Below are 72,089 nucleotides of genomic sequence, written 5' to 3'. Positions count from 1 at the left end.
AGTGCCCCTGGGTATCGAGGATCCTAAAGCTAAAGTCCTCATAGGATCCTCAATACTTGAGCAGATCGAGCAGGATCTATTGAATTTCTTAAGAACCAGAAGCAAGACATTGGCATGAAAGACGAAGATATGAAAGGTAAAGTATTATTACTCATAAAATTAATGTTGATCCTTCTTTCAGACCACTACACCAAAAGAGAACGAAGTTTGCACACGAAAGGAATCAAATCATCCAAGAGGAAGTAGAGAAGCTCCTCAAAACAGGGATGATCAAGGAAGTAAAGTTCCCAAGAAGACTAGCTAATGTGGTTGTAGTACAAAAGAAAAACGGAAAATAGAGAGTGTGTGTAGATTACACGGATCTTAACAAGGCTTGTCCTAAGGATCCTTTCCCTCTACCACATATTGACTCTATGATATATGCGACGACTGGCCATGAACTTCTGACCTTCATGGATTCTTCAGCAGGATTCCAACAAATCCAAATGGAACCATCAGACCAAGAAGACACTGCATTCATAACACTAACATGTATATATTGTTACACTGCAATGCCTTTTGGTCTTAAAAATGCAGGTGTGACATATCAAAGATTGGTGAATCGGATGTTCAAAGACAAGCTGGGGGACACAATGGAAGTTTATATTGACGACATGGTAATGAAGTCAATGAAAGCCGAAGATCACCTTAGAGACCTCAAGGAAGCGTTTTATATCCTGGACGAGTACAATATGAAGCTGAACCCACTCAAATGTCACTTTGGAATGAAGTCAGGCAAGTTCCTTGGATACATGGTAACCAAGAGAGGGATAGAAGCAAGCCGAGAACAAATAAAAGGAATCATGGAACTAAGATCCCCATCTTCATCAAAGGACATCCAAAGGCTAACCGGAAGAGTAGCAGCAATCAACAGGTTCATTTCAAGATCCTCAGAAAGGTGCAAGCCCTTTTACGATATCTTGAAAAAGAACAAGAAATTTGAGTGGAAGGTTGAACTCGAGAAATCCTTGCAGGAACTCAAAAAATATCTAAGCTCTGCCCTACTACTAGTGAAACCTATAGATGGAGAACCACTTATTCTCTACCTCTCGGTATCCTCAAACGCGGTAGGTGCCGTTCTGGTCAAGGATATTAACGGGGATCAACATCCTATCTATTATGTAAGCAAAAGTCTCCTGGATCCTGAAACCATGTACTCTCACCTCGAAAAATTAATTCTTGCCTTAGTAACTGCTTCTACCAAATTAAGACACTACTTTGAAACACACATTATACATGTAAAAACTAACTATCCTATCAAGAATGTCATGTGAAAACCAGAAATGTCAGGAAGGATGGCAAAATGGTCGGTGAAGTTAAGCACATTTGACATCAAATACGAACCAAGATCTGCCATAAAATCACAAGCATTAGTAGACTTTGTGGCTGACTTTGGTGATGATCTACAAAACAAAGTAGACATGGAAGCCAAGCAACTCCTAGAAAATGAAAACCTGGGAAGATGGACGTTGTTCACAGATGGAGCTTCAAATAAGAAAGGAACAAGCCTAGGGATCATACTAAAGTCGCCACAGGGGGACATCATACCCCAAGCAGTTAGTTGTGAATTCAACACTACCAACAACGAAGCAGAATACGAAGCACTCATCATGGGACTACAATTAGCTAAGGACCTTCATGTTGGCTCAAAAAATATGGTTTATACTTTGCTTTTCTAAGAATTTATTATTTTTAGTCTTGGGCCGAAAATAATATTTAGTTTATTTGTAGCTTGGACCGAAAACCCATGTGTTTTCCGTCTAGCATTGGGTTTGGGCCTTGAGTTTGCGGTCCATATATATATATATATATATATATATATATATATATATATATATATATAAGGGTGAGGAGTGTAGAGGAACATTCATTCATAATCATATTGTAGAGAGAGAAAGTTAGAGAGAAGAAGAGTGTGTGTGTGTGAATCTTGTGTTGGAGGATCAATCTTATCATCAATACATCATAGATTCATCTTCTTCTTCTTCTCTTTCTTCCATATTTGATCTTGCATCAACCACTTGATTAGGATTCCGCACCATCAAGTGAATCTGATTGATACATCAAGCAAAATTTGGGACTTACAGTTGGTATCAGAGCTTGGATTGTATCAATCATATTGGCATGATATGGAGCGTTTTTGCACTTTTTCTTGAAGGATTTTACGTTTTTGGATAGCTTTTGAAAAAGTATTAGGTGTTTATTCTTCGAGTTTTTCATAAAAATGAGTTTTTGATCGAGTTTTGGAGCTAGAAAGGTTGAAAATCGCGTTTTTTTGACATAATTTGCGAACGTCTGGTGGCGGTTTTCGGCCGGAAACACGTTTGCGGCTAGAGTTTGCAGCCGGAAAGTCGTTTACGTCTAGGGTTTCTCGCTCTTTTACGGCTAGGGTTTCACGTTTTCGGTCAGACCTCGGTCCTCACGGCGGCGGCCGAAATCTCAGATTAGGGTTCCTCGGCATTTTCGGTTTCCGAAGAGTTCTTGGCCCAACTCTTTTGCGATCCACGGATTATCGGCCCAGCACTTCGGATCCAGCCTTCGCATTCGCGGCCAACAGCAAATATTCAAAAATTCTGCGTGTAGCAAGGATCGAACGTGGGTCTCTTGCATACACAACCCACACCCCTATCACTTGGTCTAGCAAGCCACATGTTAAACATCTTCCCTAATTAAATCAAATAGCTTTGTAATTTCGCTCCTATTTTCGGATTTTTAACAATTTTAGCCCAAAAATCAATTTTTCGAATTTTAAAATTCCATTTTCAACCCAAAGTTTTGACTTTTAGTTTTTGACTATCATTTTTGACTTTTGACCTTTAAAATGACATTGACTTTCAAGTTTGACCTTTGACTTTAAACTTTGACTTTCTCGTTTAACCTTCAAATTTTCACTTTTAGCTTTTCGGTTTGACTTTTAAGTTTGATTTTTCAAGTTTGACTTTTAAGTTTTACTTTTTAAACTTGACTTTTAAGGTTGACTTTTGAGGTTTATAGTCAAATGGCATTTTTGGTAAACAATGAGTTCCGCAAACATCCCGGTCAATGAAGTTTCATGCTCTCAATCTTGTGAAACTACTAATAAGTTTCTTCGTGAACAAATCGATATATTAAAAAGAGAAAATGAGGACCTTATATATGAAGGCTATACTCTAAGGAAAGGTCAAAAACCCTTAAAAGCACAACTAGACACCAAAATCAAGGACTTTAGAACATTTCAAGAAGAATATAGCAACAAATGTGCGAATTATACCTATGTTAAGAAACAACTTGCTAACTTGACTATCCAACTTGATGCATTAAAAGCTAAATATAAAGATGCTGAATTCAACTTTAAGAAATTTGATGTTTCAAGTGAGGTAGTTGCATCCATGATTGAAAAACAGTTAACTTTCAAAGATAATCAAAACAAGGGTCTAGGGTATCATAGTGTGCCACCTCCTTTCAATGACAACTATAACCCACCCTAGAGACCAACGAGGAAGAGACACCTACTCAGTGTGGCCAAATCCCTGTACCAGCTTAAAGTTAAGACTGAACAATCTGGGTCAACTGAGGGTGTTGAGATGAAAGTTACTAATAATTCTACTTCATGTGCAGGTAAAGTAGTGGAGGATGAGGACAAGGAGAACATAACTAATTCTAGTTCTACACATTTTGTTGACTGTCAAACCAATGACTCCTTGAACTCTGAATTTGTTGCTTCTAATCAACCTGATGTTGGTAAATACAGGCCACCAAACCAAGTGAAGCAGACTACTTGCTGCAAGTGTGCTTGTGGGAACAATCAGAGACAAGGCAAGGGCACGCCACCAGGGGCAGGAAGAAACAAATCCCACGTAAAGAAAAATACATGCTTTCACTGTGGAACACCTGGACACATTGCCAGAAATTGTCCTAATCGCGCATATGTTACCTACTATGAACAAGGATGGCAGAACGCACCAAGAAATAGTTATTGGAATGCGAAAAAGGCCAAGAATCAAAATCCCAACAACAAGAAGGGAATGTCGGCCAAGAATTCGAATTCAAGAGATGCTCCAGTGAAACCAAGACCGGTTAGGTCAAAGCCATCTCGATGGCCAGCTTCAAGTTCAAAAGCAAGTACTGAGCCACCCATCCGATCGAACAAGAATGGGTTAAACCCAATTACAGATGGGTACCAAAGGTTCAATCTCCCAAATCTTCTAATGATTCTAATATTTCTTCATCTTCTGTTTGTGATAAGCAGGATATGTCATGGGAGAGAGTACCTTGCACAGATGGCAAAGTTCAACCCAGTTTCAAAATGGACTAGGTTCCAAAGAACAACTAATCCCACACTCTGTATTGGAGCAGCTATGGAGGAATATCATCAGACTCCGGTTTGCTGATAGTGGCTGTTCCAAGCACATGATAGGAGACATCTCTCAACTGTACAACACTCAGAACTTCAATTGAGAGTATGTGTCCTTTGCGGGAAAGGAAGAAAGGACAGGATCACAAATGGGAGTTGTGCTTAACGATGTGAAGAATTTTCGGATCTGTTCCGAGATTGAAACACGACTAAGGATGAATTCGTTGATGCTTGCGTCCTCAATTGCTCTCTTTCGGTTTTGAATTCTTTCGATGCTCCTGAGTTTTTCTTAAAATGATTCGTTTTGCGCATTTATTTTATTTCTTCTCCGTGCTCAATTTAAGGGGGAGAAATCAAAATACAAAAAATTAGAAAAATCAAAAAAAAAAAAAATTGTTGTGTCTTTCTTTGTTAGGTATTATTTGGGAAATGATATGAGATTTAGTGATAAAGGGCAACTTAAACTGTCTGACAACTTTGATCCGAAAAAGTCTTATACATTTTGTATTTTTCTTTTGTTTTTGATTAAATTTGTTCATATTTTATTATATGCACAAATTTAGGGGGAGAATTAAAAAAAAATCAAACAAAAATCAGAAATTTTCAAAAATATTTGTTATTTCTTTTTCAGAAAAATAAAAAAAAATCCAAAAAATATTGTTTTTGAACGTATTTTACTTTTATTTTTATTTCTTAGTGTGCTAAGTTTACTTTTATTTTCTATGTTTATCTCAAAATTTCATTTGTCTTGGAAAGTGAATTCAGAAGAAGATGACACTCAAGGAGACTGTATCGAGATATTCTGAGCAAGGAGAAGAAACCTGAAAGTAGAAAGGAATTGACGGTCATTACACTTCACACTACTTTCACAAGGAATTAACGAACGTTTCATATGCGAATGATAGACTCTTTCATATTGAAACATATATCAGTCTTAATAGGAGTCTTCTCATCAAATGTTAATGATCAAAGGTTATTTTCACCATAACCAATGTCAAATACCCAACCATTCTTCACCCATATCTAAAATTTTCTCCATCAAATCATTTCCACGTACCGGTACCCCTTGAGGTTCGAGTATAAAACAACTCGGCTGGCGATTGCCAAAAAGTCTATGTTTATGATCTTACATGTCGTTGTCACCATGACTCTAAGTGAAACCCAAAATCCAAAACCGTTTAATTTTGAATTGACGGTGAACATTTTTAATGTTCTTGATTTCACCCATGAATAGATTGATAATGGCTCATACTTGGTGTGACATTGTACAAAATGCCAGTCAGGCAGTTTATTTTTTTAAGAACTGTCGTATCTAAGGAATTGAAAGTCTGAAATGGTACAAATTGTAAGATTGGTCTTGTCAGATTTCTTTACCTAAGAACTGTCACGACACCAGGGCGATTCACCTAACAGGGAAACAGGTATCGCTGAACGTCTCGCCAAGGGCCAAGTTAACTCGTTAACTTGATAACTGTATTGAGATCTATGATCAAGGATATACAGGGGCTAACATCAAAACTAGCCAAGAGTAGTTCTCTGATACTCAACAAATCGCAGTGCGTTCCTCCGAGTTCACACAGATACTGCAAGAAGTCTCTTTCTGAGCCAACGATTCATCCTTGAACAATTATGGTGAGAAGGGTCTTTATAATTCTTTCTGTGATCCACATGGACTTTTTAGTTTTTTTGTTACTTCCAAGGCGCAACGGTGATCATTCAAGAACATTCATTCGAAGGAACTAGAAATGAAGATTATTCTTTCAACATTCAATCTTTCAACCTCAGAAGAATGGTGAAGATGTATTTGAAGATTATGTGACAGATTGCATTGAAGCCTCCTCAATCAATTTGTTGCTATCTAAGTACCTGATGAAGTGATCTAGAAGATTCTTTCTCTGTTATTCCCTCTGAAGATTCTCAAGCTGAAAGCACCAATTTTCAAGAATCTCTACATGAAGCCTCCTCACCCAACTTTCGTTCAAAGCCAAATTTTGAAGAAAATCCCAAGTGTTCAAGATGAAGTCATTCACCTAGAAGATTCATTTGTTTATCTTGAAGTTGTGAAGAAATAGAAGGCAAAAACCTGAAGCCAAGCTCCGAATGAAGATTGACAAGAAAAGCCAGCTACATTTTTAGGGGGAGTTCGTTGGGTCAAAGAAAAGAAAGCTATAAACCAAGGGGAGATTGTTGGGTCAAAAATATGGTTTATACTTCGCTTTTCTAAGCATTTATTATTTTTAGTCTTGGGCCGAAAATAATATTTAGTTTATTTGTAGCTTGGACCAAAAGCCCATGTGTTTTCGGTCTAGCATTGGGTTTGGGCCTTGAGTTTGCGGTCTATATATATATATATATATATATATATATATATATATATATATATATATATATATATATATATATATATATATATATATATATATATATATATATAAGGGTGAGGAGTCTAGAGGAGCATTCATTCATAATCATATTGTAGTGAGAGAAAGTTAGAGAGAAGAAGAGAGTGTGTGTGTGTGTGAATTTTGTGTTGGAGCATCAATCTTATCATCAATACATCATAGATTCATCTTCTTCTCCTTCTTCCATATTTGATCTTGCATCATCCACTTGATTGGGATTCCGCACCATCAAGTAGATTTGATTGATACATCAAGAAAAATTTGGGACTTACACTTCTAATCAAGGATCTTCAGGTATTTGTAGATTTTGTATATTAACCAATCACTACAATGGATCTTATGCAGTGAAAGGTGAAAAACTAGCATTATACCTAGAGATCCTCAGAAAATTAGCTTCTGATTTCGAAAACTTTAGCCTAACCCAAGTTCCCGGAGAGGAAAACACAGAAGTAGATGCATTAGTCAATTTAGGATCCTCCCTTAGGATCCCACCAGAGACGAAGATTCCTATAACTCACATAATAGCCCCAGCCATAGAAACCTTCTCCGAAAAATCAGAAGATCCTAAGCATCCGAAAAGCGTAGAAACTATTGAAGATCCTGACCCTATGATCCTTCATCAAAGGGATCCCGACGAACAGGATCCTCAAAGAAGTCTGCGATCATGGACCCAACCCGTTATGGATTATCTCCGAAATAGCACAATCCTGACAGGAGAAAAAAGTAAAAGGGCATTCAGGAGGAGAGTCTCGAGATTCGTGTTAATCCAAGGTAAACTTTACAAAAACTCTATGGTAGGTCTATACCTAAGATGCTTGGAAGATCCTGAAGCTGCAGAAGTCTTCAAGGATATACACAAAGGAGATTATGGCAATCTCACCAGGGGAAGATCCTTATGCTCCAAAATACTAAGAACATGATACTACTGGCCAACCATGAAGAAAGACTCCTTTCTACATGCTCAAAAGGGTGGTGCTTTCCAATGACACAGCAACATCATGCATCAACCGGCAGAACATCTACATCCTATTATCTCCCTATGGCCATTCATGAAATGGAGGATGGATATTGTAGGAAAAATGCCAGTAGACCCAGGAGGAAAAGTCTTCATGTTGGTGATTACTGATTACTTCTGCAAATGGATCAAAGCTGAAGCTTTCGTCCAGGTAAGAGACAAAGAGGTAGTATCATTTATTAAACGTAATATCTTGACCAGGTTTGGGATCCCGGCTGAAATCATATGCGACAATGGTTCCCAATTTATTAGAAAAGGGACAAGAGACTTTTGCACAAGATGGGGGATCAAAATGATAATGTACACTCCTATTCATCCCCAAGCTAATGGTCAAGCGGAGTCCAGCAACAAAATCATAGTTAACAATTTGAAGAAAAGGCTGGACAAAAATAATGGAAGATGGACAGAAGAACTTCCTTTCGTTTTATGGGCAGATAGAACCACTTCCAAAGTGGCCACAGGTCAGACCCCCTATTCCCTAGTATTTGGGACCAAAGCAGTAATCCCTACTGAAGTAGTGATCCCGACGGCAAGATACTTGCTGCAAGACCAAGAGAATAATGACAGGATCCTAGCACTGGATCTTAACACTATTGACGAGCTTAGGGATCTCGCCAAAATATGAATTGCTGCTCAGCAACAAAGAATCACCAAGGCTTACAATAGGAATATAAGGGTCAGAAGGTTTCAAATAGGAGACTTGGTATTAAGGAAATCATTCCAAAACACCAAGGATCCTAGTGTAGGAAAATTGGCTCCCAAATGGGAAGGACCATATCTTGTAGATGCTGAAGCAGGAAAAGGAGCATATTAGCTACCAACACTCGAAGGAGACGTTATGCCAAGATCCTAGAATGCCATACACCTCAAAGCATACTATATGTAAGTAGGATCGAATGATCCATAACAAAACCAAGGTACACATGTTCTTTACCTTAAACTTTTATTATTACTGATTTTCTCGTCGAATACATTACTAACTTAAGCATCGGAGGTGCATTAGCTAGACTAACATCCAACCTTAGCTAATGTTTTCTATGCAGAACAACGTATAGTTAAGGATCTTCAAGAGTGAAGATCCTGAAACATCGGGATCCTCACAATCGAAGATCCTGGAACGTCTGGATCCTAAGGTTTGAACACCCTGAAGCACAAGGATCTTGACACATAAAGATCTCAATACTTGGTAAACTCCATTATATTTAACAATGTAATCTCTAAACTATCATGTATATAAGCTAGAGACTGATCATCTCTCCCACGCCTAAGCGTACTTAATCCCCTCTAAGGTTTAAAGAGCTAATTACCTCTTTCACACGAACTAAGGTTTATACACCTCGCTTGGATGCTTGATATCTAACTGTGGGATACAGGTAAGGGGATCATTTCACGATTCAGTGGCTTGGAAGCCCTCCTATCTTTGAACACAAGTTGAGATCCTTAAGGTTTATAACATATTCATGTTATCCAGAAATCGGGATCCTACCCCAATGATTACTCCAGGTTTATAACATTTTCATGTTATCGGGATTTTACCCCAGTAACTACTTAAGGCTTATAACATTTTCATGTTATCAAAGATTAGGATTTTGCCCCGGAAATTACATAAGGTCTATAACATCTTCATGTTGTCACACGTTGGGAATGTTCCCCAGAGAATACGATCAAATTGTAACATTTTCATGTTACCAATCTAATGAATTATATCACAAGTGGGGATCCTCCCCGGAATATAACATTAACATGTTATCTAAGTCTATAATCTAAACAGGTTATCCTACGTAGAAATTTCCCCTACGAATAGCTATTGCAGCGCTCGTCTTGGCATCAACAATCACCTCATCGAGATCCGCAAGATGCTCTTCTTCCTTTTCGACTTTCTGCTTGCTCAATAACTCCACCCTTTGGAGAAGATCCTCGTTGGTGACCCTCTATATCTTCTCATGCTCTTTTAGAACAAACTCGACTTTATCGACACAGACCCTGAGGTCGTTGGTAACATGGGAAAGGTGAGAGAAGACCTAGAAGAAACATAAACATCAGTATGAAAAATGACAGGTATGATAGATTAATATGAATAACGTCTATGTAGAATTCTTACAGCTTGGGAAAATGAAGACAACTTCCTAAGAGCATCCTCGATGTTGAGGTTCTCTAGGATGAAATCTACAGCCTCAGAAGTCATTCGTTTTCAGGATCCTGAAGCCTTAACCGTAAGATCTATATGAGGCCTCTTGGGAATAGGAAGAATGACACCTTTTTCCTGTTTATCTTTGATTGAACCAGTGGTCATATCATCTTCAAGATCTGCCAAACCAAGGAGGGCCTTGGACCGGGTAGTCTTAGAACTTGCTAGAGATCCCTATCAAGTTAGGATCATCTAAAAAGACGTATCCGAGAAAGATACTGTTACTAGTGGCCATAAAAGCAGTAGTGGAATAACCCTCTTGAAGGCTAGAATATCCGAGCTTGAACGAGCTCTCACTTTCAGGAGGTGTGAGAAATTTGGAAATCTTGTCCTCAGAATCACCAGCGGCAGGAATAAGCTCGTCAAACCTAAATGTTGCATCAAAATAAACAAAATAAGAGAAGTAAATTTCAGGATCCTTGATATCTAAATTTGTTGCCTACCCTTTTTAATCTATGATCTTGGCAGGGAATCCCCCTCAGGAATCGAATCACGTCTCACGAAGAAATATTTTTCTTTCCAAGAGCCATCGTTTTGTTTAGATTTCAGAATGAGGTGGGGTTTATTTTTCTTAACTCTTAACAGGAAACGAGAAGAACCAAAAGTAGAAAGATTATAGATAGAGGCCAACTCAGGTAATCCAATGTCCATATTTTTGGACTGATTCAGGCGATCAATCCAAAAGAGGATCCTCCAAACCACATGCATAATTTGGATATAGGAGATTTGGGTACACAAAAAGAAATCACGAACAATACTAGTAAAAGGATAAGTTAAACGTAGAATGAATGGATATTCAGGAAAACAAACCCACATTGGAGACACAAAATCAGGTTGAACGGTAGCCTCGAAAGGACGAAAAACCACATTAGAAGGGAAATCCCCGATGGCTTTCAATGATTCCATGTCTTCATTGTCAAAAGAACAAACCTCGTCATAGGTTAAGATTCCTTGATCATTAAAATCGTTCTCGGAAGGAATAATGTGACAACCCGAAATTTTCATTCGCGTAAACTCTACAGTCAAACACTTCAAATAAAAGTCAAATACTTTTCTGCTAAATTTTAGCTGGTATAGAGTCCGTTTGGGTGTTTTATTTTATTGTCGTCAAACGAATAAATAAAAGGAAGTATCGTTATAAGTGAAGTGTAGCAATTTAACATTTTAACACCTTAGCTAGGTGTTTACGGCTAAACTTGGGGAGTTTGGGCCGTAAACTCCCTCTTGACCATGAACTCATGGTTAAGGCATGAGTTTACCCTTATTCCCTCACTTCCTCACTTTACACCTTCAAGTTCAAGAACACCCACCACTTTTCTCTCAAGTATCATCACACACTTCTTCAAATCCGCCAAAATGTAAGTGTTTTCCTTCCTAGATTCGTTCATACAACACTTAATCTAGTGTTTATACATCATTTCATCCATGGATTCTTGATTTTTACTTAGATCTTCAAGTGTTCTTCAAAACACCAAGAACACCAAGAACACACACTAGTGTTCTTGGGTCCTAAACACTCTTACAAGCCTCCTATAAGTAAGTACACTCTTCCGAACTAGTTACTTGCTTAGTGTGCTTGTTAATCCATGGAAAGAACATCAAAATCCCCAAGAACATATGTGTTTACGGTTCAAGGAGATCTCCCAGAACCGTAAACACCTTCAAATGGTGTTTTGGTGCCCCTAACACCTTCTAATGCTTGTAAAAAGGACTTGAACCTCGCATGCATGAGCTAGAAACACCAAAACACGAAATGTTGAGGAATACATGAGTTTACGATCGTAAACTCATGGTTTTACAACCGTAAGCCCTAGTGTTTACGACCGTAAACTCCTAAGAGTGGTCCAAGGACCGTAAACTCCATTGGTTAACCATTTCGAGCCCTAGCCACTTCCTAAGCCTTTGATTCAAGTCTAACTTACTTCCTTCTGTCGTATAAGACCTTAAAACACCCCATGGTACCATTACCATGAGTTTACGGCCATAAACTCATGGGGGAAATGGTCCCAGAACCGTAAACCCACATGGTGCTACCATATGGGGAGTAAACTCCAATGTGAGGTCATACTCTCTTTAGATGCAACCCTTAGTACTCCTACCACTTGTAGCAAAGTGTTTTCATGTATTAGGACGTCTTTACTTGCATAATTAGTTATTAAATGACTAATTAGATACTTAAATGTATCATTACATGTTAAATAGGATCCGCGTGTGTGTTCAAGTCTTCACTTGACACTTAGCATCCTATACCATCCGTTCATCCAAATCACCCACTTCAGGTGAGTTCATACCCCTTAATTAACCTTTTAAATGTTTTTAAATGCTTTTATGGGGGGGGGGGATACAAGTTGAATCATGATAGTTATCATATCAATCGCATGTGATTAATAACTATCAAGCTATGAATTTACTACACTTTTAGCTGTTTTATCATGTAAACTACTTCAAAATGATTTCCTCGAATGTATTTACACGTTAAAATCTTTATCAAACTTGTTTTCCAAACTACACTTTTCCTTTCAAATCATGTTATATCGATGTTTCAAACAAAGGTTTTCATGAACTTCAAACTATGTTCCCAATAAGGGATTACTTATACTTTAAACTGTTTATATCAAACAACTGCTTTTAAATTGTTTTATAAATTGACATCAAGTCATAAATTCTTGTTATTAAACTTTTCTAATGTTTTACAAAACTTCTTTTAAACTTTTATATTATCAAATGCATGCCTCTATATGTATAGTTATATAAGTAATGTTTAAAGGACTTAGGACTACTAGCTCGCTTTAATTCCTTTTCCTTGTTTGGATGTGGCCTTAGGGCATCGACTCTTTGTCCGAAGGTCGTCTAAATCTTAGTTATATATTATGTATACATATATAGACATAAAACTTCTATCAGTTAGTTCAGTACCTTTGGGTAGCAAAAGTATACTTCCATTATTCATATACATATATTACTAGTAACTATTATGGGTATAGTTAGGAGATACTATTTACTATTTCTAGTACAAGGAATTGCACCAGCGTCAGTTCATTCATGAGTCTATATAATTATTTTAAATACTTTAAATAGAATGTGACATACTACTTCTCGATACGACACTTCTTAGTGGTATCACCTCGTAACCAGAGTCTCCTGGAGGGAGAGCGGGCATTATGTGTATAGATCTATACGGGACAGACACTCCCACATCCCGACTGCTAGCTACATTCCGAGCCGACTAGGCCCAGGGGTGACAAAATGTCACCATACTACGTGTGAGCTGGAGGGTCATCAGATATTCGATCGTCAATCAACATGGTTACCTACGAGTTCACATTCAACCCTTTATTTATCCAATTAAGAATTAAAGGTCAAAATAGACTTTTCGAGGCGTATTGTTCAATCGATACCACCTGGAGTCTAACCTACTTTCGTTCAGACTTTTCGAGGCGTATTGTCCATTCGATACCACCTGGAGTCTATGTTTTTTATTCACTTTATAGCCAGCAGTGTCACTGCTGAGGCAAAATAGTATTTTCCCTATTTACAGCTACTTTGTGATTTTATTCACATACACGTTTTAATATAGCTACTTTTGAATAGTAATAGTTATATTAGGAGGAAAAACCTACTTTTTATAGAAGTGCAAATATTCAAAACAGTCGGGTCTTGGTAGAAGACTGCTTTTTATACTAGTAGGAAACATGGGATTTTCTAGGGTTTATCATACTTATACCAAGTTTTCATAAACACTTATAAATCTTCTCTTTACAGTTTTACAAAGCAATGACACTAAAATACTTATGTTCTCACCAGCTTTAAAGCTGATACTCGCTTTCAAAATAACTTGTATTCTCAGGTCACCAGTAGACAGGTACGATGATCAGGTTTTGAGAAGACGAAGCGGTCAAGACTTGTCTTTTATTTCAATTTCTTATCATCATGCCATAGATTATGAAAGAACACATATGTATTAAAATTCTAATATTAATGTAATGGATGATGTTGTTGCTTGTTTACTACTTTGCATTGTTGTGATACTTTAGATGACGTCCTCCGCCCCAGAACGTTTCCGCCGTTCTTGGTTTTGGGGTGTGACAGATTGGTATCAGAGCATTATTTATAGTGAATTGAGTATATCAACCCATAAAAGATATACAGTCTATAAATACATTGGGATTAAAATACTCTGACCAAGAGTTAATACTTTTAAATAATAAAATATTTAATTAAGTATACATGTCTGCATTCATACTAAAATCCATGTCACTAGGACAGAACAAAAGTATTACGATTGTTGGGCAGCACAAGTAGACTTAGAGACATATAGTCAAAACTGGGAAGATATAGCCTGATCAACTATATTATCTGAGGGTTGACTAGCATGTGCCTAAGTATGGTTGTGAGGTTGCAACAAGTCTAAAAACTTACCCACAATATCACAATGAGAACAATAAAACATAAACCTAAAATACTATAGGAGTATTTTGTGTTACTATAAATTACTTATGTGCTTATTTCTTATATCCCTTTTCTCGCGTAGATAATATGGCTGGATTCCATCCCCACGACAATTTGTACTTCCCTAACCAAGGTAATGAAGGAGGGTTTGAAGCAGAGCCAGAAAATGATCACCCAATCCCTGTGGGTGATCACCAGGCTGAAGACTTTGCAGATGGTTCTGACTCCGAGCCTGAAGTTGAGAACCTACCCCCGGCTTTTCAAGGCCCGACGCCTCCGTGGGTGGAAAGTTTAGAAACATGGAGCCAAGGGCAAGATCAGCCCATGCCATTCAACAGAGACCGAAGTTTTTATGACCTGAGCGAAGGGGGCTCAGCAGACAGAGTCTTGCCAATCCTAGTCCGTAGAGTGGCCCGAAATGAGATTCAAAACAGGACAACTCTCCATCAAATCACGGAAGTTGTCACCAATGCGAGAATGCATAACCTCCGCACCATTCGTCTGGAAGATGCTCGTGACAGATCCAGAGTAGACCATGAGACCCTACTTCAAGAGCTAGCTAAAACTCGAGCTGAAGTCATAGAGTTCCGAGTACGCCAAAGGGTGTACGAAAGGTACCTGCTGGATATGGAGCGTCAGCTGGCTGAACTAAGGGTCCACCCAAGGGATAACCGTCCCCAGTAGGAGATATTCTACCTTTCTTTCCTTAGTTGAAAGAATAGTCTTCCTACCTATGCTACGAGTAGCACTTTTCTATGTAACTACCCCAGTACCATGAGTACTTTTAGTTAGGCTTTTATGCTGTCGAAACTTTTCTACTTCGGATATGATGTAAGACCTACTCCAAGGTCATTTTTCCCAAATGTATTACATCTTAAATGTCAATCATATTGACAGTCGGCTAAATTCTGTGCCGATCCTTGTTCAAATACTTTCGTTTTGCTATCATTAGAATCCTATCTAAACCCTCACTTCGTCGGATTAATGAGCTACGGTAAATTAGCTCAAGGATTCCTTCCAATCCTTGTCAAAGGCTTGGATAGCAATTGTCTTATAACCATTCTAAGAACTTACTTCTACTCTTTAATAGGATTGCATCATAGGGATGTAGGTCAAAGCCTCGAGAACTTACTCCTATTCTTTCATGATTGGTCGAAATACATCTAGGTTCAAACATCATCACTCACGAACTCGTTTTCTTTTGTAATAACAGAATCATGTCGTCACCCAGAGATAACCAGCCGAGCAACGAAACCCCTATCCTTCATATCGACGCCGCTACATTCCAAGTCGCGGTAACAGCTACAGTGACAGCTGTCCTTGCAAACCTCAACGCTAACAACTCAAGTAAGGCTAGCAAGGGGGTTGACCATTCCGATCGTTGTATCAACCCGGGATACCAACCAATGACAACAGTCACGGACTTGCAAAGTCATAAAACCGAGAAGAAGAAACGAAAGCGCCAAGCCTAAAAGGAGCGCAAGCGATCCCAAAGACTTGCCACCCCACAACAACAAGTGGCAACCCCTGCCATTTTAGCGCCGATCAGACCGTACGAGGGCAAACTCCCGAAGTGTGACAAGTGTAGCTTTCATCATAATGGGGCTTGCCATGAAATGCAATGCTGCAATTGCCACAAAATAGGGCACCATGCTCGTAGTTGTGGAGCACCGGCACGACCCGTCACTCAAACCCCTGACATCGGAGTCAACCAGGCTTACTATGGTGGTGGTGAAACCGGACGTTATAAAAGGAAATGTTCAAAGTGGATGAATAAAGAACACACCCGTGTCCACATAACTCTGACTCGACACATCACTTCCACCACTGATGCTAGTACTAGCCAGATATGCCACCAATGCGGTGAGATAGGGCACCTCAAGAAGGATTGTCCGGCGTAGACGGGAATATACTAAGGATCACCGCCGCGGGAGAGGCTACTCCGGACCCACATTAAAGTAGTTAAGGCGTTTCGTTGTAACAGACTCTTAAACTGTTTAAAACTAGTGCAACTCGAGTCTTATCTTTTGCGAGATCCCGTCAGTCAAAGGGACCCACGTGCTGTGTATACTTGTCTTTTGTAGTATACCTTGTTCGCAGCAGTAGTCTCGTAGTTAATCCGAAGTACTGAAACTCTGTTAAAAGTTGCATTGTTGTCTTTTGTCTGTAACACCTTTATGATCTAATCTAATGCCTTTATTTACCAAGTGAGTCCGATACTATCAAATCACTTGAGTCAATTCGACCCTCAGAATACCAGTTCGTGCGTGCATCTCTTTCTCCGTAATCGCCTTTCTAGCAAGGCCGTCATTCCAGAACTCCGAGGTACTCATGCATAGGGTACCTTATGCTCCGTATCCTTCCCAAAGAAACCTCAGCAAACCTCCACAGAATACCACTCGTACAGTACGTCAAGTTCAATCCAAATACCCTTACGGTTGATCTATCGCTGAAGAATGTATACACAAGGGTAGTATATAATCAAGGTTCTAAAGGTTTAGAATTGATGATTCCACTTTAACTTCTTTTCCTTGTTTAGATGTGAGCTTAAGGAAGAATCATTTATTCGACAACCTTTTCAGTCTTAATTATATACGACTCGTATACACGAAGCAGTGATTGATGAACCAAATATGACTTCCGATAGGAACTTTAGGACGGAGACTGCCCAAGCTTACGAGTGACCGTACTGCCAAGCGGGTAAACTTAGAATCCAATCAAATGCCTCCTCACCGATCGAGACAATACATTCAGATAGAACAGAAAACTCCCGGGATTTACCTTCGCAACGTCAAATCAAACTTAGGATCGACTTAGTTCCAGGGACTAACCCAGTAGCCAAACCGCCATATCGCCTAGCACCTGCATCGAGGCAAGAACCGTCTGATCAACTTAACGAACCGCTTAGCAAGGGCTTTATAAGACCAACCTTCTCACCCTGGGGAAACTCCGGTCTGGTTCGTTAAAAAGGAAAGACTGATCACTTCGTTTATGCATCAATTACAGGAAGCTCAACAAGCTAACCATCAAGAATCATTACCCTTTTGCCTATCATAAACAAATTATTTGATCGACTGAAAAAGGGCGATCTTCCTTTCAAAAGTCGATCCAAGATCCGGTTACCACCGATTACGAGTACTAGGGGAGGATGTTCAGAAGACAGCCTCCCGAACTCGTTGTGGGCGCTACGAATTCGTACTAATGCCGTTCGGATTAACAAAACGCACCCGCAATATTCATGGAACTCATGGATAAGGTGTGTCGTCCTTACTAGGATCAGTTCGTCACCGTCTCCATCGATGACCTACTTATCTACTCTCGTAGTAAGGAGGAGCATAGTCGACAGCATTAACAGACCCTGGAAACATTTCTATCAGAGGGGCTCTACGCTAATATCTCTTAATGCGAGTTTGGATTCGAAGGGTCAAATTCCTGTGTCACATTGATAGTGAAGAGGGAATTCAAGTAGACACTCCCAAACCCAGGGCTCAGTTGCATTTTGATGTAACGAGGTAAGGTCATTACCTAAGCCTCCCATCAGTTAGAAACCCTCAAAGCTACCTATGAAATTCACGATCTAGAGTTAGAGGGCATCATTAGAGAAGATCATTCAGATTAATGGACGATTGAAAGCCTCTAGCGACCGACAGAAAAGTGACGCAAGACGTTTCGAGATTCTCGCAAGAATCGGCCCTGTAGCTTACAAACTTAGCTTACCCGCAAAATTAGTAACGTACATCTTGCCTCCCACGTCTCGAACTTGAAAATGTTCCTATCCGACGAGACTCTTGTAAATCCCACTCGACGAAATCGAGATCAACGAGAGCCTCAACATCGTGGAAGAACCTGTAGAGGTCATGGACCGAGAAGTCAAACGAACGAAACAAAGCCGTGTTCCGATAGCGAAGGTTCGCTGGGACGCCAAGTGAGGACCGGAATTCACTTAGGAGCGCGAGGATTAGTTTAAGTTGGAATATCCCCATCTTCTTACTTAGTTATTTTGTAATAACTTAGCCGCTTGAACACTAATTTCGGGACGAAATTCCCTCTAACGGGGGGATGATGTGACAACCTGAAATTTTCATTCGCGTAAACTCTACAGTCAAACACTTCAAATAAAAGTCAAATACTTTTCTGCTAAATTTTAGCCGGTATAAAGTCCGTTTGGGTGTTTTATTTTATTTTCGTCAAACGAATAATTAAAAGGAAGTATCGTTATAAGTGAAGTGTAGCAATTTAACAATTTAACAACTTAGCTAGGTGTTTACGGCCAAACTTGGGGACTTTGGGCCGTAAACTCCCTCTTGACCATGAACTCATGCTTAAGGCATGAGTTTACCCTTATTCCCTCACTTCCTCACTTTACACCTTCAAGTTCAAGAACACCCACCACTTTTCTCTACTGTATCATCACACACTTCTTCAAATCCGCCAAAATGTAAGTGTTTTCCTTCCTAGATTCGTTCATACAACACTTAATCTAGTGTTTATATATCATTTCATCCATGGATTCTTGAGTTTTACTTAGATCTTCAAGTGTTCTTCAAAACACCAAGAACACACACTAGTGTTCTTGGGTCCTAAACACTCTTACAAGCCTCCTATAAGTAAGTACACTCTTCCTAACTAGTTACTTGCTTAGTGTGCTTGTTAATCCATGGAAAGAACATCAAAATCCCCAAGAACATATGTGTTTACAGTTCAAGAAGATCTCCCAGAACCGTAAACACCTTCAAATGGTGTTTTGGTGCCCCTAACACCTTCTAATGCTTGTAAAAAGGACTTGAACCTCGCATGCATGAGCTAGAAACACCAAAACACGAAATGTTGAGGAATACATGAGTTTACGGTTGTAAACTCATGGGTTTACGACCATAAACCCTAGTGTTTGCGACCGTAAACTCCCAAGAGTGGTCCAAGGAACCTAAACTCCATTGGTGAACCATTTCGAGCCCTAGCCACTTCCTAAGCCTTTGATTCAAGTCTAACTTACTTCCTTGTGTGGTATAAGACCTTAAAACACCCCATGGTACCATTACCATGAGTTTACGACCGTAAACTCATGGGGGAAATGGTCCCAGAACCGTAAACCCATATGGTGCTACCATATGGGGAGTAAACTCCAATATGAGGTCATACTCTCTTTAGATGCAACCCTTAGTACTCCTAGCACTTGTAGCAAAGTGTTTTCATGTATTAGGATGTCTTTACTTGCATAATTAGTTATTAAATGACTAATTAGATACTTAAATGTATCATTACATGTTAAATAGGATCCGCGTGTGTGTTCAAGTCCTCACTTGACACTTAGCATCCTATACCATCCGTTCATCCGAATCACCCACTTCAGGTGAGTTAATACCCCTTAATTAACCTTTTAAATGTTTTTAAATGCTTTTATGGGGGGGATACAAGTTGAATCATGATAGTTATCATATCAATCGCATGTGATTAATAACTATCAAGCTATGAATTTACAACACTTTTAGCTGTTTTATCAAGTAAACTACTTCAAAATGATTTCCTCGAATGTATTTACACGTTAAACTCTTTATCAAACTTGTTTTCCAACCTACACTTTTCCTTTCAAATCCTGTTATATCGATGTTTCAAACAAAGGTTTTCATGAACTTCAAACTATGTTCCCAATAAGGGATTTCTTATACTTTAAACTGTTTATATCAAACAACTGCTTTTAAATCGTTTTATAAATTGACATCAAGTCATCAATTCTTGTTATTAAAATTTTCTAATGTTTTACAAAACTTATTTTAAACTTTTATATTATCAAATGCATGCCTCTATATGTATAGTTATATAACTAATGTTTAAAGGACTTAGGACTACTAGCTCGCTTTAATTCCTTTTCCTTGTTTGGATGTGGCCTTAGGGCATCGGCTATTGTCCGAAGGTCGTCTAAATATTAGTTATATATTATGTATACATATATTGACATAAAAGTTCTATCAGTCAGTTCAGTACCTTTGGGTAGCAAAAGTATACTTCCATTATTCATATACATATATTACTAGTAACTATTATGGGTATAGTTAGGAGATACTATTTACTATTTCTAGTACAAGGAATCGCACCAGAGTCAGTTCATTCATGAGTCTATACAATTATTTTAAATACTTTAAATAGAATGTGACATACTACTTCTCGATACGACACTTCTTAGTGGTATTACCTTGTAACCAGAGTCTCCTGGAGGGAGAGCGGGCATTATGTGTATAGATCTATACGGGACAGACACTCCCACATCCCGACTGCTAGCTACAATCCGAGCCGACTAGGCCTAGGGGTGACAAAACGTCACCATACTACGTGTGACCTGGAGGGTCATCAGATATTCAATTGTCAATCAGCATGGTTACCTACGAGTTCACATTCAACCCTTTATTTATCCAATTAAGAATTAAAGGTCAAAACAGACTTTTCGAGGCGTATTGTTCAACCGCTACCACCTGGTGTCTACCCTACTTTCATTCAGACTTTTCGAGGCGTATTGTCCATTCGATACCACCTGGAGTCTATGTTTTTTTATTCACTTTATAGCCAGCAGTGTCACTGCTGAGGCAAAATAGTATTTTCCCTATTCATAGCTACTTTGTGATTTTATTCACATACACATTTTAATATAGCTACTTTTGAATAGTAATAGTTATATTAGGAGGAAAAACCTACTTTTTATAGAAGTGCAAATATTCAAAACAGTCGGGTCTTGGTAGAAGACTGCTTTTTATACTAGTAGGAAACATGGGATTTTCTAGGGTTTATCATACTTATACCAAGTTTTCATAAACAATTATAAATCTTCTCTTTACAGTTTTACAAAGAAATGACACTAAAATACTTATGTTCTCACCAGCTTTAAAGCTGATACTCGCTTTCAAAATAACTTGTATTCTCAGGTCACCAGTAGACAGGTACGATGATCAGGTTTTGAGAAGACGGAGCGGTCAAGACTTGTCTTTTATTTCAATTTCTTATTATCATGCCATAGATTATGAAAGAACACACATGTATTAAAATTCTAATATTAATGCAATGGATGATGTTGTTGCTTGTTTACTACTTTGCATTGTTGTGATACTTTACATGACGTCCTCCGCCCCAGAACGTTTCCGCCGTTCTTGGTTTTGGGGTGTGACAAATAACAATGCCACCTCGAGAACGACTAATTTTCTTAGCCATGACAAGGAAAATCAAAACAACGGAAGAACGAATGAAAGGAAAAAAGGATTACCTTCACAACAAGATGATGAAGGCTTGGAAAAGTAAAAAGAGGAGTAACTGAAAGCCCTCATTTATAGCTAGAAAAAGATAACGGAGATGATTTGAACATTTCTCGATTATCTCGATAAATATAAGACTTATCCCTTAAAGACTAAATTCAAATTCCTTTTACCTATTTACTTTAAGTTATTCCTTCAAAATAGACAAAACTAACCCCGATATTTTCAGGAATAACTTGGGGGCAATTGTTAGGTCCAGGATCCTTACGGTATTCAGGATCCTCAAATATCCAGGATCCTCAGCTACATCAGCATCCTGGCTAATTACCGTTATTATTTTTATTAATATTTATAACAGTCATATTTTTTCTATAACTAACACGTGTGCAGAAGTAGTCAATGGAAGACCAATTCTCAGCGAAGAATCATCTCAACTATGCTAAAGACCCGGAATACTTGGTCAAATAACGTTCATGAAGCTGGTCATAGAGGATCCTAAAAATATCGGACATCTTGTTGGCTAGATTAGACTATAAATTGACACTTGTAATCTGCACACAACACATTATTCTTGAGCCTAAGCTTACTCTACGACAATGCTATAAGCATGCACTATCTATACCATTAGAATAATCAATACTATAAAAGATATTTCCAAATTCATTCACAAAAACAATAGTCTCATACACACCATCAAACATATAATCTTTGAAAGTAAGTGCATGATACGTGTAGAATGTAATAGTTTTAATCCTAACTAACTTAAACACAAAAACAAACATACTGAAGGCAGTGTTCCTATCGATTAGCAGTTAGTGAAGGCAAGTAGGGTATCAAACACAGGGAACGGTAAAAAATCAAAGTTATTACTAATTTTATCTAATTTTAAACAATTAATTAAAGAAGGGGTTTTCTCTAGTTTCACAAGACTAGAAACTTAAGAAATTACTTTAACACTTAGCTAAGAATAATTAATGACTAAAAGAAGAAACAAAAGACAGCTAGATTCAATAAGATTAAAGAGACTTCTGTTTAGATTTGATTCACTTATTCCTATGGTTGATTTCATGGCAAGTACAATGGATTAAAATATCATCAATTACCGAATTCTAATGTGATTAGGTTCATGTTCAATGTTACTAATCCTTTAGCAAAGAAATCAATTCAAGTAGTGATCAAGTGATTAAATCAAAGAATTTACTAGTGTTCAATTTGAATCAGGAAAGACTTGTAATGGCAGTGAGTTAAATTGGTTGGTTCAATTAACTCATATATGGTTGGTCCTCATACATGCTCACACATTAATTTACTTATCTTCTAATTAACCCTACGTTATGTTCACAACACTAGGCTTATCATCTTGTTTTCACAAAAATCATAAGAGGTAAGCAATCAAGCAGATGTTCATACAACTCAATATACTTAGTAATTAACAGAAAATAATTGTCATTAACACATAAGGATCTTTTAACAAGCTTATCATGATAAATAATCAATTCTACTTAATCCAAAGCCACTCAATTAACACATAGTCATAAGATCATCTATTCTAAACGAAAGTATGGTGTTTTAGCCCATAACTTCAACAATTAAAACCATAAACTCGAAATCTAATGTTGTAAACATGATTTACACAAAAGAATTAAGAAAAGTAATGATTAATTGCCTTTGATCTCTTTAAAAATAGCCACTAGTCGAATTCTGAGTTTCAAAGCTCCTTGAGAATGTTTGTGGCCTCCAAAAGTCGCTAAATACCCCCAACCAATGTTATTGTATCGAACAGAAACGATCCTTAAATAGATTTTGAAAATAGGTGCAACACATCGTGTTGGAGGACCCAACCACGCCGTGTTCTTCATTCAAATCATGTGTACGGAAAGGCACTATTTTGTCGGAATTTTCTACACCAACACGTCGTGTTTTAGGATAAACACGTTGTGCTTTTCTTCAGTATCTTCTTTCTTCAAAATCCAAGCTTCCAATTGCCAAATCCGCTTCCTTTTCCTTCCGAGCATGTCTTTGTTGCTGAAAATGAAATTTTAAACTAATTAAGTACCTATTGTTCAATATTTGAGACAAAAACAACATAAAATATTAAGATAATGCATGAGTTTTATAACTAAATATGCCCATATCCAAATACCCCACACTTGACTTTTGCTTGCTCCCAAGCAAAATTGAATTTTAGCACACTAATACCACGTAAGACAATCCCAATTGAACCCACCCATTATGCCAAGACCGCAACGCATGCATTTGTGTCTAATTTTTCCTAAGTATCCCCTAACCCTAAATACTCACAGTCTTCATAAATACTCGCCCACTTCTTCTGAAAAACACTCATTTTATGCATCCCTCCGAATCCATCCTCATAAACTTTCTTAACCTCAAGGAATATTTGGTTACACCCCCAAGCGTACATATGGAAAAACACCCTAGAAAAGAAAATTACCAATAAAATAAAAATACAACTTTTTCTTTGAATCTTTGATACTTTGTAGCTCGTTTTCATGTCTGATACTTGTAGATTCTTTCTAACATTCCAACACTTTTTTTTTCAAACGCACGTTTTTCACTCAAAATTTAAAACCTAGAAAAACATATGCTTACGCAAGGGGTTTTAACTTCATCGTTTATTGATTAAAGGCATTAGTCTTAGTGTGTAATGAATACTTAAGCCTTCCTAGATACATTTCAAATACACGATGCTAAACATGTTGCGTCCTTCGAATTAAGCAAGGTTACACTACAAGAAAAACACGATTTTGTTACGGAAGGAATCTGTTGCTAAAAGATGAAATTTTGTTGCAAATGACGATTAGCGACAGAATTTGCAACAACCTATTTCCGTCCCTAAAAACGCCGTAGCGAGGGTTTGCAACGGAAAAGATAATTTCGTCACAAATGTGACAACGGAATGAAATCCATGGTAAGTGGTATTCCGTCGTGTATTCCGTAGTAAGATTCCATCGCACAATCCGTGGTAGTTATTCCATCACAAATTCTGTAGTGGTGATTCCCTAGCAAATTCCGTGGCGGTGATTCCCTAGCAAATTCCGTGATGGTCATTCCCTAGCAAATTCTGTGGTGATGAATCCATAGCAAATTCTGTGGTGGTGATTCCCTAGTAAATTCCGTGGTGGTTATTCCCTAGTAAATTCCACGGTGGTCATTCCCTAGTACATTCTGTGGTGGTGATTCTGTAGCAAATTCCGTCATGCTGAATCCCTAGCAAATTCTATTTCATGATCTCCTAGCAAATTCCGTGGTCATGAATCCCTAGCAAATTCCGTTTGATCACTTCCTAGCAAATTCTGTGGTCATGAATCCCTAGCAATTTTAGTGGTGTATATATTATATACCAGATTCAATGTGGACCGATGGATAATTGATTTATAAATTATATCCAAATAATTTTTTAGTAATATATGAAAAATAAAAAAAAAACAAAAAAATCATAACCATTATATCATAAAATAACAAAATAATTATTTATTACATGGAAAAAAGAAAGTTGCTACTCTAAAATACATAATCTTCAATAAACATATATCAACCTACTACTCTTTTTGTTTTGTAAAGACATTAATGAGATCCAATGCCGTTTGAAGTTGTTTTTCAAGATGCCCGACACTTGCTTTGTTTTCCTCTTGTTGGGCGTTCATCATTTCTTTAAGCTCTTCGTTTTGCTGTTTTTGTTTAGCAACAAGCTCCCTCATTTCTTCTATTTGATCATTTTTTTCCGGAATGTAAGATACATCTGTTTTACCATTCCTATTGGGAACCGCCTTTGAAAAAGAGCCTAATCCATAAAGTCTTCTTTTTTTATCATGACCACCAACAACAGCATAAAATAGCTTGTCCTCCTCAAATTCAACACCTTTAGCTTCCAACTCTTCCCGTTTTTCTATATAGGCCGCCTACAAAATAAAAATATAATAAGTTAAAAGATATCAAATTTTGGAATGATATTATGGAGTAGCTACAATATAAAAGTTAATTTAAACTGAAATGAATATTATATGAATTTGTCTATCTTTTTCATTTGTGAAAGTAACTCCATCATGATTCTTAGTGTATGTATACAGGACCAATTCACTATGGGGTGGCTCATTTCCTAATTTCCTCTTCTGCATAAATACCATATAAAAAGTCAAATATATAGATAAACATATGAAAACATTGATACGATGTACCATTGAAAAAATTACCAAATCAGAAGTTATCTTCAAATGACATGCGGATCCAGCGTTATGTGTAGGTTTAGCTACTCCATCAGCCACACCGTTACCCCTATTTTTCTTGTTCTGCTCAGATTTTAGCTTTTATTCTTCTGTATTCCATTTTAATTTCCAGGAGTTCCAGAGTTCCTGTGGAATATGAGCTGGTTTAAAGCCATGTTTGTTTCTTTTTGGGCTCCTCATGTTGAAGAGATATTGACCATAACTTTGTGCCGCTTTCCTTGCCCAAGCTTGCCTCACCAGCGAGTCTATTGTCTCATCCCAACAACATTTTTTATACAGATTAACAATATAAACATAAGTTGAAGTGTAAATTTTTACCAAACAACAATTTATGACTTACAGTTACCTGAAACTCCTCCCAATATAATTCGCGCATTTCTTTGCTTACTTGTGCCCAAGTGTACCCTTCTGGATCAACTCTTTGTTTAAAGGACTGACTAATAAAGTGTGCAGAAGGGCCTGGTGGCATTAGCGTGCAAGTAATCATGTGATGTGTTAAGTTATGAATTGATATGTAGGTGTAAACCAAAATTTAATACATAAAAAAGTTGTAATTGAGATTTGAATTGGTAAATCACGTATTTTTCCGAACATGAACATTTAAACGTCCATCTGGTCCACAATCTTCGGAGGAATTGTTTTCACCTTCTATACTTTTCACTACAGAGCCATTCATGGTTGGTTGTGTTGGTGATGGGGTAGATTATGGGATAGGTGTTGTTGATGGGGTATATTCTGGGGTAGGTGTTGGGATAGATGTATTTGTTGAGGATGTGGTAGTTCCTCTACTTAAGGAGGGTGTGGTAGTTATTGTACTTGTGGAGGATGGTAGTGTAGATGCAGGTTTTGAGGTTGTGGTAGTAGATATTGGTGTTGATGATGTGGTGGTGGGTGTTGGTGTTGAGGATGGTTTCGATGATGTAGGTGCTGAAGTTTTGGTTATTGATGTTCGTGTTGACGATTGTATTGTTCCAGTTTATGAAGTTTTAAATGTTTTTTCTAAGGAGGGTGTGGATGTTGTAAGTGATGTCGAGGAAGTGGTAGTCATGGGTGATGTTAATGATATAGGTTTAGGGGTTTTGTTGGTAGATGTTATAGGTGCTTTGGATGTGGTTGTTGGTATTGGGAAGTCGATTTCTTCATCTTGTAACTGTATGTTTACGAATTTTGCAGCAAAACTTATGTTGCGTTTCATAACTTGTGGTGCAATGAATTTAGTTGGCTTCACACCGGATGCTCCTTTTGCTTTCGAGGTCGACATCTTTCTGACAAAAACAATAAAAATAAATTATATATGAAGGCATTACTTTGCATGCAAACAATTGAATACAATCAAAACCAATTTACATGAAGATGATCAGAGAAGAAAAAAAGATCGATCATCACGACAACAGTAAATTAAATAAATATAAATTTAGTTGGCTTCACACCGGATGCTCCTTTTGCTTTCGAGGTCGACATCTTTCTGACAAAAACAATAAAAATAAATTATATATGAAGGCATTACTTTGCATGCAAACTATTGAATACAATCAAAACCAATTTACATGAAGATGATCAGAGAACAAAAAAAGATCGATCATCACGACAATAGTAAATTAAATAAATATAAACTTTAGATGAGTGACAACCTATCTCGCCAAAGTCAGTGCACAAACGTATAATGAACAAAGAATTCGATCAATTAGCCGCCGGAGATGATGATTACAGAAAATGTAAACCCTATTTCTAATCGGTAAACTTACCCTAATATGCAGCATAAACGTGTGTAGGTTGGAGGGAAACGAATTGTGAAATACTTTGAACCTCCGCTAATAAAAAATTTGAACTATGCTAATTACCGCTAAATATTTAGTAATTCAAATTTATTTAAAGTAGTTACAGATTGATAGATAGTGTATTTAAATATAAATAACTTCAAGAAAGAACATAGACTAACGATGTGTTCATAGTATAATTTTAACTTAAAATTATATACGAGGACTAAACATTAATAAACTATACATCTTTATGCTTTTCTGTTTAAACCGAAATTTATATACAAAAGACGTACGGGTCATGTCAATATATAGGGTAGTGGCTTATGGTGTCCATGGATGACCTATGGGCCATTGGTCGACATGGTAGTGGCTTATTGTGTCCACGGATGACATATGGTTGATTGGTCCACATGGTAATGGATTATGGTGTCCATGGTTGACATATGGGCCATTGGTCAACATGGTAGTGGCTTATGGTGTCCATGGATGACATATGGGCCATTGGTCGACATGGTAGTGGCTTATTGTGTCCATGGATGGCATATGGTTGATTGGTCCACATGGTAATGGCTTATGTTGTCCATGGTTGACATATGGTTGATTGGTCCACATGGTAATGGCTTATGGTGTCCATGGTTGACATATGGATGACATATGGGCCATTGGTCAACATGGTAGTGGCTTATGGTGTCCATGGATGACATATGGGCCATTGGTCGACATGGTAGTGGCTTATTGTGTCCATGGATGACATATGGTGCATTGGTCCACATGGTAATGGCTTATGGTGTCCATGGTTGACATATGGTTGATTGGTCCACATGGTAATGGCTTATGGTGTCCATGGTTGACATATGGATGACATATGGGCCATTGGTCAACATGGTAGTGGCTTATGGTGTCCATGGATGACATATGGGCCATTGGTCGACATGGTAGTGGCTTATGGTGTCCATGGATGACATATGTGCCATTGGTCGACATGGTAGTGGCTTATTATGTCCATGGATGACATATGGTTGATTGGTCCACATGCTAATGGGTTATGGTGTCCATGGTTGACATATGGTTGATTGGTCCACATGGTAATGGCATATGGTGTCCATGGTTGACATATAGATGACATATGGGCCATTGGTCAACATGGTAGTGGCTTATGGTGTCCATGGATGACATATGGGCCATTGGTCGACATGGTAGTGGCTTATGGTGTCCATGGATGACATATGGCCCATTGGTCGACATGGTAGTGGCTTATTGTGTCCATGGATGACATATGGTCGATTGGTCCACATGCTAATGGCTTATGGTGTCCATGGTTGACATATGGTTGATTGGTCCACATGGTAATGGCTTATGGTGTCCATAGTTGACATATGGATGACATATGGGCCATTGGTCAACATGGTAGTTACTTATGGTGTCCATGGATAACATATGGGCCATTGGTCGACATGGTAGTGGCTTATGGTGCCCATGGATGATATATGGGCCATTGGTCGACATGGTAGTGGCTTATTGTGTCCATGGTTGACATATGGTTGATTGGTCAACATGGTAGTGGCTTATGATGTCCATGGTTAACATATGGGCCATTGGTCAACATGGTAGTGGCCTATGGTGTCCATGTATGACATATGGGCCACTAGTCGACATGGTAGTGGCTTATTGTGTCCATGGTTGACATATGGTTGATTGGTCCACATGCTAATGGCTTATGGTGTCCATGCTTGACATATGGTTGACATATGGGCCATTAGTCAACATGGTAGTGGCTTATGGTGTCCATGGATGACATATAGGCCATTGGTCGACATGGTAGTGGCTTATGGTGTCCATGGATGACATATGGGCCATTGGTCAATATAGGAGTGGCTTATTGTGTCCATGGATGACATATGGTTGATTGGTCCACATGCTAATGGGTTATGGTGTCCATGGTTGACATATGATTGATTGGTCCACATGGTAATGGCTTATGGTGTCTATGGTTGACATATGGATGACATATGGGCCATTGGTCAACATGGTAGTGGCTTATGCTGTCCATGGATGACATATGGGCCATTGGTCGACATGGTAGTGGCTTATTGTGTCCATGGATGACATATGGTTGATTGGTCCACATGCTAATGGCTTATGGTGTCCATGGTTGACATATGGTTGATTGGTCCACATGGTAATGGCTTATGGTGTCGATAGTTGACATATGGATGACATATGGGCCATTGGTCAACATGGTAGTTGCTTATGGTGTCCACGGATAACATATGGGCCATTGGTTGACATGGTAGTGGCTTATGGTGTCCATGGATGATATATGGGCCATTGGTCGACATGGTAGTGGCTTATTGTGTCCATGGTTGACATATGGTTGATTGGTCAACATGGTAGTGGCTTATGGTGTCCATGGTTGACATATGGGCCATTGGTCAACATGGTAGTGGCTTATGGTGTCCATGTATGACATACGGGCCATTGGTCGACATGGTAGTGGCTTATTGTGTCCATGGTTGACATATGGTTGATTGGTCCACATGCTAATGGCTTATGGTGTCCATGCTTGACATATGGTTGACATATGGGCCATTAGTCAACATGGTAGTGGCTTATGGTGTCCATGGATGACATATGGGCCATTGGTTGACATGGTAGTGGCTTATGGTGTCCATGGATGACATATGGGCCATTGGTCGACATGGGAGTCGGTTATTGTGTCCATGGATGACATATGGTTGATTGGTCCACATGCTAATGGCTTATGGTGTCTATGGTTGACATATGGTTGATTGGTCCACATGGTAAAGGCTTATGGTGTCTATGGTTGACATATGGATGACATATGGGCCATTGGTCAACATGGTAGTGGCTTATGGTGTCCATGGATGACATATGGGCCATTGGTCGACATGGTAGTGGCTTATTGTGTCCGTGGATGACATATGGTTGATTGGTCCACATGCTAATGGGTTATGGTGTCCATGGTTGACATATGGTTGATTGGTCCACATGTTAATGGCTTATGGTGTCCATGGTTGACATATGGGCCATTGGTCAACATGGTAGCGGCTTATGGTGTATATGATATACCCATGGATGACATATGGGCTGCAATATTATTGAGCATAATTTTATGGTTTTTCATTTTAAAGAAACAAAAGTTAATTTAGTTTAGCTGGCAAACACGTTTTACTTCTTACCCGAAGTCGCAGATTCGAATCCTACTTATGTCAATAATTTTTATTTAAATTCGTCTCTCTAAATGTAATCAATATTTTTATTTAACTTCATCTTTTTTAATTTAAACTGTTCAATTTAATTACAAAAATGCACATAGGTATTGACAAAAATACCCTAACCATTTACGTAGTAACCTTTTTACATTCCAGGGCAATTATGTCAATTCATAGTCTAAACACTTAGGCGCCATAATTTGTAGTCAGAGTCATCCCGTCGTTTCAGTTTATCGGCGATAGATCTTCTACAATCCATTACCAACACTCAAAATTCCGGAAAGTTGATTAATAAACCCTAAAATCGTTGTTGCTACATAGTTTGGATTACACTCCACACAGATCAACATAATGGCAGCGAGTTGTTCTTCAGAAAGAATGCAAACAAGGCAACATGTAACAAGGATCACTGCTTTGCCATCACACTTGATCGAAAAAGTAGTAACTACGGTTGGGGGAAATTCACCAATCGATGCTTTTAAGTGTCTGATAGTGTAAGTATGATGTGCATTACTTCTATTAAACTTGTTTACACACTTAATTTAGTGTTTAATATATGAATTTTATCTTGATTTGTGAATTATATATGTATAGTTGCAAACTCTTTAGGGATTTTGTAACATCAGACGCATTATATAAAAGCATAGACACAAGTCGAATAAGGTTTCATCCATTAAGTGTTCACCAGTATGAAGTCACAAGCAAATGCAGAAAGTTGAACAACCCACACATACTCTTCAACGATGGAATGGTACTCTTTTTTTAACCAATTGGATAATTGCGAATTCAATTAGTTTTCTACATTTGTATTTTTTAAAATTGTATGATTACTTATTGTATGTCAGGCGAAGTATTTTACGATAGGGGAAAAAATAGCAGGGAAAAAGTTTCTTAAAAATGCAGCCGATCAGGGGCAGTTGGATGCGATCTTCGTACTGGGAATGATGTTGATGACCGAAGGCATTGAAAGGAAGCAAGAAGCTCTGATCAGGTTAAATAAAGCATACGTTAATACTGGAAGAAGTTGGAATCTAAGAGATACCTGTAACAAGGTTCATAACCACTTGGTAAGGAGAACAAATGAGATAAAGTTCCATGGCTTACATAGAAGTTGTGCAAAACATCCTTCTGTGGGCAGTTATTACACAGCTTTTATGAGTCAACACAGGTGGTTATTGAATTGTGATATTTGTTTGTGGGATGCGTGTTTCGTTAGGTTTCCTTTGATGTTTGACATTAGTTTCGAATAGATATATATATATATATATATATATATATATATATATATATATATATATCTATATATATATATATATATATATATATATATATATATATATATATATATGTGTGTATATATATATATATATATATATATATATATATATATATATATATATATATTATAGTTGTTTGATTCACACAATTAGGGATGCATATTGTAAGTGTATTTTGATATAATGTGAATACATACTTTTAACTTTATTAAATGTTACTATATATATGTTATTTTTGATATGTATGTTATTTTTTGTCTTTGTCATTTTACTAACCAAAAGTCCACTGTGACCTATAATAGGTTATATTGTTTGAATAATATGTTTTGACTGAAATACCCTTACTAATCACATATATGGATTGATTTCAAGGGCACATTGGTCTATTTGCAATCTCTATAGTGAAGGCGCCATTTTTGCTATGGAAATATAAATAAGTGTTTAATCAAGTCGTTATTAATAAAGAAAATACCGTATACAGAATTTATAATTTAAGTAGCTCTATATATATATATATATATATATATATATATATATATATATATATATATATATATATATATTTATTACGAATGTTATTTAAAATTATCATTACCTGTATGCTACATGGGTTTTAACCTGGTATTGAATAACATCAACCCAATAATTTGACCTAGTATCCATCCAACACATTAAAATCAAGGGTTGTCGAAGGTTCCCTAATCGATACACACTTTGTTTGCATATGTGTTCTGCAAGTGTCGATCTCAATTACACCATTCTACTAAGGTAAAATATTGTGTTATTTAAAATTATACGTTACTTTAAATATTAAATACAATGAACAATCAAAGTAGAAAGTGGATGTATGAAAGAAAAGATAATCGTAGTTGTGTATCCCGTGTTTTCGTACAAGGAGTGAAAATTTTTATAGATTTTTCTACAAGTCAGCATAAGTTCATGGACCAAGATAAAATCAAATGCCCATGCATCAGATGTCGTAACGTACCATATACAGAAGTTGATACTGTTAAGCATCATTTGTACAAGTTTGGTTTTGTTGAGTAATATTGGTTTTGGGATAAACATGGCGAAACATCAATTGATGATGACAATCCGTTTTTTGGGGTGGATGATTCAAACACCAATTTTAGTAAAGGTGCATGTTCTTATAGAGAAATGGTCATAGATACAATGGCTCCTGATTTAAATAACAGTAATCCTGAAGAGGAGCCAAATGCTCTAGATAAAAAATTCTTTGATATGCTAGATGCAGCCGATAAAGAATTGTGGCCTGGATGTAAAAAAGTGACACAACTATCTGTTGTAGCTACACTGTTGAATATAAAATCAGAGTATCGCATACCTGAGTAAAGTTATGATGCTATGTTCCAGTTGATAAATGATGTGTTACCGGAGGAGAATAATATGGTAGGTAGTTTATACGAGAGCAAAAAGTTAATACAAGCACTACGTTTGCCTGTGGAGATGATTGACTGCTGCAGATCTAGATGTATGATATATTGGAGGCAAGACCAAGATCTTTATCAGTGCAAATTCTGCAATGCAGATAGGCACAAACGGTCAAAAAATTTGGCCAGATGTTCTCGCGTATCCTTCAAGAAAATGCATTACTTTCCTTTGACTCCAAGGTTGAAGAGACTGTATGCTTCACAAGCCACAGCCGCTTCCATGCGATGACACTCCGAGAATCATGGACATGATGTTGGAGTAATGTGTCATCCATCTGATTCAGGAGCTTGGAAGCACTTTGACAAAAGTCATCCTTCATTTGCAGCAGAAGTACGTAACGTAAGATTAGGCCTAAGTACAGATGGGTTTGCACCACATGGAGCATTTGGAAAACAATATTCATCTTGGCCTATTATTATAACACCTTATAATTTGCCACATTCTATGCGCATGAAAGAGCCTTACATGTTTTTGACCGCACTTGTGCCAGGTCCGTCAAACCCTAAGCATAAAATAGATGTATTTTTGCACCAGTTGTTGCAGATTTGGAGCAATTATGGGAAAAGGTGTAGTAACATATGATATATCTTTAAAACAAAATTTCCATCTAAGAGCAGCTTTGATGTGGACAATAAGCGATTTTCCAGCATATGGAATGTTGTCCGGATGGTCTACAGCATGTAAGCTAGCATGTCCACATTGTGGGAAACATACACAAGCATTCAGACTAAAGAATGGTAATAAGATGTCATGGTTTGACTGCTATAGATATTTCTACATGTAAATCACCCATATAGAAAGGATAAAAATAAGTTCAAGAAGAATCGTGAAGTGATAGAAGGTCCTCCTCCAAGTAAGAATGGTGAACACACTTTAAGGGAGATTGAACAATTAGGTTTGGTAAAAGTGACTGAACTAAATGTTGATGATGTAAACAAAAGATGTGGCGATCATGGTTGGAAAAAGAAAAGCATATTTTGGGATTTACCATAGTGGAAAGCAAACCTCATTAGACATAATTTTGATGTTATGCATATTGTTAGAAATGTATTCGAAAACTTTTTTTACACTGTAATGGATGTTAAAGGGAAGACGTAGGACAATGTAGCAGCCATAAGAGATCTGAAGCTCTATTGTAGGGAGAGAAAAGGAGTCGAAGACAATGAAAGAGCATACTACACTCTGGACAAGAATCAAAAGAAAGCCATATGCCAATGGATGGAGAAATTTAGTTTCCCCGATGGTTATATTTCTAATTTGGGGAGGTGTGTTGATTTAACATGGTGTAGACTGTTCGGAATGAAAACTCATGATGGTTATGTTTTTAAGCAAATATTGATGCCAATTGCATTTCGTGAGATGTTGCCAAAACAAGTGTGGGAAGCATTAACAGAGTTGAGTATTTTCTTCAAAACATTAACATCAACATCAATCACCACAAAAGACATGGAAAGGATTGAAACCGAGATCCCAATAATATTATGTAAATTAGAGACCATCTTTGTCCCTGGTATTTTTAACTCCATGGAACAGTTACCAGTACATTTGCCATACGAAGCGAAGATAGTCAGTCCTGTCCAATATCGGTGGATGTATCCATTTGAAAGGTTTGTATGGTACATCATAATGTATGTTGCTATTTTTGTAAGCTAATTTAAATAATCTTCACTATAGGTATCTAAATCAGTTGAAAAAAGATGTGAAAAATAAAGCTCGAGTGGAAGGGTCCGTTGTTAACGCGTACTTGCTACGTGAAGCATCTATATTTTGCTCTCATTATTTCGATACTGGTGTCCCCACACGTAATAGAAAGTTTCCTCGAAATGATGATGGAGGAGGAGATGAGCAAGTGGATGCTAACAACGACATGTTAGATATATTTTCATATCATGGGCGTCATTATGGAAGATTCACGAATAGAATGATGTCTGATGAGGAAGTGCATGCTGCCCAAACTTACATACTCCTTAACGAAGATAAGATCAAGCATTACATCAGGTTCGTACATAACATATGCATCACTTTTAATTATAACAATCATTTGTTGTGTAATTGCTATGATCGAATAACATTTACATGCATGATTTTGTTTATTGCATTCATAGTAACTTTAAAATGTTATTGAAATGGTGATATAGAATATTTGAAGAACATTTGAATGAACTTATGGGGGATATGGATGAACAGGTCCTTGCAGCTGAAGTTGAGAAGAACTTTGCATTATGGTTTCAAAACAATGTGGGTGTTATTTTTGCATTTTTTAAAATTTATTATTTTTTGTTATGGTTATAATTAACTCTAATTAAGTGTTTTACCATTATTCATATATGCATGTAAGATCCCAATAAACAACAAGTCTATATCTGACCTATCCAAAATGTCATTCAAAAAAGTGAAGTTATATAGTGTATACTTTGTCAATGGTTACAAGTTTCACACAGAAGCTCATAGTCTGAACAAATGAACAACTAATAGTGGATTGTGTGTTAGTAGCCAAGGAGGTGATTATTATGGTAAGGTAGAGGAAATTTTATAAGTCGAGTACCCTGGTTACCCAATTAAAACCACGGTTTTGTTTAAATGTCATTGGTACGATCCAACACCTAACATAGGAGTTAAGGTTCACACACAATATAACTTGGTCGAGATAAACATCAAAAGAAAATACAACAACTTCGAGCCATTTGTTTTAGCCATGCAAGCCACTCAAGTGTGTTACATTCCTTACCCAAGTTCGAAAACAAACAACTCGGACTGGTGGGCTGTATTTAAAGTTAAACCTCGTGGTTGGACCGATAAAAATCATCCTCAGAAAGATGTTGCTTTCCAAGAAGATGAAGTTGAATCAAATGAAATCATTATACCAAGTCTATTTGATACAGACAATTATGATGATGATCACGAAATGTCAAGCAACGGTTCAGATAATGAAAATAATATTGATGAAGAAGGTGAAATTCATGAGGACGACAATGATGGTATTCCTGACAGTGATGGTAGTTATGAGTATAGTACATCGAGTAATGAAGAAGAAGCGGATGAAGAAGAAGAGGAGGAAGAAGATAATGACTAGATGTTTTTGTGTTTAATGTATTTTGAGATGAAGTTAATTTGTAATTTGGTTTAATATCAATGCATAAATGTAAACTAGGAAGAAAGCCCGGGCTTCGCCCCGGGATGTTTTTTTGTGTTTTTTATGTCAAAATGTAAAAAAATTGACTGTAAAGCCCAAGAGTGTCAAAGTGGCTAAAGAATTGTGGAAAAAGCCTAAATGTTTTTCGTGTATATTGTGACAAATGTATAATTTTTTTATAATAAGGACTAAAAGTGTCAAACTGGCTAAAAATTTGTGGCAAAAATCTAAAGTTTTTTTGTGTTTTTTCTACCAAAATGTAAAAGTTTTGTTTCTAAGGGCCAAAAGTGTCAAAGTTACCAAAACAAATGTGGCAAAATTCTTAATTGTCACACCCCCAAACCAAGGATGGCGAAAACATCCGGGGGTGGAGGACTTCATGTATAGTATCACAACAACGAGTATAATAGTGCTCAAAGTAAATACAACCATCATAAATATAATTGAAAAGGGTACACCATAGTATATGTTTACATGTTTCAAAATCAACTACATTATGATGAAAAAATGAATTGTTTGACGATTTAACGTCCCATCCTCAAAACACTGTGGTTTTCCTGTTTCACTGATTTCCTGAGAATACAAGTAGTTTTGAAAAGTGTCAACAATTAAGTTGGTGAGTTCATAAGAGTTTTGTTTGAGGAAGAAACCGTTTTCCTTGTAAAAGCGACAAAGTATGTTTCCAGAAAATCCAATATTTTCTTTGTTAAGTGTGAAATGAATGCTCCTATGTTATGCGATAATGAATCCTAGAAGGACCCGTAGATTCCCTCTATAATCACCCAGTGTATATAAGTTATATAATATTTAAGTTGAATAAACCGTCGAATATAATGGGTCTACCCTAGGTCCACAACCAAACAAGGAACAGGAAGTAAGGCAGGCCCACCAATTCTAAGTCGATTGTGACTAGACTCTTATATAACTCTAGCATATACACTTAGCAATTATAGTTGAAGTCTAACAATTCTAGATGAAATGTAGTATTAATAGAAATATGTTTCCAAAGAAAATCCAATATTTTCCTTATAAAAGTCATGTAGTCCTAAATCCCAGGACCGAGAATAAGTGTGTGTCTTATACTTATAACGGGTTTGTAGTTTTAAAATAGATAAAACCCATTTTCAAGGTAGAATTTTCCCTGTAAACTTGAAAGATTGTTAACTCCCTATGTGAGTCGCTGTAACCATACTATGACGAGAAATAACATGCATAACGTTTTTCAGACGTTAAGATCCTATGACTCTTGTCACCCACAGACCTGCCGGTCCGGCTGTAGCTAGCAGCGAGGTGTGGGGTGTCAATCCCAATATAGATCTATACATAATTATCACGCTCTCCCTACAAGAGACTCTGGTTATAACTTACAGGAATTGGAATCCCGTACTCGAACGTACGAGGAGAGAATTACCTCACAACTTAAGTTAACTACTTTACACATAGTTTGATTTTAAAACGTCTTCCGTGGAGGAAGTAAAATCACCTTTTATGAATAAATTAGTGAGATGAAATCCTTAAACTATTACTATTATAGTTTATCATGTAGTATATGAAAAACCCATTTGTTTTGAGAGTAAAACCTTTTTCATGTAGTAAAAATCCATAAACTATGCTTATTGTACCTTATTATATGTGTTCGAAATGAATGAAGAAACCTTATCATGAATGACTAAATTTCAGTTTATGATGATATACTAACAAGAAAATACATTCAATATTTAGAACTTATTGTTATGAACTTTGCTCAACATAGTACAAAGTGTTATGAAAGTTGTAAGCTGTTAACTAGTTTTTTTAACCTTTCTGCACTGTCTTAGAAAAATCATAGAAAAATTATACGAAGTCAAAAACTAAATCCGTAAATTTTGAGAGTTTAGAAAATGTCTCTAGTTTATTCATAATTTTTATTATTATTTTTAGAAGTCTTTAACTTGTGTTAAAATGTTCATATTCACAGACTGATTCGAATTCGTTTCTGAAATGATAGGTAGTTTTGTAAAAATCACCATGAATTGTAGAAACATCGTATGGAGATGTGCAAGTAGTCATTTTCAAGGTATGAACCTGAAATATTTGCATATTAAACAGTTTTGAAAGATATTAAGTTTAAGATTGTCAAAACAGTCCGTGAATAAGACTCAACTTTTTTGATGAAAGCTGTTGTTTGAGTTTTGTTAAGTTTTTGGTGTTTTAACTTGTATTCCCCCCCCCCCCCCCTAAATCTTGATGAAAACATGAAAATATAGGGGTATGAACTCACTTGAGTGATTTCAGTAGATGGATGAGGAAGAAAAGAAGTGTTCAACTCAAGAACACTTGGGAGATGCTTGAAGATTTGAAGATCTAACAATAATCATGACGATATTTGTGTAAGCAATCCATGATTTGCATGAAGGATAGTAGAATATCTAAGTGTAGGAGGAAGATACTTACCAAATGTGGAGGAAAAACTCAAGACCAGCCTTTGAATCTCGAATTTTAGAGAGAGAAAGTGAAAGAGATGTGTTTGTTCTCCTTGAGAAAGAGTGAATAAAGTGGGAGGAGAGATAAGGGTTTTTCTATCCTTGTGACAAGGTACTTGGCTAGAAAGAGTGGGGAAAAAGGACAATGAAATGACCAGGTATGGTGGAATAGTAACTGGGGATGGTCTTGGAGTGGGTATGGGAGGTAACTTGTGTCTTTGCCCAAAGGGTAAGTCAACACTCCACCCATAAATCTCACCTACTAGATTTTATTCTTAGGCAAGGATTTTCCCCAAAATATAATTAAAATATGGATATTCAGGGTTTATTATGTTAAAATACGAGTTTGGGTGAAAATCCCGCGTTAAAATCACGATAAACGAGCTTAAAACGAAGTTTGGGTCAAAAACCGGCAATATGGACCGAACCTGCGAGGTTCGGCTCTAAGAGAGTGAGAACCAAGAGAAAGGAAGGAAGGAACCGAGAGGAAGAGGAGGGGACCGAAGGTGCGAGGGGGAGGGACCGAAGGTCCGAGGTCTCGGTTCGGTCTACTGAGCTTCGGTCCGAGAGGGAGTAATTCGCTTCTGACATCTTCGCATCTGACAAGTTCGGTTCCTAAGAAGTTCGGCGCCTTAAGAGGGTTCGGCTCCTTAAGAGGGTTCGGCTCCTTAAGAGGTTTCGGCTCCTTAAGAGGGTTCGGCTCCTTAAGAGGTTTCGGCTTCTTAAGAGGGTTCGGCTCCTTAAGACTGTTTTTCGCGTAGATTTCCGTTTTCGAGCTGTTTTCGTCTAATTCGAGGGTCGGGATGCCCCGAGTGATTATAAAAAGTTGAGAGAGATTTGGGAGAGATTTCACATACTTGGAGAGATTTGAGAGAGATTTCACACGCTTGGAGAGATTTCTCATACAGAGAGAGATTTGGGAGAGATTTCACACACTTGGAGAGATTTCTCATACAGAGAGAGATTTGGGAGAGATTTCACACACTTGGAGAGATTTCTCATACAGAGTGAGATTTGGGAGAGATTTCACACACTTGGAGAGATTTCTCATACATAGAGAGATTTGGGAGAGACTTCACACACTTGGACAGAATTCTCATACAGAGAGAGATTTGGGAGAGATTTCACATACTTGGAGAGATTTGGGAGAGATTTCTCATACAGAGAGAGATTTGGGAGAGATTTCACATACTTGGAGAGATTTGGGAGAGATTTCACACGCTTGGAGAGATTTCTCATACAGAGAGAGATTTGGGAGAGATTTCACACACTTGGAGAGGTTTCTCATATAGAGAGAGATTTGGGTGAGATCTTGTTTGCGACCTTTTTGAGTGTTTGGCTTCGTAACGCAAGGTTTTTACATCCCGTTAAGTCTCGTTATGATTGTTATATGCCCCCGAGGGTTAAGGAATAATGTTTTATCGAGTAGTTTCATCACTTGCCCTGATTAGGGTTTAGAATTTCCGAACACGTGAAAACTCTAAGTGATACTTTGTATTAAGATTTGCGAGTTGTACAATGAGAAGCATAACGGAAACCCTAATATACAAGGGTTAGATAAGTTGACCGGTTTGACTTGTTGACTTTAGTTGACTTTGACTTGACCAAAAATTGACGGTTGTCACATTAATGCCCAAAAAGTTCCTATTGCTAACTCTTTTGTGCTTATATATATATATATATATATATATATATATATATATATATATATATATATATATACACTAAAGTATTACATTATATATTATGATATATATGTTATTTTTGTCTTTTCCATTTCTACAATCAAAATTCCACTGTTACCTATAAAAGGTTATTATATTTGAATAATGTGTTTTGACACAAATATCCTTAGTATTCACATATTTGAAATGATTTCAAGGGCACTTTGGTCTTTTTGCACTCTCAAGCGTTGAGGCGCCATCATACCTCTGACGTCACACCGGCGTTATCAGTTCTTCAACCATTCAGAACGTCTCAACTATTCCAGACGATAAATCTCCATAGAAACACTAAAACCCCCAAATCGTCGATGGGTAATCGTTCTTAAAATCGATTTTCTCCGATAATAGACACTCCTGTATACCTCGCGACCAAATCATCATAAAGTAAGTATTTTTTTCCACACCCTGTTACACTGTTTTTCATAGTTACGTTTATTTTTTAAAAAGAAATTGAAATCAACTACTCCAATGTCTATTTTGTTAGTAGAATGTTGATTACTAGAAGTCATCTTTCGTTAGATGATCTCCCATTAGAGATTTTGAGTCGGATATTTGTAGTATTAGGGTCAGAATCTGCGAAAGACATCGTCTCTGCAAGACTTTGGTAATTCTCAATAAACATCAACTAATCAATGTATATTTGATGAAATACAAATTTCTTTATTTGTTATTGTAACACCGTGAATTTTCAAACAAATTTTTCGTTTTAAAATCACATTATTATCATAACACATTTCATAAAAATATCATTGGTTTAATTTACAAAACAAAACTCCATAAATTGTTTGATTAATAATCCAGGATCCTCAAAACATGACTCTTTCTCTGGTGTGTACAATCAAGTCGGTGCCTTCCCGCGATCCTGAGAAACCGGAAACACATAACACATAACACGGTAAGCACGAAGCTTAGTGAGTTCCCCAAAATACCACACACACAGCTCATTAGCCACTCGAGGCTATATCACTGTAAGACCCTTCGGTCAATGTGTCTCAATGGGACCCTCCATCCCCAGGGTGTGTTGGACCTTTTGGTCCGGTCTGTAATATTCCGCATAGCATAAATCATAAAGACATAATGCATAGCAATAAACATAAGGCAGGATAATATAATACTCGATGTAAGCACATAAGACCCTCAGGTCACACATAAGTACCACTCTAGGTAAAGTATAGTGAGAAGACTCACCTTGCGAGTAGCAAGCAATCATCCTCGAACTTGAATCTCGAACTAGACACTGCCTAACACATAGGGTAAATATCTCTAATTAATACTTGATTCTCGATTCTCAATAACCAAATGTTATTCTTCTTTCTCTAACTCTTGAATTTGGGTAAAAGACCATTTTACCCCTCCATGGTGTCCATTACTCATGTTGACCAAACCCTAAAGTCATCAGAATTCAAACTCGAGTCAACAGTCCATTTTTGACCCGACTCGCCGAGTGCACTAAGGCGACTCGTCGAGTCCACTCATTCCTCATAAGTCTCGTGAAGGTCTAGCTCGCCGAGTTAACCCCTAACTCGCCGAGCTATTGCACGGTCCAGCTCATCGGGACAAACCCTAACCGACTCGTCGAGTCAGTTCACGGACTCGGCGAGTCCCTTCGATCTGATTCCTCATTTAGACGATTTAAGGCAGATCTATCACTCCAAACACTAGATCTACTATCCTAAGGCTCGATTGTCACGTAAAACTTCGATCTTTACGCTCATGCATGGTGGTTTTGCTCCAATCTATCAATACATGTTCTCACAAGGTGTTAAACACCATACTCCTCTCATGGATGAATAAAGTTGGGACCTTTGGGCTCTAGGGACCTCACAAGGTCTAGATCTGAGGTTTAAACCTCCTGATAACTTAGTATTCTCGAAGTCCCAAATAATATGTGATGAAAACCCTAACTTCTCAAACTCATGAGATCCAACTAATAAGATGAGAAAGGTGTAGACTTTATACCTTCTACGGAAGCTCCAAGTGAATAAATGCTAGATCCCATAGCCTCTTCTCATTCCTTGCTTGTTGCTCACTCCTTTCCTTTCAAAGATTCACCATAAACACTTGATATTAGCTTAAGCACTCTCTCTTATCTTCAATAGCCGCTAAGGGTTTGACACAGGAGAGTTGGGCAGCTGTTGAGGCGCATTTGAGGCTATAAGTCTCCTTAAATAGGCCCTAACCCCGAGAATTTAGGGTTTCCTCGCACAACACGAACTCGGCGAGTCGGCACACTGACTCGTTGAGTCCGTTCATTAAACCTACGCGAATGACTCGACTCTACTCGACGAGTTGGACTCACAACTCGTCGAGTCGCTCCATAAATCTCAGAATTTACTCTTACAATGATATATCTAAAAATCCGGATGTTACTTTTATTTACTGTGTATTTAAATTTTTGAAGTTCAAAGAAGATGTATGAAGTGGGGGTGATCCTCAAGTGTTCAGAACAGCATGCATTGACATGATTGAAGGAATGGGTCCCAAAAATCTGAATGCTGATTCATTTATACGCACATGTGCATTGCATAATAACATTGAATCCATGTTCAGACAAGGAATTTTATGTGTAATTTCATTAATTATATGTAATCTATACCATTTATTAATATTTAGTGTCATTGATGTTATATATTGATATTGTTATTCTGTCAACAGGAAGAGTGCTTCTATTTTGGCCATTTTGATTTAGGATTGTCTTTTTTGAGACAAGCAGCAAATGAAGATCATCTTGATTCAATTTATTTTCTTGGAATGATCTACATTTCAAGAGGGATTCATCAATGTGATGAAGGTATGTATATATGGTATATATGTAAATTAAATTACATATATAGTTAATTAAAGGCATGTTTGTAGTTTGGGTTAGTATTTAGTTGTGTTGTGTTGTATAATATTTACTGTTGTATTGAAAAGGATATATTGGATTAATTGATGGATATTTTAATGTGTAGGTTTACAATTACTTGATACCTATTTTGGCTGGGTAGTTCCAGATGATGGGGAGTACACGGGTGTTGTTGATAGTGCCAAAGAGTTGTTGCGGGCTGTTGATGTTGTTCATAGACTTACAACGAATAACATCACATTCCAATGTGAAGACCCACGACATTCTGTTAAAGGTTCATTTGCAATAGGCCATGAAGAGGATGAGGATCGACAAAGATATTGCACGGTTTGTCGTTGGTATGTAGAGTATGGTAGGTTTTGTATATTATTGTTCTTATTATATTGTATATGAAGTTGCATAGTACTACTATAACTTTATTTTGGTTTTGTGTTTACATCATTCTGTTAAAAGGGCATTTTAGTCATTTTTTCTTGCTATGTTGTTTGAGTAGGATGAAGTATACGTAAAACCCATGTTATTTTTTTGATGAATATACTTAATGTAATTAAAAATAAGTTTGTAATGAATTCGTTATTAAGGAAAATAATCTACATAGATTATATACTTTAACATGCCCGGTTAATGTAATTAAAAATAAGTTTGTAATGAATTCGTTGTTAATTATTCATTATATACTATGTTTTCAAGAAATTATACACAACTTGATTAGCACAACTGGCTTAACCGCGCCCTTTTCTAGCATAAGCTTGAGTTCGAGTCCGCTTGCTAGCAATATCTACTTTATAATTCATTTTTACATTTTTAGCCATTATTTTATGCCACATATTACCAATTAAAAAACATTTCATTTAAACCAATAAATGCCGTCACAAATTAGCTACGCGTTTTGTTCCATAGCAAAACATGCAAACGAAATCATACTCCATAGCAAAATTCCCTAGCAAATACCTACGAATGGTACTTCCATAGCAATTTAACTATGGAATTGGTTTCCGTCACAAACTTCGTTGCATAGTAACCACGATGATGAATTCCATAGCAGCAGTACAACGGAAAATGATTTGGTAACAAATGTCGTTGGAAAATTGCTACGAATTTTTGTTCCATAAAACTATCGGTAGCATAATACCAACAGATATGGAGTCGGTAGCATTCTCCCTAGCAACTCCCACTCTCGCTACCTGAAATAAAATTCGTAGACAATGTGGTACCAACATTGCTATGGAACGACATTCCATAGCACGATCCATCGCCGATTAACAACGAAAATATGTTCCATAGCAATCTTCCCTAGCAAAATCGCGTTTTCTTGTAGTGTTATGTTTTTTTCCATGATTTCACTAGAATAAAGGAGGCCACAGATGCATTATAATGTATATTGGCTCAACTAAACATTTAGGTCCTCAGAGAATCATCAAACATAATACTAGCATCGAATCCTATTTGCTTTACCATAATTTTCTAAATTATCCTAGAATTTTTCAAATGCAATTTTTTTAAAACAATTGTACCTAGGATTCTAATGTAACAAATGTAATCAACCCCCTACCCGACACTTATTTTATGCAATGTCCCCATTGCATGTTATGCAAAATAAAATAACAAGTAAAAAGAAAAGAAAATGGTCGGACTCCCCTGGCATAGTAGAGGCGAGTTTGATAGCTAGTCCTCGTCTTCTCCTCCTGATCCACTTCCGCCGGCTCCTCCTTGTCTTTCCCTCCAAAGATCTTCCCAACTCGGAATGTATGGATAAGGAGGATGAGTGTCGGGCCGGTGAATATTCATTTGGTGCATCATGAAATCTAAAGTCATGTTGGTATGATTCCCACCATGGGCCAAATTGTTTTGAAATTGCCTCATAGCCAAGTTGTATGGGTCCATGTGCATTTCATCCTCAACCGCAATCACCGGTGGGTCTCATGCACGGCCGCAGGTCGAGGCCTCACTCTCCTTCGCGGGTGCTCCAACACCATAACATCATCGTCATCGGGGATTGAAAAATTGCCCCCTCCCGTTGTTCTCAACAATCCTTGCCCTTTTGTAGAGAAGATAGCTAAAGGGACGTGTGTGCAATATGATCAAAAAACTTCCGGCCCCATCCTCAAATATTTCATATAACCTTGCCACCTTTGTTAGCAACATGCCACCGCAAATGGGCGACCCTTTCCTATCCTTCGCCCCTCTCTCCACCAAGTATTTCGTCAAGCAATACAGTATATTACAAAAAGTGTTGGGCGTGATGATGCTCCACAAGAAAAACAAATCAAGGTTTGGAACCTTGTCATCGTCCTTTCTCATGTTTATGGAGCATGCATTGAATCGGTGAAGAAGATGGTGAATTGGTCACCCGATGTCACCTTCTTGGATTGTTGAAGGTATGTGGAATCCATTGGAAATGGAGGTCCACCAGTTTGTCCCATTGACACCATCCGGAAACTCCCTGTGACAGTGCTCCAAAAGCGTACCAAATGCTTCCGTCATAGCCTCCAACCTGTTGTAAAGATCTATCCTCCATGCAAACTCAACTATGCTACACTCTGTATATGCTCCTCCTAGGCTATTCGTGTCAAATACATCGTCGCCCCCCCCCCCCCTCTGAATTGAACAGTGGCATAGAACTCCAAGGAAAGTTCCTTATAGACCGTCTCCTATATCTGAAATAATCTCCTCCAAGCAGTGCATGTCATCCTCACCCCATCATTAATGAACACCTTTGTGAAGTATGCGTTCATGCCCTCAGCCAATCCAACATGCTCCAGCCAACTCTAGTTTATTCCGTTAGCAATGTAGAATTCTTTTCTCTTCAAATTTTCCAATGTGCTCCTCCATTCTGTTAAAGTCGTTTAAGAAACAACTTGCGGGAAGTTGTACCAATGAAAATCTCCTTGGTCCCTTGGAACTTGCTGGCCTCTTCCACCTATCCTCATCTTTTTCTACACAAACAACACAGGATACAAACCAATACCAAAAGAAATGAATAAATGAAGTTTTAGCAAAACTGGGTGTTCTAAACAACAAAACACGCCGTGTTGTTCATACAACTCGTCGTGTTCGTTGAACAATTCGTATAGCAGTTTCTGAATCGAACCCATACGACCAAATCAACTTAAGACTACCTTAGGGGTTTGCTTAGAGCACTAGAATATGAATTTAGACACAGAAAAATCCGGTTTAAACATCCTAATTTAACCAAAATCGAAACCCTAGAAGTTATGCAAAGTTCAAAAATTCAGTGTATCACCCAAATCAAACACAAAACTCGGAAAAATCTTAACATTAACAGGTTTACGGGTTAAAACCTTACCTTTGCTGAATGAAATCGAAGTAGAAAACGAAAGGAGTAGAAATCGATGTTCTTGAGGAGAAACTCATCGTGTTCTAGGTGTGGTGGGTGAAAAATGAAAGACTTTTGCCTTTTAAGGTTAAAACCCCTTTTTGAATGAGTTGAATAATTGCCACAGTTTTGCTAATGGAAAAAGTAAACACGCCGTGTTGGGAACCCAACACGCCGTATTGAAACGTGAAAACCCAAAAACTCGCAAAAAATTGCCCAAACATGGTGTGGGAACAGCCCATCCATGCCGTGTTGGGTGTTCAGAACAAAAAAAATTTATGTCTTTTCACAAAAGGTTTAACCACACCTCACACTTACGCCTTGCTTTTCCTCAAGCAACACTTAAATTATTTGAAGACTAAGACTAAAAATCCATAACAAACTATAAAGAATTAACAGAAATAAAAGACAAAAAAAAATGAAAAGAAAAGGGAAAAAGCAAACTCAAACGACGGGTTCCCTCCTGCAAGTGCTTCTTTTTGAGGAGTCTCGAGCTGGACTCCTTCATTCTCTACGTTGTATCGGTTTCCTCCAATTCCATGCCTTCTTCAATCCTTTCGACGTTTGGCATCCCTTCTTCATAATGCTTGACTTGGTCCCGTTGACCTTAAAGCTTGACCCATCTTTGTTCCATAACTCAATCACCTCATATGGGTACACTTCCTTTATTTTAAATGGCCCGGACCATCGTGTGTGCATTTTTCCAGGAAAAAGCTTCAACCTTGACTTGTACAAGAGAAATTTCTGACCAGCTTCAAATTCCTTATTTCCTTTCAGCCTTGCATCATGCCACTTTTTAGTCTTATCCTTGTAGATCAACGATTTTGTGTATGACTCGTTTTCAACTCTTCCAATTCATTCATTTGCAAGAGCCGATTGGCGCACAATTCATTTGGTTCGAAATTGCAAGTATTTAATGCCAAATATGCTTTGTGCTCGAGTTCCACTGGTAGATGACAGTTCTTCCCATAAACTAGTCTATAGGGTGTAGTCCTAATGGGTGTTTTGAATGCAGTTCTGAAGGCCCAAAGCACGTCATCGAGTTTATCTGCCCAATCTTTCCTATTGCTACCCACCGACCTTTCCAAGATTCTCTTCAAAGCTTTATTCGTGATCTCGGTTTGCTCATTCGTTTGAAGATGATGTGGTGTTGCAAACCTATAACGTACACCATATTTTTGTATCACCCTTGCTAGTTGATCATTAGCAAAATAGGCTTTCCTATTGCTTATTAGTGTTTTGTCACTCCAAATCTAGAAAGTAGTCTATTGAAGAATTTTACAACTACCCGTGCATTGTTAGTAGTTAACTCCTACGCTTCAGCTCACTTGGAAACATAATCTACCACCATAAGGATGTACTTATGCCCTCTAGATGATGGGAATGGTCCCATGAAATCTACACTCCACACATCAAACATATCACATACTTGGATGTTCCTTTGTGGCATTTCATTACTTGTAGATATATTCCCTGACCTCTGACATGAGCCACACTCTTTCACATAAGTGGCAGCATCCTTGAAGATCATGGGCCAATAAAAACCCGCATCACAACCTTCTTGGCTGTGTACTGAGCTCCATGATGTCCTCCTGCTGGCCCATTGTCGTAATGCTCTAATATATCATGAATTTCCCTACCAAACACGCATCTTCTAAAAATCCTATCTGCACAACTTCTAAAAAGATATGGCTCATCCCAAAAATAATATTTGATTTCTGAGAAGAGCTTTTTCTTCGGCTGGTAAGTGAGCCCTTCTGGAAGAAAGTTGCCTTCTAGAAAGTTTGCAATATCAGCATACCAAGGCTCTTCCCCTGCAATCATCATCAAGTACTCTTCAGGAAAACTATCCCCAATTCCCTTGTTTTCTTTCTTGTCCGTCACTGGATTTTCCAATCTTAACAGATGGTCGGCTACTACATTCTCCATCCCTTTCTTTTCCTTGATCTCGATATCAAATTCTTGAAGTAAAAGCACCCATCAGATCAGTCTTCGTTTTGCATCCTGCTTGGAAAACTAATACTTGATAGCAGAATGGTCAGTAAAAATAATTGTTTTGGGCAATATAAGGTATGGACAAAACTTGTCAAATGCATAGACCATGGCCAATAATTCTTTTTCAGTAGTGGGGTAGTTTTCTAGGGCCAGATTCAAGGTCTTTCTTGCGTAGTAGATGGGTTGAAAGTGCTTATCAACCCTTTGACCAAGCACGCCTCCTAAGGCATAGTCACTTGCATCGCAGATTATCTCAAAAGGAAAACTCCAATTCGGGGCGGTAATGATTGGGGCATTAGTCAATTTTTCTTTTAAATTATAAAAAGCTTCTAAGCATTCTTTAGAAAAATTAAAAGGTGCATCTTTTAAAAGTGGCTAAGTCAAAGGTCTTGTTATTTTAGAAAAATATTTAATAAAATGGCGTTAAAAGCCCGCGTGACCTAGAAAACTTCTAATGCCCTTCACATTGGTTGGTGGGGGTAACTTAGCAATAGTATCGATCATTGCTCGATCCACCTTAATCCCCAATTTGGACACTTTATGACCTAAGACGATTCCTTCCATTACCATGAAATGCCATTTTCCCAATTTAGAAATAAATTGGTATTTTCACACCTAGCAAGCATCAAATCAAGGTTAGAAAGACAATCACTAAAAGAAGAACAAAAGACAGAGAAGTCATCCATAAACACTTCCATAAAATTTTTCACCATGTCGTGGAATATAGTCGTCATGCATCATTGAAAGTTAGTTGCGCATTGCATAATCCAAAAGAATGCATCGATATGCAAATGTTCCACTGGGACAAGTAAAAGTCATATTCTCTTGATCAATTGTGTCAATAGGAATCTGTAAATAACCTAAAAAGCCATCTAGAAAACAATAATGGCAATGACCAGACAATCGCTCAAGCACTTGATCTATAAAAGGAAGAGGAAGTGGTCTTTTCAAGTTGCATCATTTATCTTTGGTAATCGATGCACACTCCCCAACTGGTCACCATTCATGAAGGTATAAGCTCATTCTTCTTGTTTGTTATGACCGTCATCCCTCCTTTCTTTGGCACTACTTGAACTGGACTCACCTATTGACTATCGGAGATGGAGTATATGATCCTGGCATCTAAAATCTTGACAACCTCCTTCTTGACCACCTCTTCATTGTTTGGGTTCAATTGCCTCTGATGTTGCACTACTAGCTTCACGCTTTCTTCAAGGTTGATCTTGTGCGAGCAATAGGAAGGACTAATCCCTTTTATGTTTGTAATCTTCCAAGCGATGACATTCTTCTTTTCTTTAAAACCTTACGAGATCTTCCTTTTCGGTTAGTGTGAGGTCAGAAGCAATAATCACCATCTTTTGATCACCCTCTTCTAGAAAGGTATATTCTAAGTGTTCCGACAAAGTTTTCAGCTCCAATTCTATTTTCTGAACATTGAACACGATGTGTGCATCAACAGAACATGCCGTGTTGTATGCATGTAACCCGTCTGATCGCGCTTTTTCAACTTAACACACCATGTTGAGCTCCTCAACATGTCGTGTTTATGCTTCAGAGTGTCTTTTTAATTCTTCAAACTCACTTTCGTCAAGTAACCTCTCTATCTCTTTCAAATCTTTTTCAGCATCAAAGTTACCTTATGAAAGGAATGTGAATCCACCCATCTTGAATTCTTTCCCGCCAATTCTCTTTCCATTAGCTCTTCGAATGTGTCTACTAAGAAAACTGTGTCATCACTAAACCTTGAATGCTTCATGGCTCTATCGACGCCAAAAGTGACTGAATCATCTCCTACTTGGAGAGTAAGTTTAAACTCTCGCACATCCACAATGGCTCAAGCGGTGCTTAAGAAAGGTCTCCCAAGAATGATAGGCCTTTAATGGTCTTCTTCTATGTCTAGCACTATAAAATCTGCATGAAATACGAACTTGTCAACTTTTACGCATATCCCTCTTGGAAACGTCACTGTCTTGTTAGCTAAATGGATCGCCATACGGATAGGTATTTGTTTCGGGAGGTTCAGCTTCTTGAAGAATGAATAAGGCATAAGATTCACACTCGCCCCCAAATCGGCCAATGCGTAACTTGTAGCCAAATTTCCGAATTGACATGGCAAAGTCAAACTCCTCGGGTCTCCCATTTTCTTCGGTAGTTTATTTAACATTGAAGCTGAGCAATTCTTGTTCAAAAACACCTTAGATTCTTCCTCCATCGTCTTTCTATTCGTGAGAAAGTCTTTCAAGAACTTGACATACTTGGGCATTTGAGCAACCGCCTCGATGAATGGGATGTTGATTTTGAGGGCCTTTATATGTTCTAGAAACTTTTTGTAATCTTCAGTCTGCTTTTCTTGTCTAGCTCGGCTCGGGAATGGCAATTGAGGCTGATACCGCTTGATTGCAGGGTTTTTATTTTCTTCAGGCGGAAAACACGCCATGTTCTTCTCCTGAACACGCCGTGTTGAATCGTCAGTTTGCGATTATCGGTCTTCTTTTTCTGCTTCCTGCACCACTTTTGGATCTTGATTCTGGATTGGGGTTAAAGGAGTGATTATTTTACCACTTCTTATTGTGACAACATTTATGTGTGCCCTCCTCGGATTTTGCTTAGTGTTGCTCGGAAGTCCGCCGGGTGACCGCTCATTGAATTACTTTGTAGAGTTCCCGAGTTGGTTCTCGATGTTGAGGATCGGGGCTTGCTGATTTCTCACTAATGCTTGCTGGTCCTTCATCATCGCTTGTTTCTCTCGTATCGTTGCGTCGGTCGCGTACCGACTCTTCTCTTTGATAAAACCCTCACGTATTTTGTTTGTATTTTTCCTCTTTCGCCTTCTTGTACTCGTCAAGGTAGCCATTCCTTCTTAGGTTTTGTCCAATCTTCATCGTACCTATCCCTGCTTGAATAACATACTTGAGCTTTCCGGTTTCCGTTCTCATCTAAGTCACAATTTTTAGTGACGCGAGGCCCGCTATAATTATCACACCCCACACGGATGGCGTGGATGGATTGTTCCATCTTTGTTATCCTACGATCCATACTTTCCAACTTAGCCACCATTGCCGCCATATCATCCGAAACTGAGTTCACTGTTCCTCAAGTTGAGTCATTTCTTGGGTTATGATATTCTCTTGAGTGTTTAGAGAATTCTTCGATTAAAATTTTGATGACAGCTAGGGCTTTCTTTGTGAATGGTCCTTTGGAGTCAAGGAGCTGCCTGGTCATGACATTTACTCCATCATAAAAGATGGAGACCTCTTGTTGAACATTAAGGTCATTTTGTGGATAGTTTCTCAACAACCCTTTGTACCTCTCCCATGCTTCATAAAGTGACTCACCTCCTTGTTGTTCAAGATTTGCAATTGCTTTCTTCAATTTTGAGACCTTTGAGGGAGGACAGAACCGTTGAATGAACTCTTCGCGCATCTTGGCCCATATGGTAATGGATCCTGAAGGTAGTGCCTTCGACCAATCTTTCGTTGCTCCCTTGAACGTAATTGGTAACATCCTAAGCAGCACAGTCTCGCGTGGCACATTGGGGATGTGGAAGTAGTCCGCTATGTTATTGACCTCGGCAATATGCTTGTAGGTGTCTTCGTGATCATTCCCATAAAACGGGATGTCCTTCAGTTGAGCGAGTATGTGACCCTTCAATTCAAAGTTTGTTGTTGCTGGAATGGCGGGTTGCACAAGACCTGGTCTAGTGTCCTCGCGAATCTTCTTATTATACTCCTCCATGGATATGTTCGCAATATTCGCCATCTCTACTTTTGGTTTAGGTGACTTGGGTGTTCCGGTCTCGCAATCCGCTGTCTTTTCTTTTGAAGTTTTCTTGAAGCTTTCACAACCTCTTGATTCCCTGATTGCTTTATCTTTCTTTTTGTGCAAGATTGATTCCAGATCTTCCAATGGTGGCACTACTATAGAATTAGAGCTCCGGGTCATAAACTATCTTAACCAAAACAGAAAATTACGTGTAAAACGAACAAAAACGAAAACTGGAAATACGTCAAACACGTCGTGTTCAAGTATGACCACGACGTGTTCAACGCAATAACAGAAAAATAAAAACGAAACTTTAAACATAAAAGCTGTAACTTTATATGAGATAAATCTCACACAAAGGATCGAAAACACTAGAAATAAAATAAACTATATAGAATCGTTCCCCGACAACGGCGCCAAAAACTTGATACGTGTAGAATGTACTAGTTTTAATCCTAACTAACTTACTCACAAAAACAAACACACGGAAGGCAGTGTACCTATCGATTAGCAGTTTAGTGAAGGCAAGTAGGGTATCAAACACAGGGAACGGTAAACAATCAAAGTTATTACTGATATTATCTAATTTTAAACAATTAATTAAAGAAGGGGTTTTTTCTCTTGTTTTACAAGACTAGAAACCTAATCAATTACTTTAACACTTAGCAAATAAGAATTAATGACTAAAAGAAGAAACAAAAGACAACTAGATTCAATAAGATTAAGGAGACTTCCGTTTAGATTCGATTCACTTATTCCTATGGTTGATTTCATGGAAAGTGCATTGGATTAAAATATCATCAATTACCGATTTCTAATGTGATTAGGTTCATGTTCACTATTACTAATCCTTTAGCAAACAAATCAATTCAAGCAGTGATCAAGTGATTAAATCAAAGAATTTACTAGTGTTCAATTCGAATCAAGCAAGACTTGTAATGGTAGTTAATTAAATTGGTTGGTTCAATTAACTCATATATGGTTGGTCATCATACATGCTCACACATTAATTTACTTATTTTCTAATTAACCCTAGGATATGTTCACAAGACTAGGCTTATCATCTTGTTTTCAAAAAAATCATAAGAGGCAAGCAATCAAGCTGATGTTCATACAACTCAATATACTTAGTAATTAACAGAAAATAATTGTCATTAACACATAAGGATCTTTTAACAAACTTATCATGATAAATAATCAATTCTACTTAATCCAAAGCCACTAAATTAACACATATTCATAATATCATCTATTCTAAACAAAAATATGGTGTTTTAGCCCATAACTTCAACAATTAAAACCATAAACTCGAAATTAAAACCATAAACTCAAAATCTAATGTTGTAAACATGATTCACACAATAGAATTAAGAAAAGTAATGATTAATTGCCTTTGATCTCTTCAAAAATAGCCTCTAGTCGAATTTTGAGTTCCAAAGCTCCTTGAGAATATCTCTGGCCTCCAAAAGTCGCTAAAAGCTCCCAACCAACGTTAGGGTTTCGAACAGAAATGATCCTTAAATAGACTTTGAAAATAGGCGCAACACGTCGTGTTGGAGGACCCAAACACATCGTGTTCTTCATTAAAATCGTGTGTATGGCAATGCACTATTTTTCGTGATTTTCTACACCAACACGTCGTGTTTTAGGATAAACACGCCATGCTTTTCTTCAATTTTATCTTCTTTCTTCAAAATTCAAAATCCAAACTTTTAATCGCCAAATCCGCTTTCTTTTCCTTGTAAGCATGTCTTTGTTGCTGAAAATGAAATTTTAAACTAATTAAGTACCTTTTGTTCAGTATTTGAGACAAAAACAACATAAAGTATTAAGATAATGCATGCATTTTATAACTAAATATGTGCATATCAGTGCACCATTATGATAAACATAAATTGTACCATCATTATTATAAAAACCATAACGATATTCTTATCTAAATAAATCATTAAAATGAAATCAAGTTCCTTGTTATTTTTAACGAATAGCAAAAAAATTTAAAATCAATCCTAACACTATCAAAATGAGTTCATAAGTCCCAAACTTGGTAAAAACCGATTTCGACTATTCCCTAAGATCAGGTTCAACTTCCCATGATCGACCTCATGACCTTCCTTTAGTCCCTGCAAATCAGAAAAAATGTGGAAACCATATCTCATATCAAGAAAATCAAGATTTTGAAATATAAGTGTTATGTATATGGATAGAGTACATACGAGATGAAGAGCCAGACACCTTGCCCTTAGCTTCTCTAACTTCATGTAAGTACTTGGGCTAGCTTATTCTCCAATGGACTTTCTAGCCACAATGAAAGCATAAGAATTCTTTTGGATTGCCAACAGGAGGAGTATGGAAGTTGGGTTTCCCTTTGACAAACTGGACTATCCAATTTGAGTTTTCCCTTTCCACTTGGGTTGGGATTAGGTCTTTCTCTTCTTAACCTTGCCTTGTTGAATAGCCATGACTTCTTCACTACTACTTTAAATGTTTTAAATAGATTATGAAGCTCAATCAATATGGTCTTAGTATTGTTCAAGTTATAGGTCAATATGAAATGATCATAACTACTAGGCAAGGAGTTAAGCACCATGTCAATGGCAAGCTCTTTGTTGAAGTTCACATTGATATTCTCCAATCTTTCCCTGTCTTTGCATCTTCTTCACATAGGCATACACAAATTCCCAATCTATCAATTTGTACGACATAAGGGCCTTGAAAACTTCATAACGCTCATGTCTTGCTTTCTTAAGAAACATCTTGGAAAGAGCCAAGTTCATGTCATAGGGCCAATAGTCCTCAAAGGTCTTTTAGAGCTCAGGTACCATGGTTGCAATCATAATGCAAGCGACCGTTATAGTCTGGTCAACATGCAGGTTATATTCAACCAATTTAGGTGTAGCAGAATCTTTTTCAATTTCGAGGATTGGATTCTCGAGAACACATTCTTTGTTCTTGTATCTCAACCTCATCTTCAAATTACGTAACCAGTCCATGTAGTCGGGACCAACGAGCTAGTCTTTTGAGAGGATACATAAGAGAGTGAAGTTGTGAGTAGTTTGGGGACAAGGAGGCAGATCACCATTTGCATATATCTAAAACAATATATAAGATTTTAGTTAGTTGATTGATTTCCTTAAAATTTTAACCCAAATTAATATTCGAGTCTAGGATCCATAAATACAATTCGAAATTATGAAGATAGATGTTGTAATCTAATTACGAATTTATTTTGGCTAAGTAAAGAATTTTACCTATTTCAATCTAATATGAAATTCCTAGATCAATTGAGATTCATTAAACTATTCAATGACATGTTTAATATCAAACTATGCTCTTCAATTTGCGACTCGGATGTCGAGGATCACAAATAAGATGAGAATAACCATGAAAAACTGTGTAACATGATCGAGGTCATTTATGATCACGCATTGATATGTCAGTTAACTACATACGCTCCATCAACAACCATAAATTCGAGTATGTGCCACCAATTCATCTTTATAGTCTCATATTAGTGTGTCAGTTACCCACACGCGCTCCACTAACAACTCATAAAGAAACGACGTGCGTTTTTTATGGATTAGCATACTTGTACTTTATATATTATAATTTTAATATGATTATGTCCTATCAAATCCATTAGGCTAAGGACCCTCCACTATAAAAGGAAGTGGTAAGTGAAAGTGACACCCACTCAACGATCATTTTCAAGGATGTTTCCTTATACATCTCTTATACTATAGCTTCATGAATAAGTCGTACCAGAGACTCGAATGATTTTTAATGATACATATAGTAATATAGTATTACACATATGTATAGGGTGTATTTGAAAACTTTTTCGGAACACGAGGTTTAAATTTAATTATATGAATTAAACAATTAATTAATTAATCTTTTAAACCCATTGTGGAGTTATATTTATCTTTTAACTAAACCATTAATTAATTATTATATCAAAAATTCATTAAGAATAATTCTATTTAATTATCTTATAATTAAATACTTGGTTTCCTTATTTACTTTCTCAAAATTCGAATTAAGTTTAAAACTTATCTACTGATATTTAGTTTAGATTTTATCAGATAAAATAACATATAACGACTAGTAATTAGCCTACTAAACGAATTAGGCAAGAAAATTGTAACATCCGTTTTCTAGAGGGATTCGGTGTAGTGAAATAAGGAGTAAAAGCATGGTTTTTGAAAAAAACCATGAGTTACGAAGTGACCATATGGAGGTCACGACATGACAAGTAGAGAATGAGAACGCGTAGCTGGAGCATTGTCACGATGTGACACGTGTACGACCACGACGTGACAAGGGATATAGCCCAAACCCATGATCTTTTAGGCTTTCCTGCATATTTAAGCCCTACTCTCAGATTTAGGGATTCATTTACAGCCTCCATCACCCTCTAGAGATTTTAGGAAGCGTTAATAGTCACCTTCATTTATGAGATTATTCTTGAAGTTTTGGTGTCCTCGGAAGGAAGAAGAAGATGCTTGTGATGTTGAATACCTCTTGGCAATCTTGGAGTTTGAGTTTGAGCGATTTCTGGGGTATTGTATGTATTCAACATCCAAACTTTATGATGCTATCTTCTAGATCTAGGCTTATTGTTCCTTTTTCTTCATATTGTTGAAGTTTGGATGGGAAGAATCCATAAAGTTGGCAACTTTATGGGTCCTTATGGACCCTTGAAGGTAGTGTTTAATGGATATGAGATATAGTTGAGTTTTGATGCCATTCATGTGAGTATGGTTCCATTTCTTCTTCATTTTGACCTTTTATGAGATGAAGACATGATTGACCTTTCATGTATATAAAATATTGATTTTTATGATGCTTTTGGAGTAAGAAGGCCCTTAGGAAATAAGGAATGGAATGCCTTAAGGATTAAGGGTTGAATGCATTAAGTTTCCCAATCTGATGTAGTCACAACGTGACCATATGGTGGTAACGACGTGACTGTATGCTGTTCACGACGTGACTATGAGATTTATCTCATCTATTTTGGCTAGCTTGGTCACGACGTGAGGGTATGGTCCTCACGACGTGGTGATGGTGTTGGGTCACGGTTGATTTGTCGAATCCGGAGTTTAGATCGGTGCTGATATTGTTGCCCACAACATGACCATGGACTAGTCATCACGTGGGAATTAGTTTTTGGTATTGTGGATGTTGACTTTGACTCTAACCGCTGACTATCGTTGTGGGTTGACTTTTGGTCAAACTAAGGGTTTTGGAGTGTAGACTGAGAGGGTATTATTTATTGCTATTAGTTGCCTTGTAGGACCAGTCTTCGTTGGGTGAGAACTATGGTGTTTAGCTGCTACTTGCGAAGTGAGTCTTCTCACTATTATTTCGCTGATGGTCCCCAGGGTTACTGATAACCTATGTGGTATGTTGTTAATCCATAGGGCGTGGTCCTAGCCCATTGGGACAGTTGATAGTCCCTAGAGTTTCTGATAACCCTTAGTCAATTATTATGATGTGGTGTATGGGAGATTTTAGGAAACTTACTAAGCTTTGCACTTACAGTTGTGGATTAACTATTTTGCAGGTATCGATCAAATTGTGAAGGCAGGACTATCCACATACCTCAACACTTTTATGATTCGACTTTTCCGCATTGTCTTCATTTTAACTCTGATTTCTGAATAATGGTTTATGAACAAATGTTTTATCCTAAATATAATTTATCAAAAATGGATGTTATAATATTTTAAAAATGATAAATTAGCATGGGGATTTTGGGATGTTACAAGTTGGTATCAGAGCCCTCGTTTGAGGGATTTGGATGAACACTCGTGGGATTCCAAACTCGCACTATGGATCTGAGAGTCTTACAAAGCCTTTTTGGAAAGGATTACTTTCTAGTGAAGAAAACAGAAGATGTGATGTGTACAGTCAGTCGGAACATGGAAAAGTGATCTAAAAAATATCCATACTTTCTTTATATGTTGTAACTTAGTTGTTGTTATATATGTTATAGTATGACGTGCGTGCTATAAATTAGGATAAGGATCAACTCATGGTTGCATGCTAGAGGGCCATCTAAGCAGAGATTCCTTTTGCGTGTGATATATAGGATGTTAGAGATACATGATAGTGTGTAGGCTAAGGATCCATAGGAATTGTGTGTTTTTCTGTAGGTTTTTCTACTTGAATAGTGCTTGCTTTGTGGTATGTGAAACCTATATTGATGTTAGTTGACTGTTAATTGAAAACGTTAAGTTGCATGCCATAAGGATAAAATATTTTTAGAATGTTTGAGTTGGCCCTATTGCACATTTCTTGTTTGAGTCCAACTATTTCAGTCGAAGAATTGTTCAATCGTTGCTGCATGTAATTGTATTTGTAAGATAGTTAGTTTACATTGGTAGAATTTTCTGTCGCAATTGATAATAAGGTGGAGTTAGTATTCCTAGTGATCCTTGGGAGTGCTAGAGTGTAGTGGTGTGAGCACTTACGTGTGAGGAAGTCTAAGTTGGGAATCTAGGCAGTTTGTGGTGGATTTTTTAAGAATATAGGTGTGCTGATGCACCTGACAGTGGTAGAGTTCCTAGAAAAGCATTCTAGTGTGGGCTAATGCGTGAGAAGAATCCTAGAAGGAGAGCTTAGGAAGAGAGGTAGTATGTGCATATGGTGGCACGAGTATATGAGATTGTTAGTTGTCTTATATAGTGACTTAGGGACTTTGAAGCAATTCTTGGAACACGTACAGATAGGTGTGGAAGGTAGTATGGGCTCATACTAGTGAAAGCACAAGATCCGTAAAAGGATATTGAAGGGTCCAGAAGATTTCTATGGAGCTAGTGCAGGGTATATAGTGTGGTATAACACTAGCATTAATTGTATTCGTCCTTATTTCCATCGGTTGTTGGTTGTCGTTCTAAAGAATGAGATCGGTAATCGTTTCAGCCTCAGTGTTCTTGGAAATATGGGTCTAGTTGATACAAACTTGTGAGAGTTAGCTGATTTAGAGATTGCGAGTACCTTGCTCAAAGTAGTGTCAGCATGAGTCGTGAGACTCAAGAAGGAAGTCGATGTAATGATCGACTTGAGGATTGCAGCCTGAGGCTGAGTGGTCAGTCAATGGCGAGGGATGCTACTTTCTGCATCGAGGTTGTGTTTTCTTGCCTCCTGTGATCGAGGGAAGAGATATCGGATGTGGGTTAGTCGATGGTTAAGATAGGAGATGGTGATCTCCTCATCGGTTTTGCTATAAGAGTGTGGAGTTTGGTTTGTAGTAAATCGTCTATGTGTTGCCGCGAAGGGATGTTGGAGACTCGATTTCTCTTTTGGTTAGATAGCCAAGTTGAAGGTCATGTTGCAAGTGGAATATATATCATAGATTCTAAAAGGTTATGTGTGTCCAAGGGGGCATCAAGTGGTTCCTGCTTTAGGACAGGAGAGAGTTTTGTAGATATTCTGAGCTTGTCGGGGATGTGTTTTGAGCATCTAAGGGTGATTCTTGAAGCTTGAAGAGGAGGATGAGGTTGTGGATCAACTCTCATATTGTAAGGTTTTCTATGCACAATTTCAGTTCAAAAGGTTCTTAGTCTATCTAATGGTGTTCTGATCGTTTTTGCAAAGTTCAATTGGCAATATTGGGGAAAAGGCTCCAAAGTCTCCATCTAAGATTTGAAGTTTTCTTGCTCAAAGGATCATCGTGTGTTGTATTATGCATTCTTGTTGGGTACAAAGTTATCCATGTATGACTTTGTAAATGGTTTGACTTTTGTAGACCCACTTACATGTGGTAAAGTAGCCTTGTAACATGTGAGAGAGAGAGAGACATGTAAAAACCTCTATATAAGGTGGGTTCATACCACATGTAGAGGTGTGCTTGAGAGATGTAACATTGAGAGTGTTAGTGTGTGTTAATTATGTAGATTTAGATCTAGATCCTTTTTTGTAAACACCTTTCATAATCGAATGCATCTCTTAAACACCCAAATCATCGTGTTCTTTGACTGTTCTTTGATTCTGCATGACAAACCAACGTTCATAATTAACATACATTTGGTATCAGAGCAGGAATCATTCTACATTGATCTGATTTTCTCAAGTTTCAAAAGTAATTTGAGCCTCACTCTAGACTCAAAAGTTTCCACACTTTTGATTCTGAAAATCTTATTATATCTTCAGTAGTGATTCGATTTTGCGATTAAATTGTTTAATCAAGTGTTCGATTTCTGTTTTATGGTTGATTCATCCATTAATTTTCAAATTGCTGGGCTTCTCTCAAAAACCTTCTGTACAACAATGGCGAACTTTAACATGAAAACCATGACATTTTATTCTCATCTCCTTGGATCAGTAACGAAGATTCCTATGTTGATTCCTCAGTTCTATGATCAATGGGCTGATCGTATGGAGGACTACTTAAATGGAATCGATGAGGAACTCTGGAAATGCATCGCTGATGATGTTCATCCTCCTTCTTCTGTTCGAACTGTTGGAACTTCTGCTACAAATCCAAATGTTAATGATCAAACTGAAAGGTTGCTGAAAAATGAAAAAAGATGTATGCGAGAACTCCGTGGTGCTCTTCCACCAGTCGTATACAATTATGTTCGTAGCTGCAAAACCTCAAAGGAGATCTGGAATACTTTGAAGGAGAAGTATCAGGACAGTGAGAAAACAAAAATCAGTTCAGTCAAGCATTGTCTGTTGGAGTTAAGAGAGTTTAAGTAGAAAGAAGGAGAATCAATTGAATTGTACTATGATTGTCTGAATGAACTCATATACAAGTGCAATAGATATAGGATCACAAGGTCAACTATGGAGTTCAATATCATATTCATTATAGGGCTTCGCAAAGAGTGGCGAAATGTTATTCTGATAGTGAAGACACAACAGAGTTTCGATTATTTTTCACTAAATGATCTCTACAATGTGTTGAAAGCACATGAATCAGAAGTGAATGAAATAGCTGAAGAAACAAGGATCAGTCTAGGTGGTCCACTTGCACTTGTGTCGAAGGTTTTTGGAAGAGAGAATGAGAAAGAAGTGGCTGAGAAGGAGAACTCTGATGACGAAGGTTTGATCTTTAATTCTGATGACGGAGCTGTAGCTTTTTATTCAAATAATCGAGTGAAGAAGTTTTACAAAAAGCCTTTTAATGCAAAGTCAAGAGCAGGTGAAGCTAAGGGAAGTTTTTCTGGGAAGGTAAATGAGGAAAAGAAGATTGAGAAGAAAGAAGTAAAGAATGAAGTTCCTGAAGATGAAGAAAAGGTGAATTTTTGTTGTATCACTTTCTGAAGTCAATGGAAGATGATTTGGATAGGTTTCCAACCGTTGCTCGTATTCCGGATAACATGCTTCGAAAGTTGATCCCTCCAATCCGGTGCTGGTGGCATACAACCAAACAATCAATCATTCGATTGAAACGGGTGTTCTTTTATCTAAGAGCACAGGAGGTACATCGAAAAATAGAAAGGAGTCAAAGAAGGATGTTAAGGGTAGTCCTTCGAAACCCAATCCTGAGAAAGTAGAGAAAGTCGTCAAATCTACTTCAAAGAAAGTGGTTAAGTCTAATCCACCAACAAAGCATGTTCAAAAAGAAGAGGGCTCACAGACCTAGTCAAACTGGGGTTTTGAAAAGACTGAAGAAAATGGCTCACAGACCTAGTCATTCACCAGAAGGTGTTTCGCAGATCATTCGCAAGCCTCAAATTAATCGCAAATAAATGGTGTTTAGAGAAATTCCAACTCCTGTCTCTCCAGGTTCTAAAAAGAAGAGGGCTCAAGACATGGCAAAACGCATTTCGAAAAAGAAGAAAAGGAGAGTGGTAATTGATGATGAAGATGAAGTTGTACCTGAATCACCCAATCGTGATAATGATACGATAGTTCCATCACTAAAGAGGGATTCTCCTGTCAAGTCGAATGTCGAGGAGACTGGAGGTATTGATGGCTCTGTGAAAACAAGTATTGTGGACACAACCATTAATCAAGGTGATCACACGAAAGTATCTACTCCTACGAAGACAACTGTCATACCACCCGAAGTATCAAATACCGAATTAGTTTCTGAGGAGGTTCGAACTACAGGCATCCATGAAAACATATCTAATATGGACGCAAATGTCAACATGGGTGAAGGAGTATCGAATAATGCAGCTCAAGGTAATCCTAACCTTGTTATTTCCTCATCTTTTGACCATTCGACAGTTGATAAAACCACCTCTTTACCACTGTTTCAAACTAATCCTTCTACTACTTTACCTCAATCAACCAATTCACCAACTTTTGAAAACATCATCAATCAACCTATCACTTCTCAATTTTCATCCCAATCCACTGATCCCAACATTGTTCAATACGATGACCTCACTGAAGACAATGAGTTTATGGGAACGTTTGCTGAAATCGAATTTGATCCGGAAGAAGAAAATATTCCAGATTATATGTTGATGTCTGGGAATCAATTTAAAATCCTCAACTGAAAGCTTAAATATTTGTTACTGCTTCAAGCAGATGCATGGGGTAAGCATTATGTGTCTGGTATCGAAGTCGATGTTATGCTCAAGGCTCAGGAGCATAGACTTCGAGATGTAATTGACTTGGTTTATCAGAACAATGAAAAGAGGGTGAAAGCACACTCTTCTTCATTTGATGCACATGTAAAAGATTTGAAAGCTATTGCAAGGGAAAGGCATGTCTTGTTTGTTCAAGATGTCAAAAAGGTTCGAGAAGATGTCAACTTCAAAATAGAGGAACTTCGTGCTGATATGGCGAAAGAGATTGTAGCATTAGATCACAATTATTCCTCTCTTCTCAAGAAGGTGGATATTATTGTTGATGCTGTAACTACAGTTGATGAATGGTATAATTCTCTACTTCCGAAGGTTGACAAGATGGCAGAAGAAGAAGTTAAAAGTTTTTATAATGTTGATAAACTGCTGGTTGAGTTGAAAGGTTTAGTCTTGAAGTCTGGATCGTTTCATCTTTGTTGATTTCTCCAGAGCTTCGGTCTGAGAAGTTTAAACTATTGGAGTCTACAATTCAATAGGAGCTTACACTACTAGCAAAGTTAATCAACTTAATGCCAACTGATGCCCCACCTGTTCACACAGGGGTGCAAGGGGAAGAAAAGGATGGTGTTGGCATAAGTGCGAAAGCTGGTACATGAGGTAGTGGGTTTGGTAAAACTGATGATGATGTGAAAGTACTTAGAAAGATTTTGACTACTCAAATTCCAACATCGTTACCAAAAACATCCATGATAACAACATCAACAACGACAACAACAACAACAAAACCAATAACCAAGGGCACTGTGATTGGAGGTTCAAGTTCTTCGAAACCACCTCCTACTACTCAAGAAATGCAGAACAACGGAAAGGGTATTTTTACTGAGCTTTCTACCGAAGAAAAGAAAGCTGATCTTGAAAAGGAGATGGAGAAACAAAATAAAATCCATATTATTCTTCGTCAAAGAGAAAATGACCCTCCTGGTCTCAACAAAGGTGATCCTACAAAGCTTTATTCATATGAGTATATCGAAGCTTTGGTTGTTTCAGAGGAGATGCATGACTTCGAAAAAGCACCTAAGAAAAGTTATGATATAGAGAACAATAATTTTAGTCAGTTGGACTTTCCAATCAACAAAATGATGTTCTTGGATGAGTAGTTTTGTAAGCCCCCAATCTGCTTGTGTATCAATCAGATCCAATTGCTGGTGCGGAATCCCAATCAATTGGATGATGTCAGATCAAATAGAAGAAGAAGGAGAAGAAGAATAACTTGAATCTTGAATGTATTGATGATATGATTGAATTCCCTTACACAAGATTCACTTTCTCTCTCTAGAAAACACCTTAGAATACACACACATAAGCTCCTCTCTCTCTCTCTCTCTCTCTCGTTCTCTCTTCTTCTATTATTCCATACCTTCCTCACACCCCTCACCCCTATATATATACATGAGAAACATGGGCCGTAAATGGGTTTACGGTCGTAAACCTGTTTACGGCCGTAAACACCTCCCTGGCCGTAAACCTGACCGTAAACTCATAAAACATTACAGAAAAATACAGTTGCCTAGAAAAGCAAAGTATAAACCATAATTTTGACCCAACAATCTCCCCCTTGGTTTATAGCTTTCTTTTCTTAATTGACCCAACAAGCTCCCCCTAAAAAGGTAGTTGGCTTTTATTGATAATCTTCATTGGGAGCTTGGCTTCAGCATTTATCTTCAATTTCTTCACAGCTTCAAGATGAACATGATGCATCTTCAATAATTGACTTCATCTTGAGCAGTTGGGCATTTCTTCAAGATTTGACTCTGAAAGCACATTGGGTGAGGAGGCTTGATGTACTGATTCTTGAAAGATAGCACTTTCAGCTTGAGAATCTTCAGAGAGAACATCAGAGAGAACAAATCTTCTGGATCACTTCAGCAGGTTCAAGATAGCAGCAGACTGATTGAGGATGCTTCAATGCAATCTGTCACATAATCTTCAATTTCAGCTTCACCTTGCTTCTGGGGTTGAAAGATTGAATGTCGAAAGAATAATCTTCATTTCTTGCTCCTTCGAATGAGAATTCTTCGATGATCACGGATGAATCCTTGGCTCAGAAATCTTCGACATAAACTCCATGAGTTTCATCTTCACCTGAATTCACTATTCAAGACAAAACAAAACTAAAGGAAAACTTAGCACACAAAAATTATTTTTGGATTTTTCATATTTTCTGGAAAAATAAAACGTAAACAAAAATATTTTTGGATTTTTGATTTTTCTGAAAAAGAAATAAAACAGAATATAAAACTATTTTTTGATTTTGAATTTTCTGATTTTTGTTTGTTTTTTGAATTTTTCTGATTTTTGTTTGATTTTTGAATTTTTTTTTAATTCTCCCCCTAAATTTGTGCATAGACGAAAACTATGAACAAATTTAACAAAAAGAAAAATATTTGGGATCAAAGTTGTGAGACAGCCTGAACTTGTTTATCAGTACCTTCACCTTCATGAATAGATCTGGTCAATTGCCGGTACTGTGGTCCACTTAAACACGAAGGATATTGATAAACTTTTCTAAGTAAACTATTTTGCTGACGACGACCACGGGTATTGTTGTCCACTTAAATTAAGCAACGAGATCTACAGGAAACCTCTTAAATGGTTTAATTTTAGTTGCACTAGAACGTGTTCCCCACTTCCCGATATACCCTGGTTATCAAGAGCTTCCTAAGGACTCCTTACTTTAAATCCCAGTCAAAATGAAAATTTCTTCCCACATCTCTTCCCAAACTCTTGAAATCCCAGTCAAAATGAAAATTTCGGTACGAAATTCCTTCTAACGGGGGGATGATGTGACAACCGTCAAAATTTCGGTCAATTCAAAGTCAACAAGTCAAACCGGTCAACTCCAATAACCCTTGTATGCTAGGGTTTACGTTATGTAATCACTATACAATTCGCTATTTTAATGAGAAATCATCATTTGGAAAGTTCATGTGTTTGATTTTCCTTAGCCTTAACAAGTGCTAAACAACGAACCAAAGCGATAAAACACTATTGCACAATCATCGGGGTTGTGTACGACACTAAAACACGGTTTAATGGGGTTTACGAACCTTGCGTTGTGAAGCCGGACACTCAAATTAATCACAAACGAAACCTCTCTAAATCGTTTTCACTCTATCTCTTTCTATTTGAAATCTCTCCCAAATCTCTCCCAAATCTCTCTCAAAAGTTACTTTAACTTTTTGTAATCATTTGGGTCATCTCGACCCTTAACCGGGTCAAAAATCGCTTGAAACGGGGTAAAAATGAGTAAAATAGCTTTAAGGATCCGAAACCGAAACCTCTGGTCCGAAGCCCGTGTCCGAAGAAAGGGTCCGAAGGTCCGAGGTCCGAAGTCCGAAGGTCCGAAGGTCCGAGGTCCGAAGTCCGAAGGTCCGAAGGTCCAGGGTCCGAAGTCCGAAGGTCCGAAGGTCCGAAGTCAGGCCCTTTTTACCGGTTTTTCGACTACGACTTCGTTTTAACTCCGTTTTTCATTATTTTAACGTGGGATCGATGAGGAACTCTGGAAATGCATCGCTGATGATGTTCATCCTCCTTCTTCTGTTCGAACTGTTGGAACTTCTGCTACAAATCCAAATGTTAATGATCAAACTGAAAGGTTGCTGAAAAATGAAAAAAGATGTATGCGAGAACTCCGTGGTGCTCTTCCACCAGTCGTATACAATTATGTTCGTAGCTGCAAAACCTCAAAGGAGATCTGGAATACTTTGAAGGAGAAGTATCAGGACAGTGAGAAAACAAAAATCAGTTCAGTCAAGCATTGTCTGTTGGAGTTAAGAGAGTTTAAGTAGAAAGAAGGAGAATCAATTGAATTGTACTATGATTGTCTGAATGAACTCATATACAAGTGCAATAGATATAGGATCACAAGGTCAACTATGGAGTTCAATATCATATTCATTATAGGGCTTCGCAAAGAGTGGCGAAATGTTATTCTGATAGTGAAGACACAACAGAGTTTCGATTATTTTTCACTAAATGATCTCTACAATGTGTTGAAAGCACATGAATCAGAAGTGAATGAAATAGCTGAAGAAACAAGGATCAGTCTAGGTGGTCCACTTGCACTTGTGTCGAAGGTTTTTGGAAGAGAGAATGAGAAAGAAGTGGCTGAGAAGGAGAACTCTGATGACGAAGGTTTGATCTTTAATTCTGATGACGGAGCTGTAGCTTTTTATTCAAATAATCGAGTGAAGAAGTTTTACAAAAAGCCTTTTAATGCAAAGTCAAGAGCAGGTGAAGCTAAGGGAAGTTTTTCTGGGAAGGTAAATGAGGAAAAGAAGATTGAGAAGAAAGAAGTAAAGAATGAAGTTCCTGAAGATGAAGAAAAGGTGAATTTTTGTTGTATCACTTTCTGAAGTCAATGGAAGATGATTTGGATAGGTTTCCAACCGTTGCTCGTATTCCGGATAACATGCTTCGAAAGTTGATCCCTCCAATCCGGTGCTGGTGGCATACAACCAAACAATCAATCATTCGATTGAAACGGGTGTTCTTTTATCTAAGAGCACAGGAGGTACATCGAAAAATAGAAAGGAGTCAAAGAAGGATGTTAAGGGTAGTCCTTCGAAACCCAATCCTGAGAAAGTAGAGAAAGTCGTCAAATCTACTTCAAAGAAAGTGGTTAAGTCTAATCCACCAACAAAGCATGTTCAAAAAGAAGAGGGCTCACAGACCTAGTCAAACTGGGGTTTTGAAAAGACTGAAGAAAATGGCTCACAGACCTAGTCATTCACCAGAAGGTGTTTCGCAGATCATTCGCAAGCCTCAAATTAATCGCAAATAAATGGTGTTTAGAGAAATTCCAACTCCTGTCTCTCCAGGTTCTAAAAAGAAGAGGGCTCAAGACATGGCAAAACGCATTTCGAAAAAGAAGAAAAGGAGAGTGGTAATTGATGATGAAGATGAAGTTGTACCTGAATCACCCAATCGTGATAATGATACGATAGTTCCATCACTAAAGAGGGATTCTCCTGTCAAGTCGAATGTCGAGGAGACTGGAGGTATTGATGGCTCTGTGAAAACAAGTATTGTGGACACAACCATTAATCAAGGTGATCACACGAAAGTATCTACTCCTACGAAGACAACTGTCATACCACCCGAAGTATCAAATACCGAATTAGTTTCTGAGGAGGTTCGAACTACAGGCATCCATGAAAACATATCTAATATGGACGCAAATGTCAACATGGGTGAAGGAGTATCGAATAATGCAGCTCAAGGTAATCCTAACCTTGTTATTTCCTCATCTTTTGACCATTCGACAGTTGATAAAACCACCTCTTTACCACTGTTTCAAACTAATCCTTCTACTACTTTACCTCAATCAACCAATTCACCAACTTTTGAAAACATCATCAATCAACCTATCACTTCTCAATTTTCATCCCAATCCACTGATCCCAACATTGTTCAATACGATGACCTCACTGAAGACAATGAGTTTATGGGAACGTTTGCTGAAATCGAATTTGATCCGGAAGAAGAAAATATTCCAGATTATATGTTGATGTCTGGGAATCAATTTAAAATCCTCAACTGAAAGCTTAAATATTTGTTACTGCTTCAAGCAGATGCATGGGGTAAGCATTATGTGTCTGGTATCGAAGTCGATGTTATGCTCAAGGCTCAGGAGCATAGACTTCGAGATGTAATTGACTTGGTTTATCAGAACAATGAAAAGAGGGTGAAAGCACACTCTTCTTCATTTGATGCACATGTAAAAGATTTGAAAGCTATTGCAAGGGAAAGGCATGTCTTGTTTGTTCAAGATGTCAAAAAGGTTCGAGAAGATGTCAACTTCAAAATAGAGGAACTTCGTGCTGATATGGCGAAAGAGATTGTAGCATTAGATCACAATTATTCCTCTCTTCTCAAGAAGGTGGATATTATTGTTGATGCTGTAACTACAGTTGATGAATGGTATAATTCTCTACTTCCGAAGGTTGACAAGATGGCAGAAGAAGAAGTTAAAAGTTTTTATAATGTTGATAAACTGCTGGTTGAGTTGAAAGGTTTAGTCTTGAAGTCTGGATCGTTTCATCTTTGTTGATTTCTCCAGAGCTTCGGTCTGAGAAGTTTAAACTATTGGAGTCTACAATTCAATAGGAGCTTACACTACTAGCAAAGTTAATCAACTTAATGCCAACTGATGCCCCACCTGTTCACACAGGGGTGCAAGGGGAAGAAAAGGATGGTGTTGGCATAAGTGCGAAAGCTGGTACATGAGGTAGTGGGTTTGGTAAAACTGATGATGATGTGAAAGTACTTAGAAAGATTTTGACTACTCAAATTCCAACATCGTTACCAAAAACATCCATGATAACAACATCAACAACGACAACAACAACAACAAAACCAATAACCAAGGGCACTGTGATTGGAGGTTCAAGTTCTTCGAAACCACCTCCTACTACTCAAGAAATGCAGAACAACGGAAAGGGTATTTTTACTGAGCTTTCTACCGAAGAAAAGAAAGCTGATCTTGAAAAGGAGATGGAGAAACAAAATAAAATCCATATTATTCTTCGTCAAAGAGAAAATGACCCTCCTGGTCTCAACAAAGGTGATCCTACAAAGCTTTATTCATATGAGTATATCGAAGCTTTGGTTGTTTCAGAGGAGATGCATGACTTCGAAAAAGCACCTAAGAAAAGTTATGATATAGAGAACAATAATTTTAGTCAGTTGGACTTTCCAATCAACAAAATGATGTTCTTGGATGAGTAGTTTTGTAAGCCCCCAATCTGCTTGTGTATCAATCAGATCCAATTGCTGGTGCGGAATCCCAATCAATTGGATGATGTCAGATCAAATAGAAGAAGAAGGAGAAGAAGAATAACTTGAATCTTGAATGTATTGATGATATGATTGAATTCCCTTACACAAGATTCACTTTCTCTCTCTAGAAAACACCTTAGAATACACACACATAAGCTCCTCTCTCTCTCTCTCTCTCTCTCGTTCTCTCTTCTTCTATTATTCCATACCTTCCTCACACCCCTCACCCCTATATATATACATGAGAAACATGGGCCGTAAATGGGTTTACGGTCGTAAACCTGTTTACGGCCGTAAACACCTCCCTGGCCGTAAACCTGACCGTAAACTCATAAAACATTACAGAAAAATACAGTTGCCTAGAAAAGCAAAGTATAAACCATAATTTTGACCCAACAATCTCCCCCTTGGTTTATAGCTTTCTTTTCTTAATTGACCCAACAAGCTCCCCCTAAAAAGGTAGTTGGCTTTTATTGATAATCTTCATTGGGAGCTTGGCTTCAGCATTTATCTTCAATTTCTTCACAGCTTCAAGATGAACATGATGCATCTTCAATAATTGACTTCATCTTGAGCAGTTGGGCATTTCTTCAAGATTTGACTCTGAAAGCACATTGGGTGAGGAGGCTTGATGTACTGATTCTTGAAAGATAGCACTTTCAGCTTGAGAATCTTCAGAGAGAACATCAGAGAGAACAAATCTTCTGGATCACTTCAGCAGGTTCAAGATAGCAGCAGACTGATTGAGGATGCTTCAATGCAATCTGTCACATAATCTTCAATTTCAGCTTCACCTTGCTTCTGGGGTTGAAAGATTGAATGTCGAAAGAATAATCTTCATTTCTTGCTCCTTCGAATGAGAATTCTTCGATGATCACGGATGAATCCTTGGCTCAGAAATCTTCGACATAAACTCCATGAGTTTCATCTTCACCTGAATTCACTATTCAAGACAAAACAAAACTAAAGGAAAACTTAGCACACAAAAATTATTTTTGGATTTTTCATATTTTCTGGAAAAATAAAACGTAAACAAAAATATTTTTGGATTTTTGATTTTTCTGAAAAAGAAATAAAACAGAATATAAAACTATTTTTTGATTTTGAATTTTCTGATTTTTGTTTGTTTTTTGAATTTTTCTGATTTTTGTTTGATTTTTGAATTTTTTTTTAATTCTCCCCCTAAATTTGTGCATAGAGGAAAACTATGAACAAATTTAACAAAAAGAAAAATATTTGGGATCAAAGTTGTGAGACAGCCTGAACTTGTTTATCAGTACCTTCACCTTCATGAATAGATCTGGTCAATTGCCGGTACTGTGGTCCACTTAAACACGAAGGATATTGATAAACTTTTCTAAGTAAACTATTTTGCTGACGACGACCACGGGTATTGTTGTCCACTTAAATTAAGCAACGAGATCTACAGGAAACCTCTTAAATGGTTTAATTTTAGTTGCACTAGAACGTGTTCCCCACTTCCCGATATACCCTGGTTATCAAGAGCTTCCTAAGGACTCCTTACTTTAAATCCCAGTCAAAATGAAAATTTCTTCCCACATCTCTTCCCAAACTCTTGAAATCCCAGTCAAAATGAAAATTTCGGTACGAAATTCCTTCTAACGGGGGGATGATGTGACAACCGTCAAAATTTCGGTCAATTCAAAGTCAACAAGTCAAACCGGTCAACTCCAATAACCCTTGTATGCTAGGGTTTACGTTATGTAATCACTATACAATTCGCTATTTTAATGAGAAATCATCATTTGGAAAGTTCATGTGTTTGATTTTCCTTAGCCTTAACAAGTGCTAAACAACGAACCAAAGCGATAAAACACTATTGCACAATCATCGGGGTTGTGTACGACACT

General features: G+C 37.6%; 2 protein-coding genes and 1 non-coding gene across 3 annotated transcripts; 2 read left to right on the top strand and 1 right to left on the bottom strand.

Annotated features, from left to right (window-relative positions):
* The first annotated feature begins 8,087 nt into the window (after positions 1-8,087).
* On the top strand, positions 8,088-8,414 carry LOC145127698 (uncharacterized). The gene has a single exon (XM_079062847.1). It carries the CDS (start codon positions 8,088-8,090, stop codon positions 8,412-8,414), a length of 327 nt encoding a protein of 108 aa, XP_078918973.1.
* Positions 8,415-51,002: 42,588 nt separating this feature from the next.
* LOC145127697 (uncharacterized) lies at positions 51,003-51,563 on the bottom strand. Its single transcript, XM_079062846.1, has one exon. The coding sequence runs from the start codon at positions 51,561-51,563 to the stop codon at positions 51,003-51,005; it is 561 nt and encodes a 186-aa protein (XP_078918972.1).
* Positions 51,564-52,394: 831 nt separating this feature from the next.
* On the top strand, positions 52,395-52,501 carry LOC145128095 (small nucleolar RNA R71). The gene has a single exon (XR_013716696.1). It is a non-coding gene; the product is annotated as a small nucleolar RNA R71 (small nucleolar RNA).
* The last annotated feature ends 19,588 nt before the right edge of the window (positions 52,502-72,089 follow it).

Source organism: Lactuca virosa, chromosome 7, assembly GCF_052849685.1.
Source record: "Lactuca virosa cultivar CGN04683 chromosome 7, Lactuca_virosa_CGN04683_v6, whole genome shotgun sequence".
NCBI lineage: Eukaryota > Viridiplantae > Streptophyta > Magnoliopsida > Asterales > Asteraceae > Lactuca > Lactuca virosa.
The sequence above is the reverse complement of the archived record's forward strand: the minus strand, read 5'-3'. Positions and strand labels throughout refer to the sequence as shown.

Excerpts from the sequence above, each read along its gene's own strand:
- LOC145127697 (XM_079062846.1), bottom strand. The coding sequence starts at position 51,563 with ATGGCGTGTTTTCCGCCTGAAGAAAATAAAAACCCTGCAATCAAGCGG.
- LOC145127698 (XM_079062847.1), top strand. The coding sequence starts at position 8,088 with ATGTACACTCCTATTCATCCCCAAGCTAATGGTCAAGCGGAGTCCAGC.